The sequence below is a fragment of the Mustela nigripes genome, unplaced genomic scaffold (assembly GCF_022355385.1).
Source record: "Mustela nigripes isolate SB6536 unplaced genomic scaffold, MUSNIG.SB6536 HiC_scaffold_75, whole genome shotgun sequence".
In the NCBI taxonomy this organism is placed as follows: domain Eukaryota; kingdom Metazoa; phylum Chordata; class Mammalia; order Carnivora; family Mustelidae; genus Mustela; species Mustela nigripes.
The window spans coordinates 3,770,511-3,832,667 of record NW_026739490.1 but is presented as its reverse complement, the minus strand read 5'-3'; the positions used below and the strand labels follow the sequence as shown (position 1 = coordinate 3,832,667).

At 48.9% G+C, this 62,157-nt stretch overlaps 1 protein-coding gene across 1 annotated transcript; it reads right to left on the bottom strand.

Annotated features, from left to right (window-relative positions):
- Window positions 1-4,411: 4,411 nt before the first annotated feature.
- On the bottom strand, window positions 4,412-22,104 carry LOC132008113 (alpha-1D adrenergic receptor). Its single transcript, XM_059386498.1, has 2 exons — window positions 20,976-22,104; window positions 4,412-5,064 (listed from the first exon to the last, which is right to left on the bottom strand). The coding sequence occupies exons 1-2, from the start codon at window positions 22,090-22,092 to the stop codon at window positions 4,466-4,468; spliced, it is 1,716 nt and encodes a 571-aa protein (XP_059242481.1). The 5' UTR covers window positions 22,093-22,104; the 3' UTR covers window positions 4,412-4,465.
- Between the last annotated feature and the right edge of the window lie 40,053 nt (window positions 22,105-62,157).

Here is a 62,157-nt window from a genome sequence, read left to right as displayed (position 1 = left end):
GACTGACCAGTGACCCATGTGGCTTGGCTCAAGAGATAAGTGGGGCCAGTCTGGGTCACTCTCAGGAGTGGGAATGGAGACCCCTTCTTCAGTTCTGGGCAGGACAGAAAGAGCTAAACACACACAGAATAGCGGAGTCCAGTGAATGGTGGGGCCCTAGAGGGAACATCGCAGAAGTCTGGGGGGAGGTGCTTCCAGGTGCCTCCAGCATATCCCTCCCTCTGCCCACCCCCCCCCCCAGCTCTGCGAGCTCAGGCTGCTGTGGCCCCAGTTCCTGGATTTCTCCTTGATTCTAAATGCCTCCTGCGATTCTTGCGATTCTTGCTTCGTTCTTCCTAACCAGAGTAATTTGAGAATGCAGCATGCCTTTTGTTTCCCTGCTCTTGCGAAGGGGTGGCTGGGGAAAGGGCAGAGAGCCAGCTCCAAATGGTGGGAGAGTCCAGGGCAGCCCCCCTGCCTGAAGGCCCCACTGCCGCTGGCACCACCTGGGTCGGCAGGGCTCCCCAGAGAGCGACTCTGAGCAGAGCCTGCGGGACCGGTTTAGCCTTGAGGAGCATCTGGTTTTGTGCTTCTCTGGAGCCACAAGAAGTAGAAAAAAAAAAAAAAAAAAAGGAAATTCTTTCCAAGTGGCCGGTGAACATGTAAGTCCCTGGGGCTGTAACAGGATGGAAATAGAAACAGGGTCAGGAGGGCACGGAGGAGCAGGGGCTCTGACAGGTCACGGAGGGGAGGGCGACTGAGGTCTCAAAACTTGCCGGGACCTGTCAGCGCCTGGAGCAGGAGGGACTAAGGGTTGGGCTGGGGCTCCAGGTGGAGGGTTGGGTGGGCTGGAAGGCACAAAGAGCAGGTGTTCCGTAGAAGTCCTGGGCACATCTGGCTCTCTGGCTGGGGAAGGGCACAGGCTCTAACCTTGTGAGGGCTGGTGGCACCATTGGGGGTGAGGATCTTGCAAAGATAGTGATGTTGAGCATTGGGTGGGCAGTGGGGCAGTGTCCCAGGGAAGGGTCAGTGGGCCAACTCCATCAACCCAGGATTTAATGAACACTCACACCCAGCCCTGAGCAGCTCTGGGGACAGGGAGCCCTCTCCCCATACAGAGGTAGGAATTCTATCAGTGGCCTCTAGACCTGGATGATCTTGTGTGAGCTACTAGTGAGGCCAAGGGACACTTGGGGCTTGTTTTTGAGCAGGGGATCTGGGGAGATCTCGGGAAGATGAAGGAAGGGAGAAGGTGGCAGGCTCAGGCCTTCCAGGAGCTTACGGCCTCAGCACCAGTGTCCTTACCTTGCCCACATGGAGTCGAGAAGACGGCCTCGCAGCAGGTGAGTGGGCTTGAGTTTGGGATGCTTGGGAAGCATCCAAGGGGAGGGTGAACACACATCTGGAGTTACAGACAAACCCTAGGGAGGCATTTATGTACAAGTGGTCATTGAGATGATTTGGAGTGGATAAGATTGTGTGGACAGTTGAGGAAAGGGAGAGGAAAACCTTGGGAGACATATAAGGACAGAGAGAGAGAGAGAGAGAGAGTAGTCAGGGGCCAGAAGAGATCCCAGGGGCGTGGCTCGGGCAGGGAGAACATCGCAGCCCCAGCGTGGACTGTGGCAGAGACAGAGGGGAGGAGATGGAGGAAGTGAGATGTCCCAGGTGACTTGCAAAAGCAGCTCTGGGGGCTGCTGGGGACAGAGGTCCCTGAAAGAGTGTGGGAAGCAAGGCAAGATGGGTGGCAAGAGCCCAGCTCAAGACGAGGGCGGGCAGAATGGGCTGGGGCCTGGAGCTGGAAGCAGGAAGGAGGCTTTCTAAGGATGGTGAGGGGCAAAGGGCTTAGGCAAATGCCAGTGAAGTTGGAGGCTCATTCTGTCCCTGTCCCATCTCACGGGGCCATCCCCTTCCCACTCACAAACTCCCTCAAGGCCTCACCCCATTCCTTGAAGATCGTAAAGGAACAATTATTCCCATTTTGAGGAGCGCTGAGAGAGTCTTCCCACTCTCCCAGTCAGCCTGACATTTCATAGGACTTCCTGGAGACAACAACTTCATTTTCTGTGTGTACCTCGGAGGCAGTATCTCTAATCAGATGTGTGGACTGGGGTGCCCGAGGACTCAGGAAATAGTGTGGAGAATGTGCTTCTTCCAGATGTCCCCAAATCACTTGTAAGAGGATTCCTCCTCCAGAAGGGCTCTTGCTTTCCCTCCTTTGCTCTGGGCCACTCTACGACACTTTGGCATGTCCTGACACCAAGGTCACCAACTCAGTGCTTTATTGATGATTATAACTGGGTCCCTGGAGGGTCCCCGTGGCACAGCCTCTCTGGGGGCTCTGTAGCTCTCTCTGATCTCCTGGAGGCTTGGTGTGGAGGTATAGGAGGAGACAGCTGTGTGCAGAGGTCCCCTGTGCCCAGGAGATGGGGGCTGAGTCTTGAACATCAGATACATTTTGCAGATTAATCCTTGTGCCAACTGGATGTACTGGGCAAGCTGCTGGCCCCACCTGCCTGCACACCTACTGGGTTATCCAGGGCAAGGAGGACCCCCTAAAATCCCCCTTATGAATGTTCCCTCCCCAACCTGCTCCCTTGTCTGCACTGTTGACCTCCTGTGGGCTCAACTGCCCTGGCTTGTAGGAGCCCACGGTCGCCTGCTCAGAGACCCTCCCCTGCTACTGGAACCCCTGCCCAGTAGCCCAGTGTTCAATTCTCCGACAAGGGGGTGAGCCTCTTTGCTGACCCCTGATTTGAGGGATGGCTCCCACCTCTGTGAGAAGATAGCAAGGACTGTCCCTTAGTGTCCCCAGCTTTAGGGTGGTCAATGTGCTATAAAGTGGGCCCTTTTTGGGGTGTGCATTATATTCCCAGCACCTGCCTTAAACCGTCCTTCCTGTGCCTTGGGGGGATGCAAGTCCTGAAAGTCTAGAACCTGCTGCAGACCCACAGTAGGACATGTCTGCTCTTGGCTATCTTTTTACCTTATAAAATGGGATGAGAGGTCTAAAATTGTGGTGACCTTCCAAACAGATGACTTCCTCAGTACAGGATGGAAACTTCTGGTTCAAAATATTGGTCCATGTTGGCCCCAGCAGCTGGCTCTTCCAGTTTTAGAACCTTCCTACTTCCAGACACCCTGGGGTATCACCTAACCAGCTTTCCACTGGATCACAGTCATCAACACCACTCTGACTGTATGTATGTGGTTGATGTTATCCAGCTGAAGACTGAATTACCTGCAATCTCTTGAGAATGCAGCAAGTGTTGGACATTCACTCAAAACCAACAAGCATGGTTTAGGTAGGTGTTCTCTCACTCACCATGTATACTTGTCTACTTGGGCTTGTATATTTTTTCACGTTCCACCCATTTAACTGATGGCCACCTTCCTCACGGAGGCCCTCAGGGCATCACAGTTTCATCTGGGGAGACTGACAAAGCAAAAACTTATGCTTACGATTACTATTTGGTTCCCAAGACGAATCATGTAAATTTTAAAAGCCAACAAAACCCCTGAGTCCTTTGGTCATGCTGAAAGTCCTAGAGGATAGCAGCCATCAGTTAAAGAGATAGTTAAGTTGAAATTAGAAAGGTGAATGCAGACCCAATCTATCCTCTTGTGGGGCTTTAGAATTTGAAGGAGTTCAGGAAAAAAAAAAAAAAAAGGGTGGTTCTTTATGGGTTTACAAGCTAAAGAGGGACTGTTTGCACAGTTTGGACAAAATAGAAGTACTCTTACCAATAAATATGTCTCAAAATGACAAATAAAACTCTCCCCATTTGATGGCTCCAGATCCCGGCAAGAAGTGATGGGCACAGGCACTATGTACAGAGTGTAAACAGTAAGGCCCTTGGGAGATAATGAGGGGCAGGGCCAGGTGATGGGGTATGAGTGGAGGAGCCTCTGTAGGGGGAGTGGGTCCATGGGTAAATACAACAGGCTTGTAGGACAGTCATCCAATCTGCCACGAAATTGATGGTGGCAGCAGGTCCACTGGATTCCTCCAGGCAGTAAGGAGAAATTGTGTCCATTGAGAAACCCTGGTTCCACTGACTTTTTCCCTAGGGGAGGACTGGAAACAACCAGGCAGGGCCTTTGCGCCCCATCTCCCCCAAGAGGAGGGGTGGGCTTGCCTTGCCACACTTGAGGTTGTCTGTCCAGGGTTCAGGGCATGGATGGGGCAGTGTTTCTCAAACGACTGGGAGCAAAGGCCCCCCCCTCCCGGAACCCGCAGCCCCTTCCTCCAAAAGGAGGAGCTCCAGGCACCCGTGTCCAGGAGGGGGCCACAACTTTTCACGTTTCCCCGCCTCAGTTCCTCGGGGAGGCCCCAGAGCAGCCACCCTAATCAGTGTCCCGTCCCTGATCCGGCCGGGGGCCTCTTGAACAAAGCCAGCCTCCCTCACCGCCCCCTACCCCCGTTCCCCCACCCGCAGCCCCTTTTCTCCTCCCCCAGCACACTCCTCGGCCTCGCTCAGGGTCCTTAAATATCAGTCTCCCGGAGGTTACTGTAGTCCGCCAGTTCGTAGGCCTGGCAGGTGGCGCCCTCGGCCACGTCCTGGGGGACTCCCAGGGACACCGCCTCCACCTCCGCCCGCAGGGTGCTGGCGGCCTCTGAGCGCGCGCTCCCGGCGCGGATCTTGTGCGACAGGCTGGAGACCTTGGCACGCAGCTGGGTGGTCGGTCTCCGGAATGGCCCGAGCAGCCGCCACTCGAGGAAGGCGCAGGACGGCTTTCGACGACCGGCGACGGGAGCCTGCGCCTCTGGCGTGTCGGGGGAGCCGGGGGCCGAGGGCGCGGTGAGGGCCAGCGGGGCCCCAGGGGGCGCGGCGTCGGGGCCGGGAGCAAAGTCAGGGCGCGGGCCCGCGGTCGAACCCCGCCAGTGGTGGCCGTAGACGCGCCAGAGGGGACGGCGGCGCCGGCGACGCCGGCACTGGCAGCGCAGCAGGCGGAGGAAGGCGCGCTTGAACTCGCGGCTGGAGCAAGGGTAGATGAGCGGGTTCACGCAGCTGTTGAAATAGCCAAGCCAGAAGATGACCTTGAAGACGCCCTCCGACGGCTTCAGCTGCGGGAACAGGGAACCTGGGGAAGGGGAGGACAGAGAGTCACGCCTGTTAGACGGAGGCTTGGGGAGAGGGAAGCCTAGGTAGCCCCTGGGCACAAAGGCGTCGTGAACTCGGGTCTCTCAAGGTCTCTCTTCCCAAGGGGTCCCTGATATAATTCGAGGGGTCCATGAACTTGGATGAGGAAAAATCATTTTCCATTTTACTCACTTCTACCCGATACTGTTCATTTCCCTCAAGACGTGTGTCGGCAACAAACATGTGCAGGAGGAGACCGAGCCATATGCAATCAAGGTTCTTGGAGCTCAAAACGGGTGCAAGATTGGCAGTTTCCTAGGATTCGACCTGCTATGAGCAGTTCCTGCCAGATATTTTCCTGTCACATTCAGTTGTTGCAGACGCTTTGAAACGCTGTCCACGCTGCTCACTATTTGGAAACGACAGACATCCGAATGCACCCCTAGATCCTTTTACTGCCCTAACCTAGAAGCAAATGACTTACTAACTCACAGATTTCATTCACAAATATTTTGATGTGTTCAACCAAATCAGTTTTCTTTGCAATTTCTTGTATTTTAGTTTATGCATTTGAAAGCATAACCCTGAGAAGGGCCCCCTGCCAAGCTTTGCCAGATGCGCAGGGCTGTCTGTGGCACTAAAAGGGTAAGCGCCTTTGAATTAAATGTTGACCAAGGCATGCTCCACGTCAGGCACTGTGCTGGGCTCACATCAAGCATGGCTGCATTCCCTGAGCACCCATGTGCATAAACTACCAAGGAAATGAAGACAGGGTGATGGTAGTGCTCAGCATGGAGGCCGGGGAGCTTTCAGGGTTCTCAGAGGATGGACAGGAGTGTGGTGAGATGAGGAGGGACAGAGGGAGACAGCAGAGGAGGGGACAGGTGGGCAAGAGGAGTACACCTGGGGGCCTGGGAATGTCCTGTGGGATACACCAAGAACAACATCATTTGGGATAGATGGTAAAGGGCCTGAAGTACTGGGAATTTCCACATGTATTTGTGGGTAGTTCGGAGCCATGGATGTTTTCAAGCAGGTGGGAGACAAGAGCCTAGAATTAAGCCTCAGTAAACACAATGCCCATGGCTGTTGGAATGGAGGTCAGTGGGGCCATCCCAGGGGAAGTGGTCAGGGAGGGCTTCTGGGGGTAGCTTTGAGGGAGCTGAGTGCCAGGCAGGTAGGGGTGTGTGCACTAGGACCTGAGCTCTGTCAGAAAGATCCTCCTCCCTGCCCACTTCTCCCCTGTCATCCCCATCACTGACCTGAGGGGGTCATGTCTTCAAAAGACACCGGACAAAACGCAAGGGCAGAAAGCCAAAACCACTCTCGTTTTCACATCCTCAGCAGCCGCGGGGGAGGGGACCGTGACAGGCACATCCCACCAGGGACAAAAGTTGTAGGTGCCCGTGAGACTGAGTGGGCCAGGGCCAGGGGGCCTTGACAAATCTTGGGCCGTGCTCTCTCCTCCCTTGGCCCCCAGAGAAATGAAAGCAGGTCCCCTATTGAGGGGGCAGAGGCACCATTATCCCCTCTCTGACCTGGGAGCACTTGCCCATCACCCACCTCCTACCAAATAGAGAATTCTTGGTGCCAAGACCCACGGTGGCAGTGGCAGTGGCAGAAGAAGGAGAGTTGCCCAGCGTCACGAGGCACAGGCCATTGAGACCGCAGTCACGCAGCCCTGAGCAAGTCTCACGCTTTCTGCGAAATCCAAATCCAGTAACAGTTCTCTGGAAGGGATGTCGTGAAGATTCACGCATTTCAGGGCGCAGAACTTCGCAGGCTCTTAATAAACACTAGTGTTGCTTTACTTCCCCTCTCCCTCTTGGGTGGCTTTTGAGGGAGGACAGCTCCGCCCCAGGAAGAGACCAGTTCCCGGATCTGGAGAGTAGCCAGAAATAGAAGCCAAGACCTGGTGGGTTTGGGGGAGGCGGGGGCATCTGTCAGCATATGCTGAGGAGGCAACTTCCCCCTAGGAGCGGAGTTAGACAGTTGTCCCTGGCCCTGGGGGCCACCAGGGTTGACTTCAGCCCCCAGGAAGGTGGCCCTCTGAATAGCATCCCTCGGTGGCCGCAAAGTAAGACACAGTGCTCAAAATAACTCTGACTCAGGCCATGGTTCTTTTATATTTAGCCCAGGATGACAAATCAGTGGACTATGCGTTCAGCTGCAAGCCCGGAGCCGGCCGAACAGTGCTGTTATCTGCGTGGTTTTTGCTCAGATTTGTGGGCGACACAGCATATTGTGAGGATGCCCTCAGCCATAATAAACACTGTTCTATTTTATGTTCAAGCAACCTGTGCAGAAGCTTGCTGCAGACCTGGGATCCACACTCAGCCTTCCTGTCCCCAGATTTTCTTCCTTGTCCTGCTGAGCTTCTTGCCTTACTTTGGGCTTTGGAAGCAGACCCCGAGACAAGGATTCAAGGGCAAGTTGCTCATTGTGAGCAACTGGGGTGCAATGCCACTGGGAGCTCTGGGACACCAGGAAGTCCAGGAACCTCAGAGTGGTCCCAGCAGCAGGGTGAGGGAGGCAGGGTGTCTACACCCTCATTCATCAGGCACGGGTTGTGCTGCTCCCTGAGGTGTTCATTTCCCACGCTTCCTGCCTGCTGTGTACGTGGATGATGAGAGTTTGGGTGGGTGGAGCCGGGCAAAGATGCGGGCAGGTTTTTGGATGGAAATTGGTTGATGTGGCCTGAAGGTCCAGGGGATGGCATGGAGGGGACACTGACAGCATCTGGTGTTCCATGTGCTTAGCTTGAACCTCTGGCCAAGACCTCTGGGTTCCAGGGGGCTGCGAACCCATCCCTGCTCTTGGCATGCATAGATGAAATGGGGAGCTGCCCTGAGACCCCTGAGGATGGGCCCTTGGCTCATGGGCATTGTCCCTGCAATGTCACCCAGCCGTGGGGTCATCAGTGGACAAGCCCCTTTTTGGCCACTCCCAGCTTTCTGCTCTCCCAACCCCTCTGACTTGTGGTTACTTAGGTCAACCTTGCCTATATGCCTTCTCTCTCTCCAGCGGCCTGGCACCCACCTGTGCCAGCCCCTGAGCCCAGCTACAGGAAAGCCCCACTGAGCAGTTGGGGGCTCTGAGACAAGGCCACTGTCTCTCAGTGCCTGGCAGCCCCCTTTCCTGCCCTGACCTGGCTCCCTCTCCCACAGACTTCCCTGCCAGCAGAAAGCCCAGTCCCGCTAACTCAACTTGGCAACTGTCACTGGAAACAGAGGCCTGTGTGGGGCAGCCTCCCTTAGCCTCCCACCGCTCCTCTGGCTCCCGGCTTCATACCCTCGCTCCCCTTTCTCTTATGGCTCCTACTTCCCTCAGCAGTCTTTCGTCTTCCTGTGCATCAGCTGAATGGCTGCGCTGACTTCTCGCCACCTTCTGACCACAGTGGCCTCCCCAGGCTTGCCTGGGTGCTTTTGCTCCTGCTCCTCCCGGATTGTACTGCCTCCTTCCACCTGTTAGTGCCAGCTCCAACGACACCTCCACCTGGAAGCCCTCTGTACACCACCCTTCCCAACCCCACAGTTAGGGGTACTTTCCCTATAGCACATCTTCTCACGTCTAAGTGCCAAGAACATAGCAGGCGACTATCAGTTTCCTGTCTACTTTATCTTTAAAAGAAAAAAATGTTTATTTATTTAAGTAATCTGTATACCCAATGTAGGGCTTGAACTCATGACCCTGAGATCAAGAGTCAAATGCTCCTCCCAGATAAGCCAGTCAGGCACCGCATGCCTATCTCATCTCTAAATGGTAAGCTCTCCACATGTACTTAGCCCATCACTGGTGCTTCATACATTCCAACCCCTCTCTCTGTCACACCCGGCATCCCATCCATCACCAACTCCTATTGGTCCTGGACCCTCCCCCCTTTATGCCACCCCCTAATTATAGGATTATAAAAACAATCCTTTTATTATTTTTATTTTTATTTTTAAAGATTTACTCCTCTATCTTGGAGAGAGAAAGAGAGGGGAGGGGGACAGAGGGAGAGAGTCTCCAAGCAGCTGAGCTTGGAGCTGATGTGGGGCGATTCCACCACCCATGAGACCATGACCTGAGCCCAACCAAGAGTCAGATGCCCAACGAACTAAGCCACCCAGACGCCCCTGGTGGTGGTGGTGGGGGGGCTTTTAAAAGATAAACCTGAGCATTTCCTTTCTTCACTTAAAACCTGTTTTCCACTGCGACTGCAGCCTCTCGTCCTCTCTTTCTTATCTGCACTTGGACTTTCTGCCAGCCCTTGGATTTCTCCTATCATCCCTGCTTAGCTGAGTCTCCTAGTCACTCACCACTCCCCCCATGTTCCCTTCTCAACCCTCCCATGTCCACATCCTTCTGGATTTGGGCTGTATACGTATTCACCCAGACTTGAACTCTGGAGTGATTTACCCACTCCCTGAGTATGTTAGGGTTCCCGAACTCAGCTCTGTCTGGGGCTTCCAGGGACCTGGCTCCTCACCCTCAGCCTGCTTTCCCCAAGTCCAGCACCATCTCCTTGAGCCTTTACTCCACCCTTTTGCCTCTTCCGGAGCCGCCGATCACTTCCCATTTCACAGAGGAAAGAGCAGCCAAGAAGTTGCGCACTTGCTCAAGCCTTCCTCACCTCGCCTCCTTGGTAAGAAGGAGGTTTCTCCTGCCCAGGGTCAGCATGCCTCCTTGTGTGGTGGTACCCTCCGTCCATCCGTCCCCTTCAAGCGTGCCCCTGTCCCAGCTGCACCCTCTCTGCTGGGTCTCGGGCTACAACCTCATCCCCTCTCTCTTTTCTGCCCACACCTGCCTACTTCCCTTCCCCACCTGCTTTTCACTGCTCTGCTGTAGATCCCTGCTCCTCCTGTCCTGCGAACACAGCTCTCATCCACCCCCTCCCTCACCGACTCCTCTCGTCTCACCCGGTGCCATCTCATCTCCCAGGGTGCTACACTCTTGGATTTTCTACTCCGTAGCCATGACCTCTGCTGCTGCTTCTGCACATCCCCACTGCTAAATGTAAGAGTGCCCTTCTCCGAAGTCCGGAATCTCTTCCCTTCACATTCTCCTGGTGATTTCATCCCAGCTCATGGGTTTAAATACCAACTTCAGATGAGAATGCCCATAAGTTCTATCTCCAGCTCAGACGGTTCTCCCCAGACTCAGGTCTAACTGCCTCCCAGACCTCTCCACTTGGGTATCTATGGCCATGTCACACTTACCCTGACCTCATGAAGCTTACATTTCACTAGGCCAGGCTGGCAAGACACAGGATAAACAAGGAAAATGCAAACATATCAGATAATTAAATATGCTAAGGAGAAGTAAAGCAGGGAAAGAAGCTAGGAGGTGTGTATTTGTGTGTCTGTGTGGGGTGGGATAGATTTTGGATAAGGTGGCCAGGAAAGCAGGACATCCTGCTGAGGATATCACATTTGAGGAAAGGGCTGAATTGAGCATGTGGACACATGGGGGGGAAAAGCTTTTCAGGCAGTGAGAATAGTCTGTGCAAAGGCCCTGCAGTGGCCCTGGCATGTTTGCAGAACAATGATGAGGGTAGTGGTTATAGAAAGGAGTCACCGAGGGCAGAGAGGAAGGACGCAAGGTCAGAACTCAATAGCTACCCTCCTCCCTGTGCGTATACCCTGCTTTTTATCCTCAACCCAGGAGCTAGAGCGATTCTTTAAAAATATAAATGGATGGGGCGCCTGGGTGGCTCAGTGGGTTAAAGCCTCTGCCTTTGGCTCAGGTCATGATCCCAGGGTCCTGGGATCGAGCCCCACATCGGGCTCTCTGCTCAGCAGGGAGCCTGCTTCTTCTCTCTCTGCCTGCCTCTCTGCCCTCTTGTGATCTCTCTCTGTAAAATAAATATATAAAATCTTAAAAAAAATGGATCAAGTCACTTCTTAGGTTCCAAAACCCTCTAAGAGCTACCCTTCCCCCTCCCAGTAAAAGCCTACAACCTACACAGCTCGACATGTGGCCCCCCAACCCCTCTGCCATCCTCCCTTCCTAACCCCCTGACTCTATTCCAGCCATACTGCCCTCCATTTTACTTCTTGGATATGCCAGGCACACTCCCACCACAGGGCCTTTGCACTTGCTTTTCCTCATCATCTTCTTTGCCCAGATATCCACAAGGCTCGTGTGCTCAGCTTTGCAGTGAGGTCTCCCTGGCTTCTCACGTAAAATCGAATTGCCCTCCCCCACCCCAGCACTTCCCATCCCCCTCAACTGGGGCTATTGCTCTCCGTGGCACCTACCCGCCTCCTCCCATACTGTTTGAGTTTTCATTTTGTCCAGCATCTCTGTCTGCGGCCAAGTCCCCAGGGCAGCACTTGTGCCTGTTTTGCTTGGCACTACATTCCCATGGCCCTGAAGCCCTCCTGAGCACACTGAACACACAGTAGGTGCTGGGCACTTGCCGAGTTTGCTCAGTGAGTCCCTCTTCTCTACTCTCCGTGTCCAACTGGCCATCATGCCAGGTGCCTTTGATTTTGTCTCTAGCACGGTCCTTCCCTTCACCTCATTCCTGAGGCTTTTGCTTAGCCTGGCGTCTCATTTTGTTTGCATGGCTGCGATGGCCCCCAAGGGTCCTGTGGCCTCTCCACTCCGCACACAGCTGCTGGAGGCTTTTTCTAAAATTGGTTTCTCTCCTTAAACCTCTGAAAACTGCAAGTGGCTTCCAGCGGGTCTGAGGACTAACCCCAAGCTTTCTTGTGTTGCAGTTGCAGTCAAGTTTTTTTTTTTTTTAAAGATTTTATTTATTCATTTGACAGAGAGAGAGAGAGAGACCACAAGTAGGCAGAGAGACAGGCAGAGGGAGAGGAGGAAACAGGCTCCCTGCTGGGCAGAGAGCCTGATGCGGGGCTTGATCCCAGGACCCTGAGATCACGACCTGAGCCAAAGGCAGAGGCTTAGCCCACTGAGACACCCAGGTGCCCCTGCAGTCAAGACTTTTTAGAACCCAGTGCTGTCTGCGCTCCCCTCCAGATTTGGACAAAAGCTGAGAGATGAAGCTGAGAGCAGGTCCTCCCATAGGGGGCTGGGCTCCTTCTGCCTTTCTGCTTGGCCCCAACTGTTTCGTCCTTCCCAGCCCTCGAGCCTTGGGGCTGGCGTCCTCCCCAAGGTTACCTCCCTGGGTTACCTGCTCTTTTATGCAAGTCCGCAATTTAATAAAATTTGTTACTGTTCCATCTACCCTCCTAGATGATCAGTTTCTTGAAGGCAGCAATGAAACTGATGGCTGTTTTCATCCCAGCCTCTAACACAGGTGCCTGACCCTCAGCGGGGGCTGAGGGATCACCTCTAGGCACCTGTGAGGAGTAGTAAGAACACAGGTGGGAGATGAGCACAGACCCAACTCCTGCTTGCTTCTCTCTTCTCGGCCTTGCTCTCATGCGAGTGTCCCATCAGTCTTGCTCCCATCTTCTTTCCCCCATTTCCTATATTGGGGCGCCTCAGTCAAGAGTCTAACCTAATGTTGAGGGGGGCTGGGTAGCTACTAGCCACAAAAGGCAGGGCCTCTCTCTTATGTCAACAGGTAGGCTCATTCTGTGGCATGGTGGCTGGGCCAACCAGGCCCACACATTGTTGGGGAAACTGAGGCAGCCCGTGAGATTTGTGTTTGCAGCCTTGATGATCCCCAAGCCAGCCTCCACACCTAAGGACCAGAGATGTCCAGGTCTAGGAGATGGAGATGCTACTGAGATGCTGGTTAGGCTAGAGGCGGCCGAGCTGGCCGAGCCTCGCTGGGGAATGACAGTTGTGAAGCCATGGGGCGGGCTGTGTGATTAACAGCTTTCTTCTGGCACCACCAGAAGGGAACTTGTTCTTGGCAGAATGTCAGAATTCACAGCCAGGCTTGCTCATAACTTGCAGCCGACCATGAAATATCAGGCTGCACCCCAGCCTGCCCCTTTCCCACCCATTCCATCACTGGGGACTTTTCTATTCACAGGCAGCCTTTTCTCTCTGGCCAGAGAGATAGAGTGCAGTTAGAAATACCACATTCTCCTGGATGGTCAGGTGTCTTCTCACCAGTAGGGCTGGGAGAGAAGGAATTCCCCACCCCATGCAGCCTGTCTCTCTCCCCTTCTCTCAACTGCTTGCTCAGTGGCTCTGACTCTGAAGCTCAGTAGTTCCTCTGCCAAGAGAGCCTGGGACATCTGCTGCTGGCAAACCTCTTTGCTATACTGTAAAGGGTCAAATAAACCTCTCTAATCAAGCACACTTGAGCTGAGACCTAAAGACCCCGAGGGGGGACTGAGCCACACATCAACGTGAGGAAAGAGAATGCCAGAGAGTGGAAGGGCATGTGCAAAGGCCCTGAAGCAACAGGGAACCTGAGATGTTGGAGGACAACCAAGATGTTGGATCACTGGAACAGAGAAGGGGAAGGGGAGAGTGGTAGGAGATAAGGTCATTTTGAAGTGGGCACAATCATGGAAGGCTGTCAGGAAGAGGTGACCGCCCGAGGGGCCTGGTCTCTGCTGGATTGTGTGAACATGAAGGGGTGATGTGAGGGCACCATGGGGCCAGCTGTGTCAAGCCAATTCTCTTGAATTCCTTGCAGTGCCAGTTTTCCATGGTGAGAGGTAATCGACGGATACTCTGGCTCAAGATGGACTGGGAATAGATCAGAAATCCTGTGCCCCCGTGTTTGCCTTAGGACTCATGAACTCTGTGGGGCTGGCAGAGAACTATTTGTCTGGCCCTGGATGCCCTTCTGCTGTTGGGGGGATGTGGGCGGAGGGGCGGCTCCTAGGTACATCCCGTTAGTGGTGTACTTTTTTTTTTTTACCAAAAAAAAAATAAAATGTACTAGCTCTGTCTGCTAATTCAGGGGCCAACTCAGTCTCACTGAGCAGCTGAGAGCTCAGACGGTGATCTCTAAATGATCATTTACCACTAAAAGGGACCGAGGCTCTTTGAAGAAATGGTTGCTTCTAGGTTCTGGGGGAAGAGAAGTACGAGCTGAACCTGAGACGTCTTATCAGGTACCGGGGTCACTGACCACTCGTAACAGCACAAAAGGGAAGAATTCTTGGTCCAAACACTGAAACTTACTCTGATTGAGCCGGTTCACAGGAAGTACACGGACCAGAGGGACACACTGAATGGCCCCACGGGGACACAGACTCCAGACCGTGGGCACCTGTTCGGGACACATGATCTGGTTTCTTCACTAAGTAAATTGCAAGGAAAAGGTGGGAGGAGGGGAATCTTACCAATTAAAGAGACCAAGTGGGCAAATCAACCACATGCAACACAGGCACCTTTCTCAGATCCTGAGTCAAACAAATGATACATTTATGACGCGACTGGCAACATCTGAACACTACGAAGACCATATTTGCCCTTAAACAACTATTTCTATGTGTTATAATGGGTTGTGGTTATTTTTTCAAAAAAACTTCTTGAGTTCTAGAAATGTATATTGAAGAATTTATAGATGAACTGATAAGGCTTCTGGATGTTCTTCAAAATAACCCTCAAAACCAAAATAAGACAAAACAGAATAATTCTCAGTGCTGGGATGGTGGGTGGAGGTTGGGATGCACCAAGGCTGGGCTTGGGTTGACATTGTGGAAGCTGGGTCCTTGGAATCAGAGAGAGCAATGGCAGGGGCTGGGAGGAGGGGGACTAGGGAGCTGCTGATCCATCAGCATAAATGAAGTTTCAGGGGCGCCTGGGTGGCTCAGTGGGTTAAAGCCTTTGGCTCGGGTCATGATTTCAGGGTCCTGGGATCGAGCCCCGCACCGGGCTTCTCTGCTCAGCGGGGAGCCTGCTTCTCCCTCTCTCTCTCTGCCTGCCTCTGTGCCTACTTGTGATCTCTGTCAAATAAATAAATAAAATCTTAAAAAAAATAAATGAAGTTTCACTTAAGATGACTACATTCCAGAGTTCTACTATGCAACACTGTGTCTACAGCTAACACAGTGCATTGTACACGTCACAACTTGTTAAGAGGGTAGATCTCAGGTTAAGTGTTCTTATCCGAATAAAAGAAAACCAAAAAGAAAGAGTGTACTGTGCTTTACCACTCAGACCCTTGGCATGGGGGATGTGAAGAGGCTATGAGATCCACCACTTCTGCCTTCTGCACATGTTTACTGAGCACCTACTATGTGCCAGGTGTCACAAAGGCACAGTTAGGAGATGTGATGCCAGCCCTTTTTTCAGGCTTTTGGGCCAGGAGATATTTAATGGCATTGCTGAGGACCTGCCACCAAGCATCCCTTACCAATCCCCCTGTGACTGTAGACCCCCACGTGACCTCAGGGAACATCTGCAGAGGAGTCCTTTGGCATTTGGCCAACGCTCAGATGCACATGAGGAATCGACCCCCTCTAGCCGGCTGCCCACGCGTGTTTGCCAGTCTGGACACTGACTCCTCGGCGTGGCTAAAGCCTGTCTCCTGCCTCCTCCCGCCTTCTCTCTTTCTAATTCAGGCATCAGATTATGACAGTCAAGTTATAAAGTTTTAAGAGTATAGCTTGATGACTTACATATGCACATGCTAAGGTAGTCCCTGCCCAGACCAAGATCTAGAACATTCTCAACCCTTCGGAAGGTTTCTTTGCTCCCTCTTCCAGCCAATACGTATACCCACCAACCTGACTTTAATCATCAACTAGTTTTGCTGGTTTCTGAACTTCGTATACACAGAATCGTGTAGATTGTGTGCTTTTAATTTCAGATCTGGCTCAGCTGGTCCAGCATAGTGTCCCTGAAATCCATCCACATTGCGTTATTTTTCCTAGCTGTATAGTAGTTCAGCAAATTTAACAACACAGCACAATTTATTTACTCCACCTGTTGATGGCATCCTGTCTCATCTCGGGACTCCTCTTGCCATGGACTCTCCACTTCATGCCTCCAAGGCGACAGGCCCCTCTACTTTTCTATGTCTGTATATGTATAGTTTCCTCTGTCCTGCCGCTTTGTGATATGTGTAAGAATACTAGCAATTACAATGTCCTGTCATCAAAGCATGTACAGAATATTTGGGGAGCAGGAAGGAGCCCCTAACTAAATCCAGGGGTGGGCAGGATGGCGATATTACAGGGCCGAGCCTGACCGGCCGGGAAGGAAGCCCAGGTATGGCTCACAGATGGCTAGATGTGGGGTCTGGGACAGCAGCTGGGCTGTCCCAGGACTTCTGACATCAGCCTCCAGACAGCTTGCCCACCTTGAGGCGTGTTTGGGAGGGCGCCATGGGCTGTGAGCCTCTGAGGCTACTTTGCACGAGCGTGCACATTCAGAGGCCAATCAGGCTCAGTGACCTGCCCAATGGAAGGGAGCTTGGAGGCAGGCGGCGGGGGGGGGGGGGCGGCTGTCATGTCCGTGTGTATGTGTATGTTCCAGGGGACAGGTCCACCTCTGGGGATGGCTAAGGGGGGACCTGAGCCTGATGCAGTGAACCCACAAGAGAAGATGCGTCTGGAGGTGCCTGGGAGAGGAAGAGAGCTCTTGTGCAGATGGGCACTTGCTGGGGCAAGGTTTCTCCCCAGTTTCTCTGTTCCCCTCTTGCTCGCAGGGATTTCTGCCCCCAAAGGCTGGCCCAGACCTCTGGGGGTGAGAAGCCTCTCACACGAAGTGCCCTAGGGCAGAGGCTTTCATCAGGGGCCCTTCCCACCCGCTGCACCCCTACCAAACCCCCTTTCCCCAGGGAAGTCTGCAGAACTGCTGCCCCTTTCCATATGTGCATTCTGTAAGTTTGGGTTCCTCTAGGTGTCAGAAGGGACTTTTACACGACATCCTGTAATTTTCTAAGGCACCCAGTTCCACGTCAGCTTGCTGAGGTGAGAGCAGGGACTGCCTGCCTGTCTTGAGAAGGGCTGCCCAGAGCCCCTCCTCCAAAGGCCCCAAGGATTGGTGACCCTATATTCTGTCATTCAGCCTGGAACACCTTTGAGGGTGAAAGGGGAGCATTGCTAGTAATCATACCACTCGGCAGGCATAACAGGGCTGTCCTGGGCACTCCAGGGGGCGTGGGCACGCGGATGGAGTGAATGGCTCAGGCAGGTGGGGACCCCCTCATGAGGGCAAGTGATGCCTCTTGCATCCACACACAGCTCCCGGGGTGCCCCGGAAGGAGCCAATACCTTCCTTCCTGGCCTTGTTGACTGGCATCTAAAGGTCAGGCAGGTGACAGACTGCGGCTGTGGCTCGTGCTTCTTCTTGGTTTTGAGTGTGGACAAGCAGGGAGGGGCACCCTGGGTCTGTTGGACAACCCCTGGGTTGTGGACCTACTAGGTGCCTTCATTTCCATGGGCTATAGCCCTGGCTGGCACACACTGCTCTTTCTCAAGCCCTCCACCTCCGGTGCTCATCACACCTGGCCTGGGAACAAGGGTCCAGGAGGAGGGAGATGCCACTCTTTCTGGTGGCCCCCTTCTTGACCTCTTTCCTTCAAAGTGGGTGCTCCCCAAAGCTCTACCCCTAGCCCCGCTCTTCTTTTTGCCCCTCCATCCTCTTTCTGTCCCCATGCTCCTGCTTCGGTAACCACCCCCTTCTTGGTCCCCTTTATCCAAGGTTTCAACCTCCTCCACCCTGGCCATATCTTGGCACTCCCCTACCAGCATATGCCAGACCCTTGGATTCCACATTCCTCCCCAGAGTTGATGCTCTGAATTGTCCCTGCTCCTTCAAAGGAACTTCCCTTCTCCAGACCTGGGCCCAATGCGGGGGGGGGGGGGGTGTCTCAGGACCTCCTGGCTGGTTCTCCTTTCTGCACAGCCCTCAAGCCACTGCCACCCCCACTGCAAGCACCGCCCTCCCAGCCACACCATGGCAGAGGCAAGATCGGAATATTCTGTCTCCCTGCTTGGCCTCTGTCCTGGTTGCTCACTGTTGCCAGATTCCACTCAATTTGGCGCCACCCGCGGCCCTGGGCTCTGCTCTGGGGCTCGGGAGGCTGGGCACAAACCAGACTGGTAGGAAGGAAGAGACAAGGATACGCCCGGGGGGGGGGGGTGGTGGCCGACGCCAAGTGTGAGGAGCAGCAGAGATGGAGGGATTGAAAAAGAGCCAAAGGCCATGGAAAGTTAAGGATGACTTCCTGGAAGAGGAGCATGCTCTGAACCTCAAAACACCCCCCCCCAACAACAAAAAAACCCAAAACAAAAAACCCCAAAACAAAAAACAAAAACAGTAAGAGCCCTTTGCAGTGTTGACCAGAACAGTGAAAACTATGAAAAATCAAATGCTCAGCACAAGACTGCGTAACACCCCATGGAATATTCTCGAATGGAATACTGTACTGCTGCTACAGTGAACCAGCCCAGGTAAATCTCAGCGAGGTAATGTTGCATGAGAAAGGCAAACTGAAGAACGGTGTGCACGGCATACTGCCAATTCTACACATCCTAAAGGCAGACAAGACAATACTATACATTACTATGGATACAGATATTTGCGGTAAGAGTATAAAGAGATGAATGGGGTGACAGACTCCAGATTTACCTCTGGGGAGGGAGGGAGCAGAGGAGGAAGGGACCGCAGGAGGGAACTTACTTTTGTCTGTGTTCTATGTCTTTGTAAAGAGAAACAGAGAAAGGGATCTGAGGCAAATATAGGAACACGTGAACAGCTGTTCTGTATGGGTGATTACGGGTACAGGGACCCTCGGCCTAGCATTTTCTCGTTATCTGTGCATCATTCTGTAACTGGAAATTTTAAAAGAAGTTAAAAGAACATTATGGGAGGTGGCCTTCTGTACACAGCTCCATCATTCCCTATGGGGGTGCAGTGTGAAGTGGGGGGAGGGGTGAATGAGGGTGGGCATGGATAAGGAAGGGGTTGGTTGATGGGAGGAAAGGAACCTGAGTGGGGAGCTTTGTGGGGAGGGTACTAAATCTGGGGCAGGTTTCTAAAGGAGTGGGGACACACTGACTTTCTCCTGCCTGCCTACTTGGCCCCCAAGTGTGTTGCTTAGTGTCCATGCCTCCCTACACCCTCACAGCAGCCTCTGGCTGGCTGATTTTCAAGTCAGCGATGTACTCAGAGTGACTACTACAAAAGCATTAGCTCGCAGGGAGCCCGTGACAAGCAATGGTTAGATTTACACACAGCAGCTTCCTGAATTCTCATGGTGGGTCCCCACGTGGGCCCTGCTACCATCACCATGACCTTGATTTTCTAGACGAGGACGCAGAGGCACAGAGACGTTCGGGAACTTCCAGAGCCAGTCGGAGCAAAGCTGGAATTTGAACCCAGCCTGTCTGGTGCCAGAGCCTGTGGTCCTTGTTGTGCCACATTGTTCCTCATATGCCAGGCGCTGTGCCGGCACTGTGGATTTGAAAATGACCCCAGGCCCTGCCCTTGAAGAGCTCTGGGGCCAGTGCAGGGCCGGGACACCAAACAAGCAGCACGCAGGAGACAGTAAAGAAAGAGAAACTTGGGCCCCAAGGGAGAGAGACCAGAGAAGGACACAAAGGGCTGAGGCATCAGGGAAGACCTCTCTGAAGAGGGGACATTTAAACGGAGACCTAAAGTTAGCCAGGAGGGGTTGTGGAGGGCAGGTGGGATGGAGGGAAGAGCAAGTGCAGGAGCAGGAGCTCGATGTAGGTAAGGAACCGGAAGAGGGTCCGAGAAGCCAAGGCATACAACAAGCAAGGGGCAGGGAAGCAAAGCCATGAGGCCATCACCCGGGGCCCTCCTTCCAGGAGGGGAAGCACACGTTCGGGTTTGCTCCCACTGTCCCGGTTTGTGCCTGGGATCCCAGCATAAATATTCATAACGTCTCGTTTTGGTTTGGACAATAATAAATTTGAAGGTCACCCTCTCACAGGCCATGGTGGAGAGTCTGGATTTTGTTCCCAGGGCAGCTGGAAAGCATGGAGGGGTTTTAGCAGAGAGTAACACTCTAATTTATAATATAAGTTCACTATGGCCGCTGTGTGGAGAGGGCCTGCAGGGGAGCAGAGGGAAGCTGTTGTCCCCTTCCTGACTCCGCTGCACAGTGTGGAAGGAGCGAGGCCTGGGCAAGACAGGGGAGGCCCAGCTTGAGCCGGCCGGGGTTGCAGCCATGGGCAAAATGACTCAGGGCAAATATGTCCCCAGAGACGATGCTCCCCTCCTCCTCCCTAAGCTGACCCGGCCCTGAGGTTTCCAGGAGGGACCTTCAGGGGGTGGGGAAAAAGCCCCTGAGAACAGCCGCCCACCTCCCAGGACTGCAGGGAAGCTGCTGAGAGAAACAGGAAAGTTCTCAAGAGAGCTAAAGGACTCAGTCAATGTCAGAAGCAATGATGAACGATATTAACTTTGCATTTGATAATTTGTCCCTATCCCCTTCCTTCTGATCCCACACAGCCCCCTCCCTACTTACAAGAAGAGATTTCAGAAGTGAGAGCCCAGAGCATTCACAGACACCAGAAAGGGAGGGTCTCCTGGCCAGGAACTGAATGAGTTCCTGGAGAAAGCAGGTGGCTTCGTGTCCCTGCTGAGGTACGGGCTTGGGACACCAGCATGCACTCTGACCCCACCACTGGGTGCTGGCATTTGTGTCTGTGAATGTGTGTGGCATGTGTGTGTGTGTGTGTGTGTGTGTTGGGTGGGGTATTTAGAGGAACATGTACACTGCTGACCACATCCTATGGAGCAGACATCCACACAGATGCCACAGATCTCTTATATTTAGGGGTTTGGGAGTGTGAAAACAAACCCTGGGCTTGTCATGGCCATTGAGAGGGGAAGGACAGAAGTTCAAAGCTTGCAAAACGAACCCTGCAAGCACGAGGGGCCTCTCTTTTGTCGACCACAAAGCGCACCTGCCCAAGACACCAGAGAGGTTGCTAAGTCAACCTTGTGGGCCCAGGTGGAGAGTCACCTTCCGCCTGGGAAGGCCATCCCAGTCCGGGTGCCGGGAAGGCACAGCTGCAGGCTCACGGAGCAAAGGAAGGGGCCGGTGGGAGACGGGTCACTCACCAAGCGGTAGGACGAAGAAGAAGGGGAACCAGCAGAGCACGAAGACGCCCACGACGATGGCCAGCGTCTTGGCCGCCTTCTTCTCGCGGGAGAACTTGAGCAGGCGCACGGATAGGGAGCTGCGGAAGGTGTGGCCCTTGGTGCTGCGCGGGCCGTGCGTCCCGTCGGCAGCTCCCGTGCTGGCTCCGCGACAGTGGATGCGCAGCACCACCTCAGAGGCCTTGCCGCGCTCTCGCTTGACGCCCGCCTCGAGGCTGCGCGTGGTGCTTCGCGCTACCACGTACACGCGGCAGTACATGACCACGATGACGGCCATGGGCAGGTAGAAGGAGCACACGGAGGAGAAGACGGCGTAGCCTGCCTCCTCCGTGATGCCGCAGAAGCGCTCGTCAGGGGGCACGGGCTCTTTCCAGCCCAGCAGGGGCCCCACGGACACCACGAGGGCCACGGCCCAGAGCAGGGCCAGGATGGCGGCCGCCTTGCGCTCGGTCATGATCGCGGGGTATTTGAGCGAGTGGCGCACGCCCACGTAGCGGTCCACTGAGATGGTGCAGAGGCTGAGGATGGAGGCGGTGCAGCACAGCACGTCCACGGCGGCCCACACGTCGCAGAAGGCCCGGCCGAAGGCCCAGAAGCCCAGGACCTCCATGGTGGCTGAAAAGGGCAGCACCGTGGCGCTCAGCAGCAGGTCGGCCACGGCCAGGTTCACGATAAAATAGTTGGTGACTGTCTGCAAGTGGCGGTTGCAAGCCACCGAGAGGATGACCAGCAGGTTGCCCGCCACAGCCATGAGGATGAAGGCGGCCAGGAAGACGCCCACACCCACGCCCTGTGCACTCACCACCAGCCCCCCGACGGCCGCTGTGCCGTTCACCTCGCCGCCCGCGCCCGCGCCCCCAGGCTCCCCGGCGGAGCTCTGGTTGTCCTCGCCGCCGCCCGCACCCACCACGCCGCCGCCGCCGCCCGCCGCGGCTCCCGACACGCCGCCCACCGCTGGGCCCTCCGAGGCTGCCGCGCTGCCCGCGCCGCCCCCGCCGCCGCCCGCGCTGGAGCCCCCCGCGCTGCTGTCAGGGCGGGGTCCCTCGAAACTGACGCTCAGGAGGTCGCGGAAAGTCATCTCAGCGCGCGGCCGTCGGGGGCCGGGCCCGGGCGCAGGACAGGCGGCTGGCCAGGAGAGGGGCCCCGGGCATAGCCGCGGGGCTCCTGCTGCAGCCCGGCGCGCGGGTCCCGTCGGGGTCCTGCCCGAGTTCCTGTAGCGCCAAGCGCCGCTGTCCGCGAGCGGAGCGGGGCTGGCCGGGGCAGCGGCCGGAGCTCCCGAGGCTGGCGGCGGAGTCGGACCGGAGAGCCGGGGCCGGAGACGCGCGCTGCTCTCTGAGCGTGCCCAGGCGAGCGGGCAGAGCGGCAGCTCAGGGGCCGGGCAGTGCAGGCAAAGCCACTGCGGCGCTCTCGACCGGGCGCGGGGGGCGGGACGGAGGAGGGGCAGCGCGGGGAAGGAGGAGGGGGCGGCCGGCGCGGAGGGAGGGGGCGCCCCACGCGCTGGGAGAAGGGGCAGCGCGAGTCCGGCGAGCAGCAATTCCGGGGTCCGGAGGGGTCGCGGCGCTGGCACCCGCTCCCACCCCGCGGCAGCCACCCCTGCCCTGCCGCGGGTACCCACGACCGCCCTCTCTTCTCGCCGTCAGCAACTCGCCCCTTCCCGCGCCCCTCGCGGGCCTCTTCCCTTTCCCCTCCGCCGCATCCCCTTTCCTCCCGCCCTTTTCCCCAGCCTCTCGGTCACTCGCTGGTACCCTTGGGCGCGCGGAGCGGAGACGGCGCGATTCTCGGGTCCCGGGGCTCCCGGGCTCCCGGCTCCGGCCGCCAGAGAGCAGCAAGCACCCGGGATCTGCGGACTGCGGACCGGAGCGCGCAGTACGGCGGCGGTCGCCTCTTGGGACTGCCTGGAGGGATCTGCTGCACTTCCTTACTCCTCTCTGGCCACAGGCCAGGCGAGGGTCTCAAACACCTCTGTCCAGTGCGGTGGAGTGGGGAGAGCCTGGGGAGGGATCAGGTGCCACTGCTGGTCTGTGATGGGAAAAGGAACAAGAATCCATTTGGTTATGGCTCTCAGACCCTGCCCACCACCCACTGGTTTATGTCTACCATCTTCGGCATTGTTACTTGACTACGTATCAGATATCGGAATAAAACTTCCTTGTTACACAAATAAGTAGCCTTCTGGGGAAGGAGGAAGTGCTGGAGGGTGGGAAAGGGCGCTTGGCCTGATGGTTACAGAGTGGGGGGTTGGCAAAATGTCTGGCTCCACATCTGGGCTATGTACCCTAGGAGCTCTTTAACTTTTTCATGTCTCAGTTCTTCATTTGTAAAAGGAGGGTAAGAATAGATAAGAGTAGTGTCTACTTAATGATGTGAACATTAAATTAGTACATTGTTAAGACCCGAGAGCAGTGACTGGGTTTGTTGGCTGCGTGGGACTTGGCAGGCCAGGATTTGGACAGGGAGGACAGAGAGCAGGGGGTGTGTGGAGCTGGTTTGAATGGGGGACACAGGTGGAGGGTTGGCTTTGAGGAGCCTCTTGCTAACTAGCGGGACTGGGTAGGAAGAGACAGAAAGAGATCATTCATTTGACTGCTGTAAAATTACTCACCAGGGCGCCATGCTGGGCATGTTGGGTAGCAGGAGGAAGGGAATTGCAGGGAAGATAATAGAACCATGTAGGTGCTAGATGAGGAAGGCTTGAGTTGTGCCAGGGAGGTGAGGGTTCATTTGGAGAGCTGTCTGGGAAGAGGTGGAGAACTCAGAGCCTTGGCACCCACTGGCCATGGATGACCGAGGCAGGAGGTTGGAGAGACCTAGGTGGGAATGTTCTTTGGAGAAAAAGCAGAAAATGGTGCAAATGTTGAGAGATGGGTAACACCTTATACTGGCCTCCCCAGCCCGGAAGCTAAAGCTCTTAGAGTCCAAGCTTAGAAACAGCTCTTCCAAGGCCCTCAGTTTCCCCATTCCATTTTCCATCTTTTACTTGGGTCTTTTGAGAATTGACTACAGGAAAGTAGGCATGAACAGCAGGGGAGCCCTGGTGACCCTGCTGATCTTTAGGTTCTTTGCGATCCAGTGGCAAGTCTTGATTTAAGATGGATCCCTAGCATTTCTCTCCCCTCCTTTGTGAGACCCCTTTAGAGCCAGCATAGAGAAAAAGGAGGAGTTCATCCTCCAACAGAGAAGTTAACTCCTAGGCTGATAAATCTGGACTTCAGCTTCCTTGAGAAGTCATGAGGGGTTGGAGGAGATCTGGAACCTCCTCCCCTCTTCTGAAGACGGTGCAGGAGGTTGTCACTTGCCGAGACAGAATGCTGAATGGGACAGAATGTGGACAGAGAAGGTGTTCCTGATGGGTATCCTGTTTGGGGGGGGGGGATCAGCAGCCCTCAGTTCCCTCCCACCCCACCAACCTTTATTTGTCCGTTCAACACAAATTAAACAACAGCTATATGCTTGTAACAGTTCCGGGCACTGGAACCACATATATGATGTTGAATAAAGCAAAGTCCCTCCTGGAGCTCACATTCAAAAGGCAGAAAGGGTCTCTAAACATTAGGAAGAGAGCTAGAACTTGCTAATGACTATTAAAGCAATCTAAGCCTTCCTGATACCCCTAATTGTATCATTTAGTCCAGTTACTTCCTGTGGTCAAGGCTTGGGGCTACCATCTCTCATCTGCAAGACAGCAGAGCTTGGTGTTTAGGAATGGTGCTTCTCAGTGATCCTAGGTCAGGGAAAGGATGTCATTTGTAAGGAGATGCTTGGTAATCTTTCCTCCCAGCCTGATCAACTAGGGCTGCTGGGGACTTGAAGCCAGTTATGATTTGACAGTTTATGCTAATTTTTGCTTAAAATTAATGGAGTTGGAGGCTAGTGATTTTATCTCCCATCACAGTGGAGATGGTAGAGGTTGGGGATGGGCGCAAATAGAACAATATTCCACTCAGAGACTGGCGAACAGCTCTGCAGACCCTTGGAATGGCTGTTAGCTTTGCAGCTGTGTTTGCTTCTGCTCCTAAGAGAGAGACTTTTGTTTCTTTTTATGTTCTTTCAGAGCGGAAATAAGCTGGGAAGCAGGATATTGGACAAAATCGGAAGACACACTAGCGTGGAAAACTCCCCGAGTGGGGCAGAGATTAGTTGTCGTAGGTTAAAAGCTGTAATAAGCAATGCCAGTGGCTTAGCGCAATGAAACTTTAAATCTCTTCTACTCAGCGTCCAGTGCGGATGTCCCTGGTTGTCAGAGTTCATGGACAGATCATGAGGCAACTCGGGACCCCTGCTTCTTCCAATGCATGACTCCCCTTTTTCCCCAGAGCCTGGGAATTCTCCAGGATCCTGGAGACCTCTTCTAAATTGTCAACATCCCGTTGCCCAATGAACAGAGAGGGAGTATGGGGGATTATGTGGACATTTGAGGAGCCACACCCAACACCTCTGTCCGAGTCCACTTAGAAGCAAGGGGGAGATGTGGTTCAGCCAAGTGCCCAGGAAAAGGGAGCAGACTTGATGACCATCCAGCCTGTTCATGCTGCAGAACAGAAGAGCCTTGGCAAGACTTGATTTGGACATTAGTCAGGCAATATCTCATGGACGGATTGTGAAAAGAGCAGGTAGATTGGCTGAACCCCAGCCAACACTCCACCCAGGCCCAGGGATTGCTGTTCATGTGGCTAGTCTTTTCTGACCAGGCCCACCATGCACCATGCTTCCAGAACAGCTTGTTAAAAAAAACCCATGAGAGTTGGAAATACCATTTGGGGATGAGCTGGTGATGATGACAGTCCCAACTCTTCCAGCTCTGGTGATGCACAAGGAGATTGAAGTGGGCAGTGGAGACTCAGCTAGCTAGCATTGCTTTAACCTTCGAGGAGAATTAGCAATCCCTTTCTAGTGGAATCCACCCAGTGCCAATGAGAATCTCTCCCCTTCCTTGCCTAGAAGTCTACTCCTATAATCTGGGTCTCCGAACTCCAAGAATCACTATTTCTCATTCCATCACAGTTTCTTTGTACCTCCTAGTACAAGAGACATACAAGCTTACTACCTCCTTCCGCCCCTGAGATTGGGTAATGCAAGGAGTGAGGAAGTTGATCCGTAGGGATATTCTGTGGGAATGAAAAGGAAGATGAGAAAGTTCCAGGGATAAACTTTGCAAGCCTGACAAATTCTCTGACCCTCAAACAGAGCCGCAAATGCTAATGAGGGAGATTTCCTAACACAGAATTAAAATAGGCCAGTCAACTCAGAGGAAGTGGCCTATAATCAGCTTGAGAGGCCAGGCAGGGTTGCATGACTCCAATCCCACTTAGGGAGGCAGAGACAACTCCTGCTGGGATGTCAACCTTCCAGCTCACAAATAAGATGGCCCAAAGCCATTTTCCATTTCCTTTCTCCTGGGCCAAGATTCTCTGGAGAAGACAGTGAAGAAAGGAGGATTTCCCTTGATAATGATTCCCTGGAGAATAGAAGGTGGAGGAAACAAACAAACAAACAAATCCCAAGTGTCCCAGGAAAAATATTAGGATGCAAGGCTGGCCTTCGACACTTTGGTCTTCTTCATGCCTTATCCCTCCAGTTCCTACCAATTCTCCCCTTCTCTCTCTTCTGTAGGCTAGTGACTGATTCTCGGACCCTCCATTTCCTCATGAATGTAAAATGGTGGTAATCACTGTCCCACGTGGGGATTAAGTGTCTACAAAAATCCCGCTCCCCTCCCTCGTTGGGCCCCGCATTGTCTTTGATTTATTCCTCTGCAGTGCCTTGTAATTTCGTCGTTTACCTGTAGTGTCGGGAAATCGCGGCCTTCTTGGGATTTTCAGTGACTGTGACATACTTGTGTCTTTGTGCCCAGCTCTGAGTGCAGGCCTGGGCTCTGGAAGTTGCTCAGTGGGTTTGTTCAGTCGGTGGATGAACGTGTGTATCAACAGGTGAAGACAGGAAGCAAGGGGGAGATGTACACCGAGTGTCACTGAGAGGCACTGATGGGTGCCATCCTTTAGCAAGAGGCGACAAGGAGGACCTTCACACATTCTGGGAGCCTGGTCTGTTTATGGCAGGAGTGGGCACCTTTCTCCCAGGAAGAGGGTTTCTGGGAGGCACCAGGAGGAGCTGGATTACAGTGATATTGCCCCTGCTTCCAAAAGGGACTAGAAAGGGCCCAGGGTTGGAATGTGTCTGACATGTTCCTGTAGTTTTTAGTTTGGGCTCTTGTCTAGGGCTTCAGGCCTTTGAAGGAAGGTGGTCACTGGACACTGCAGGACCCAGTGACTTCTCTGATCGTGGCAGAAGGCCGCTCTGGGTTGGTAACTACATTGCAGAGGAACATCGATGACTTGTTCAGCCTATACCCATTTGAAATCATCTGGTCCCACCAAGACAGGTTGAATGAATCCCCAAAGGATATGTTCATGTCTTAATCCCTGGAACCTGTGAATGTCACCATCTTCAGAAAAAAAAGTCTGTGCAGATGTAACCAAGGTAAGGACTTTGAGATAAGAAGTTCTTTCTGGATTACCCAGGTGGACCCTAAACCCAATGATAAATGTCCTTATCAGGGTGAGCCAGAGGGAGATGGGACATGCATACACAGAGGAGAAAGCGACGTGAAGACAGAGGCAGAGAATGGAGGGATGTGACCACAAGCCGAGGAGGCCAGAGATTACCAGCTGCCGTAGATTACCAGCTTCCGGAAACAGGAAGAGGTGAAGATGGCTTCTCCCCCCGAGACTTCGGCAGGAGTGTGGCCCTGCTGACATCTTCCCCACTAGGTCGTGTGGGGGTGGGGTGGAAAATCCAAATCTGTAGCACAAGCTACAAATTCAGGTAAGAGTCGATGTTACAGGCCTCAGTCTGAAATCTGTAGGCAGGCGGCTGCAGGCTGGAATCCCAGGGAGGGTTTCGATGTTAGTCTTGAGGCAGAACGTTTTCTTCTTTGGGAAACCTTGGTTTGTGCTCTTTAGGCCTTCCCCTGATGGGGTGAAGCCCACCCACTCCATCACGGGTAATCTCTATTTCAAGCCAACTGATTGTTGATGTTCATTACATCTACAGAACACCTTCACTCACACATCTGGATGAGTGCTGGAGACACAAACAGCCCCACAAACAACAGGGACCCAGAGCCTCACTTTTCTTCCTTTGAACAATCGCATTGTGACCCAGGGGGGTTTTTATTAGAAAAGTTTCAGGGATGGTTTTTAGGGGATCTTGCTCTATTTTGGACCCTGTTTTTGACCCTCAGGTTTATTGTGGTTCGAGAGAACCACGTCAATTTAATTAGCTCCTGTCAACCAGGGTTTAGCCCTGAGGGTCTGACCCTTGTGGTTGAAACTGGTGACAGCTCAGGTGACCCAGGCTCCCATGTATCCAAACGAATTCTAATTCTTCTACGAATAGTTGCTAGTTTTCTCTGGGTTTAGGGAAATCTTTAATTATAGTTACCCATTCAGTTCTGGTTAATTAGTTAATTCTACAGTTATCTCCATACTTGGCTCATGGCAGGCGTGAATATTTAGAGGTGACTGGAATTTAAGGATCTTAGGAGCTTTTGGGAAAAGAATAGGGGCTAGACAGGGGAGGAGGAGGAGAGGTCCCTGGGGCTGTGGAGGGAGGCCTTGGAAGAGTAAGGGGGGCGAGGCAGGGCTGCATCTGGGGGAGTAAGCGCAGGACAAGGAGGAGAAAGATTAAGGGCAACAAGTCTAGTTGGCTGTTACTTGAGTTTTCAAATTGTTCTTTAGCTTTGGCCAAAGAATCTTCCAGTGAAGCAATTTTTAAATCAGAATTTACTTTGGGGACCTCTGCACACTGATAAAAATATCTCTCTTGTTCCTTTTGTTTTCTAAAGGTGTCTCTCAAATGAACAATTTTGTGCAAGTCAAGCATTCCCTGGAGTGGCCACTGAAAGTCCAAACGATCCTTGGCAAAGTTAGGCCGTTTGGAAAACAGGCACAAGGATTTGGATTCTAAAGAGAATAATCGGTCAGAGACAGGAGTTTTTCCTGGAGAAGGAGAGGACTTGGAGACCCCATGGGAGCTGGCCGTGGTCTGTAGAAAGGTGATGCTTTGACACCTTGTGTCTGTAGGACCTCAGCCTGAGAGTTGGCTGTCTCCAAATGCAGACCTGACAATTTGCACTCCCTGTGGAAAACCAGAGAGCAGACTCTCTCTGGACAAGGTATTGAGATGGAAGGAGACCCTCATTCAGCTTTACTGGTCACCCACAGCAGTTTGTCTGAATGGATTCTGGTGCAGTGAGAACCACAAACTCACCAGTCTATGAGGCTGGCTTGACCTACAACCTACAGGGGGCCTCTGTCTGTGTTCTGCCCTGTGATTCTCCATCTGGTGACCAAGAGTTTTGACAGAACAGCACCAAATGGAAGCACAAAAGAGAGGAAAGGTTCAATTCCACCAAGAATGCAAACAAAGGAGACCCAGTCAAAAAACCTGGGCACTAAACTGGTAAGACGTAGCTAAGGACTCAATACCAAGGGGGGTGTAACTCAGACTAAGTGTTGACTCACCACCCTGGGGTGGATTTGACAAGTCATGAGTGGCAAGGCACAGAGGGCTCATATGTTGTCTGCAAATAATGCCCCTGGCCAAAGGCTGGGGTCAGCAAGATGTGCAGTGCAGACTGTGTCTTGTTGGGCCTGCCAGGAGAACTGTGGACAGAAGCGAAGACCTCCTAGATGAGAACAAACAGAGGCTGTTTATTCAAAGCCCTGTTACAGCAAGGGAGTCAGCCACCATTACTTTGTCAGGGACTTAAAGGCAGGCAGGGAGTGGAAGATGTTCTAGCACAGAGAGGAAGGAAGGCTTCAGGTGTGCCATGATTGGAGGTTGTTGGCATGGGGACCCGGAGGGAGCCCGACTAGAAGCCAGGCATCTTGTGTGATTGCTGGGGGAGCCCATTTGCCTTTATTTGGTGGGCTCTGGGTGGGAAACAGGAAGCTGGACATCATGGGAACAATTTCTGACCATACCAGGCCAATTGCTTTGAGCATTTGGCTTCCTGAACTGGTTGTTACAGATGGTGGGTAAGAGTTCTATTGTCATTTATGGTCTGGCCATCGTCCATTTGTATATTCAGGTTCTCAAGAGATATTGGTGTCTTGCCCCAGCAAGTTCACAGTATGGGTAATGAAATCAGATGTACTTTGAAGGGCAAGACGTTATGTGTCTGGAATCGGAGGGTCCCTCTGAGGCCAGGCAGGCTATGGGCAGGTGGCTGGTCAGGGCAGACTGATGGGGTTGGCCAATGGCTTCCTTCCGAGAGCAGGTTACCAGTGTGGGGCTGACCCAGGGATGCTGGCCTTATCTCTGACCAGCCCTGATTTAAGCTCTTCCTACTTTTTACACATCTCCTTTGGCATTGAGAGATCTTCCCCAGCTAAACCTGGTATCTTTCGGGGAGTATATTCTAAGGTTGGGGAGGAAGTGGTATGGTTTTGATAATAGGGGGCCAGGGCGCAATTACAGCCTGCAGTTTCTCCCTGCTGTGTGGGGAAAGCATTGTCACACCTACACACAAAGACGCTATGACAGTCACATCCTCTGACAAGCCAGAGCGGCCCCTGTGCCATTGTGTTAAGAATCAAGACGCTGTGACATCACAGATTTCCCAGGTGGGTAGGGGTGCAGAGATGGCAGGAATTACAGGGGCCTTGTTCCTTTCATTGGGCAATTTAATGCGTTTCCTTCCCCTTGGAAGATTGGCTCTAGGAGTTTCTCTAATTCCTGATGTCCAGTTATTGCTAATCTAGGGTGACTGAATGGGGGGCCACAAAACACAGGAATTCTTTTGTCAACAAAACCTCACTGAATGGCTTGCTACATTGCCTGAAAGGCCACATCCTGGCTCCACTCTTGGGTTGATCATTGCCTTCCATTTCCCCATTCATTCATTCACAAATATTTATTACAAGGGTGCACTATACACCAAGCCCTTTGCTGGGCAGGGGGATAAAATGTTGCGTAAGATACAGCCTGGATTTCCCTGGATACTGTAGTATACCATGGGAGACAGGTGGTAAGACACGGAAGTACAATGAGTCTAGTGCAATGAGGAACATGCACAGGGCACTGTGTCAGGATGGTGCGGGGCACTGGGCCAGGTAGATGGAGCAATGAGGTCGAGTGCCTCTGAGAGGATGCCATTTCGACGGAGACTGGATTTTTAGAAATACTGAGTTTGTGAGGAACAGATGAATGCACCTCAGGCAAAGGAAAACCACGTAGAAAATTCTCAGGCCGGGACAATTACAGCATTCCTGCCACCAAATGAAGGCTAGTGAGCTTAGAGCACAGAGAATGAGGACTGAGGACACGAGCGACAGCCACAGAGGAAGGGGGGGGGGACACAGAGAGAGGCAGAAAGGTGTCTACATTTAATTCCAGCAGAATATTTGAATCAAAGGAGAATTTTCCAGGAAACTTTTTACTAAAGCATGATGTATGGGGAGAGAACTTACTGTGGGTAAATGGCTTGCTGAATTTTCATAAAGTGAACCCACTTGTGTAACCATCACCCATATGAGGAAATAGTGGGACCCCTTACTCCTATCCCATGGGAGGCTGCCATTGGGCATCTGGACCTCGCAACTGCCTGGTCCTTGTGTGGCCTCTTGGTCAGGAGCTCCTACGGGATTGTCATTGCTCCCACCCGACCCTGGGCTGATGACATGGTTCACGGTTGCTTCTTTCACTAGACTTGAGGCTGCCTAAGGGAAGGGGCATATCTGTTCTGTTTACCCTTGGATCCCCACTCTGGGCTTGGATAATTTGTCATGACTGACCCACTGACCATCCAAGGTAGAGGCCATTCTTTTGACTTGAAAATCCCCCTACTCATAGAGAGTCACTCCCATTCCCCTGCACCTACCCTCCCCCAGCCTGGGCAATCACTCATTTACTTCTTTCTTTCTTCTTTTTTAAAGATTTATTTATTTATTTGAGAGAGAGGAGAGGAGCAGAGGGAGAGAACCCTCAAGCAGACTCCCCGCTGAGCACAGAGCCTGCTACAGGGCTCAGTCCCCAGGACCCTGAGATCATGACCTGGGCAGAAATGATGAGTCAGATGCATAACTAACTGAGGCACCCCCCATCTACTTTTTTCTCTATAGATTTTGCCTATTCTGAACATTTCATTAAAATGGCATTGTGGATTGGCTTCTTTCACTTCACGTAGTACTTTAAAGGTCCATCTGTGTTTTGGTGTGTTTCGGTACTTCACTCCTTTTATGGCTGAACAGCATTTCACTGTTTAAAGATACGGATTTGAAGTCTTTTCTGGTAAGTTCATTAGCTGGGGTTCCTTTAAGGTAGTTGCTATTGATTACCGTTTTTTCTATGGATGGGTCCAACTTTCTCACTTCTTTGTGCCTCTCATAGTGTTTTTGTTGAAAGCTGTACTTTTAAAATAATACAATATGGCAGGTCTGGAAATTGAATTCTGTCCCCATCCCCCATGTCGGTTTTTGTCGCTGTTTGTCATAGATGCTGTTGTTTGCTTAATGACCTTTCTGAACAAATTGGGGAAAGTCTGTATTCTTGATTGTGTGTGGCCACTGGAGTCTCCGTGTGGTTAGGTTAAGTGGTCAGCCAGTGAATGGACAGAGCGTTTTAAATGTCTGGAGTCGACGATTGTTAGCCTGGAGATGTTGAGACTTACAGTCTTTGCCAGGGGACTCTGGGTACATCTTGGGGCCCATTTCCAACACTCAACCAGACCGTTGACACCCCTTCCTTAGCTTTCACTTGGGTGTGTAGCTCCTTAGAGTGAGTCAAAGGTGAGAGCTTAGGGCCTTCTCAGGACTTCCCTGAACTCTTGGCCAGCCTTATACACCCAGGGAATCTTCCAGACTCTCAGGAATATGTCAGAGATTTTCCAGGTACCTATGGAACGTCTCACTTTATGTTTTTTTGGTTAACCTAATACTGCTCCAACTGCTATCCACCACCCTAGGTAGTGTGGAAGTTAAACATTTGCTTTTAATTGTTTTTAATGTGCCCCCAGGGGAAAAAAAAGCTTTTCACTTTTTCTTTCCCCTGGAAAAGCACAGAGTCAGGTCAAAGAGAGATAGCTTGGTAAGTGGGATCTTCCAAAATTAACCAGACAGGTCAGATAATGATAATTCTTTAGGACTGTGGCTTTGAAAGGGCTCCAGCCCTGTTCTTTCTTTCTGGGGTCTGCCAGGCTGCTACTTTCCACAGCAAGTGCGGGCTGTTATTTTTTAAAGACTATTGGAGCCGGAGAGTGGGGGATGGGACGAGGGCAAGTTACCTGGCCACACAGCTCACTGTTCCTAATGAGATTCGGCCGGCTTTCTTTGAATACATGCTCTGTTAATAATAAACTCAGGTGAATTTGCAGAGTTCTGAAAAATGTTGATTCTGATGATTCTGCTTTTATAGAGGAGAGAATTTTCAGAGCTCCTTACTCTGCCATTGTTGCTGGTGGTCCATCCTTGTACAACTCTAGGCATTTTTGTACTCATCTAGGCATTTTTCGATGTTCTTTTTCTGCATTTCTGTTTTCTGTGCTTTTCTCTTTTTTTTCTTTAGCAAGTGTACATTATAGGTTGTGTTAGGTACTTCACAACCAATAGCCTAATGTGCCATAGCCGGTTGTCACATTCTTCGGATGTTAAAAATAAACTATGGATTCAGGAGTCGTCAGTTGGTCTGTTGGTTACAGTTTCCCCACAAACATCACTTGAAGATTTATGTAGTCATTTGTGGCCTCCACTCATTATTTCTTCTGGGGTTGTGAAATTGTGATTTTTTTGAAATCTGTCATTCCTTCTGCATTTATGAGCTGTGATTCCTCTATGAAGAACTTACATCAATTATTGGGTTATTCTGAAATACACTTTGCAAGGAAAAAGAATAGAAACTCGATTCTTTTGCTTTCTTTCTTTTTATGGTGATAAAATTTACAGATAACATAAACTTTGTTGAACCTAACATGAAATTGATCATCTTACCCATTTAAGTGTAAAGTTCAGGAGTGATAAGTACATTTATGTTGTTGTGAAACAGAGATCCGGAGCTTTTTTTACCTTGCAAATCTGAAATTCTGTAACCATTAGACTGCAGCTACCCATTCTCCTTTCTCCCAGACCCTGGTAACCACCATTCTACTTTTTATGAGTTGACTACTTCAGATACTGCATATAAGAGGAATTATTCTGTATTTGTCTTTTTATGACTGCTTCATTTCACTTAATATAATGTCCTCATTTCACTTAACATGTTCTCAAGATTCACCTATGTTCTAGCATGTGACAGGATTTCCTTCTTTTTAAAATTTTTTAAAAAAGATTTTATTTATTTATTTGAGAGAGAGAATGCAAGAACACATGATGGAGGTAGAGAGGCAGAGGGAGAAGCTCATTGAGTAGGGAACCTGATGTGAGCCTCAATCCCAGCAGCCTGAGATCATGACCTTAGCTGAAGGCAGATGCTTAACTGACTGAGCCACCCAGGAGCCCCTCTTTTCATTCTTTTAAATAGTAGCCATCCTAATAGGTGTAATGTGATTACCTCATTGTGGTTTTGATTGACATTTCTCTGATGTTGATATTGATCATTTTATTTTCATATGCCTATTGGCCACACAGGGTTTTTACTTAGACTTTATATTTGTACCTCTTTTATCATATGCTGAAAATCAGTTTGATTCCTTATAACTTTATCAGAAGTACTTATTTGTTTTATCTTTGTGTGTATATATAGGTGTTTATATCTGTAGATGTGTGTCTATTTCAAAATAACAATACTGAATTTGAGAGGCAGAATAATCTATCCCTCACTCCCCAAAGATGTCTATGTCCCAATCCCTAGAAACTGAATGTGTTATGTTTTATGGCAAGAGAAAATTAAGGTTGCAGATAGACTTGTTTACTAGTCAGGTGACCTTAAAACAAGCAGAGTACTTTGGGTTTTGCAGGTGGGCCCAAGGGAGTCCCAAGAGTCCTTAAATGATGAGGAGGGAGGCAGAAGAATCCCCAACTGTAGAATCAGGAGAAAGATTAGACTGGCCATTGCTAGCACTGAAGACAGAAGTGCATCATGAGTCAAGGAATGAGGGAAGCATCTAGAAGCTGGAAAATTAATGCAAGACAATAGGTTTTTGCTAGAACCTCCAGAAGGGAAAGCAGCCCTGTCAGACTTCTAACTCTAGAATGGTAAGCCAATAAATTTTCCATTTGGGGCCATGATAATTTATTATAGCAGTGCTAGGAAGCTCATACAGATTTTGGTGCCTGGACACAAAGTGCTATTGAAACGAATACCTAAAAATGTGGATGAAGAAGGCTGGCAGCTGGGAGAATTTTTAGAGCATGATAAGAAAAGAAAAAAAAGTAAATTGCCCTGAATAAGTTGTTAATAGAAATATGGATGTGATTGACTCTGTTAGTGCTGACTCAGAAGGAAGTGAGAAGCAGGGTAATTATCTCAGAGGGTACCTGAACCGTCCTGAGCAGACTGCCGATAGAAACATGGATATTAAAAGAGCTGTCGGCAAGGCTCAGATGGAAATGAGAGACATGTTCTTGGTAGCTAGTGGAAAGGGAATCAGCTGAAAGCACTGAATTGGGTTGTGCAGTTATGTGGAAAGCGAAACTTGTAAGTGACGAATTTAGATATTTACCTTAAAAAAAAAAAAAGATTTTGTTTATTTATTTAGCAGAAGGATAGAGAGAGCCAGAGAGCACAAGCAGGGGGAGCAGCAGAGGCAGAAGGAGAAGCGGGGTCCAAGCTGAGCAGGGAAGCTGATGTGGGGCTCAATCCCAGGACCCTGAGATCATGACCTGAGCCAAAGGCAGTAACTTAACCGACTGAGCTGCCCAGGCATCCCGGCATTTAGATACTTAGCTAAGATTTCCAAGCAGGGGGTTCAACATGTGGCGTGGCTTCTTCTTGCTTCTTATAGTGAGATGTAAGAGGAAAGAGCTAGGTTGAGAAAGGATTAAGCAAAAAGGAACCAGAACTTGATAGTTGGGGCAATTTTCAGCTTACCCAGATTGCAAAAGAAGCTAAAATTAGGAGAGTCACCATCAGGAAACATAGTCTGGGAAGAAATTGAAGGGTGTGGATGGACAACCTGTTGTGAGTGCCTTGGAGGAGCCATTGTTCAGACTCCCCAGTCATATGGGGGGCTCCGTGAAGATGTGTGACTCATGGACCCCTCAGCTGCCTCAGCAGAAGCCGGGAATAGAGATGGGATTATCCAGGAAATTTCGGTAGGGGAGCTTCTTGTATAATGGAGCAAATCCCTGAGATAAACCCAGGAGATCCACAAGGCTCTTGCAATGTATTTCAGCAGAAATACAGCCAACTTGGACTGAAAGGTACAGAGAAAGGACAAAATGAAAGAAGACTGCTGGGCACCAACCCCCCCCCCCCCATCCCCCAAATTCTACAGGCGAGAAACAAGTTGATAAAACTACTAGACTGCAAACATGTGCTATTTTTCTTAAAATAAATAAAAGATGACTCCAAAGGGTGGGGCCACAAACGAGAGAGGATTATTCCCAGACCATGGAACCAAATGGAGTTTTTCTGGCTGGATTTTGAGATTGTTTGGGACATGTGACTCTTTTTTTCCCCCCTCTTCCATTTTCATCTTCTTTGAACCAAATGTCTAATTGTTATCTTATGCCTGTCTTTGCATTATACTTTAGGAAGAGACAACTTGCTGCTTGGGTTTCATAGGTTCACAGATTGAGGAGAGGAATTGTGTCCAGAGGTACAATTACAAGGTGAGAAATTTGTATTGTATTAGACTACTAAATTTGTGGTCATTTGTTACCTCGAGCAATAAGAAACCAATACTCCAACTTTATTGTCAACAATGAGACTACTGTGTGCAGTTGTTCATTTTGCCTTTAGAATGTCACTCACTAGGGTCACATGGTCAAAATACTAGTTTTCTAAGTCATTGGAAATATTTATTTTCTGTATGGTTGTTCTCCCAACCTCATATACAATAAGGTCATTTGTTGAAGCTCCTTTTTTACATTTAGAGATGCTTTTTTTCTTATTGAATTAACTTTTTTTAAGTTTTTTTTTTTTAATCTTTCATTTGAGAGAAAGAGAGAGAGAGAGAGAGCAAGCAGTGGAAGTGGCAGAGGGAGAGAAAGAAACTCAGACAGACTCCCTGCTGAGCACAGAGCCTGACAGGTAGCTCAATCACATGACCCTGAAATGACCTGAGCTGAAATCAAGAGTTGGAGGCTTAATTGACTGAGCCACTCAGGCACCCCCCTTTTAAAAAATTATATAAAACATTTACATGATTCCAAAATTGCATTCCATCTCTCAAATTCTTTCTTTCCCCTTATCGCTAACCATTTTAAAGGTTAGTTTTTGGCTTACCTTCTGTGATGAATGGAATGTTTGGTTACTCCAAAATTCATAGGTTAACATGAATGCAATGGGATGATAATTGAAGACGGGCCTTTTGGAGGTAATTAGGTCATGAGGTAGGGGCCCTAATGATGAGATTAGTGCCCTCATAACAAGAGACATGAGAGATCTTGCTTATTCCTTCTCCCCTCCATGTGAGGACATAGCAAGACGGGAGCTGTCTACAAGCCAGAAAGTAGTTCTCACTACAGGCTGGATCTACTAGTACCTTGAATTTGGACTTTTCCAGCCTCCAGAACTGTGAAGAATAGATGCTTGTTGCTTAAGCCATCCATTGGATGATTTTGTTAAAAGAGCCTAAACTAAGATGCCTTCTTTTCAGATAAACACACACACACACACACACACACACACACACACACACACACACAAACTACTACCAGTAACACATTCTTTCCTTTCTTACACACGCCCTGCAAACAATACACATTATCTTGTACCTTCTTTCTTCTTCTTCTTTTTTTTAAACATAAAATATTTCAGAGATCATTTTTTTATTGGAGATGCAGGTCTTCCTTGTTGCTTTTTATAGGGACATAGCACCCCATTGTACAGATAGACTGTAATTCATTTAGTCACGCCCCTATTGTATATTTAGCTTATTTCTGGTCTTTCACCGTTACAAATAATGCTGTTTTATGACTAGCTTTATTCCTACATCTTGCTATATTTTTGCTAGCTGTATAACATTTTGTTATATTTTTGCTCTATTGGGATAGATTCCTAGCAGTGAGATAGCTGCAACAAAGAAGTTCACACATACGTGAATTTTCCTGGGTATTGTCAGGGAAAGAGCTTTTTTAAAAAAAAATAGATAGCTGTCCAGAATTACCTGTGTGATGCCCAGGTCCAGAATGTGACAATAGTTGGTTGAAGAAGAGGAAGGGAGAGGAAGTGTCACCACGAAGAGTAGGGTTTTGAGTGGGGATAGACCTGAGGATGCTAAATTCACAAGAAATACATGAGAGGAATGCTGTCAATAGGTGTTATGATTATTAGCAAATGAGAGGAATGACTAGGAGGTAGATGGATGGCAGCAGTGGGGAGAAGCGAGGGGTGACAAAACCATTGGACCCAAAGTCTCAAAGGATCTGGAGTTTCAACTAGCTAGTGGGGAGAGCAGAGTCGGGAAACACTAGGAGGAGGATAGCTGTCTTTGTCAGTTTGGGCTACAATAACAAATTACCATAGACTGGGTGGCTTAAACAACAAATATTTATTTATCACACTTCTGGAGGCTGCGAAGCCTAAGGTCAAGGTGCTGACATATCTGGTGTCTGCTGAGAGACCCCTTCCTGGTCTGCAGATGGTTATCTTCTTGTTGTATCCTCCGACTAGAGAGGAGAGAGAGGGGGGAAGGAAGCTCCCTCTTGTTTTTTCTCTTAAGGGTGCTAATCCCATTCATGAGGGCTCTACCTTCATCACCTAATCACCACCTCCTAATACCATCCCATTGAGAATTAGGATTCGAACATAGGAATTTGGGGGTGGGCCAACACACATCTTCAGTCCATAGCAATTACCCAATCCTGAGATGCTGGAGGTGTTAGAGATGAAACAGGGAACTACTAGAGAGGGCCTTGGGGAAAGAGTGTTCTAGGGGATGCTAGATTTGTTAAGCAGGAGGGGAGTGGAATGCCCCGAGAGGAGTTTCACAGTGCAGGAGTGCTTCTTATGGAGTGGGAGGACACACTGGGTGTGTTTGGAAAGGCAGGGAGAGGTGGTTATTTGCATCATTAAAAAGGAGACCCAGGAAGTTGTTGAACTAGGGATGTGGGAGCTGGTGGAAGACAGACGCTAACTGAGATGATCAAGAATGTGCGGTGTAGGGGCGCCTGGGTGGCTCAGTGGGTTAAGCCTCTGCCTTTGGCTCAGGTCATGGTCTCAGGGTCCTGGGATCGAGCCCCACATCGGGCTCCCTGAGCAGAGAACCTGCTTCCCCCTCTCTCTCTGCCTGCCTCTCCGCCTACTTGTGATATCTGTCTGTTAAATAAATAAAAAATATTAAAAAAAAAAGAATGTGCAGTGTAGATATAGTTGACTGCTCACCCAACATCCATCCTTCATTGTGCCTCCCTGCCATTCTTCCTTCCTGATAGAGCTTTGTGGTGGTTTAGCTATCTATCTTCAAGCCTTGTGCATGTTCCTTCCCTATTCTTAGGAAATGGGTCTTAATTGGTTAAAGCCATCCCGGAAATCCTGTTCTTAGACCCAAGGTTTGGTTTAGGCATTGACAAGGGATGAAATTCTGTTAAATGGGAGCAAGAGGATGTCTTCCAGAATCTTCTGGGAATGATTTTCTAGTTCTTCATAAAAGACACAAGGAAAAGATAACCACTCTTCTGCTTCTAGAAGTTATTGTTTCTGGTAGAGTGTTTGGAAATCCTGCAGCCATCCTGGGACCACGAAGACACCAATTAGCAAGGTGATATGCTAGGGCTGGCACAACAAAATGATTGAAGGAATCTGGGTTCTTTCTTTCTTTTTTTTTTTTAAAGATCTTATTTATTTGACAAACAGATATCCCAAGTAGGCAGAGAGGCAGGCAGAGAGGGAGAGGGGGAAGCAGGCTCCCCACTGAGCAGACAGCCCGACATGGGGCTTGATCCCAAGTCCCCGAGATCATGACCTGAGCAGAAGGCAGAGGCTTAACCCACCAAGCCACCCAGGCACCCCAGGAATCTGGGTTTTTGATGACTGTATGAGCTGCTGAATCAACCAGCCTGGAAGTTGCCATGTTGTCATTGGAAACTCTTAGTTTCGTGCCTTGAACTTATGAGGAAACTATCAGTTTCCTCATAGGCTACTTTGAGTTGGGCTATGTATCTTTTTATCTTCTTCTTCTTCTTCTTTTTTTTTCACCCATAAATGTCAAAATGTTAACACGTGTTGTGAAGAGGTTGGGAAATGTACTTATTTGTCAAGACATATTACTATTCCCAACAATATAGGGATTGGTCACTAAAAACATGTTAAGAAATAGACATGTTGATAGGGGTGTGTGTGTGTGTGTGTGTGTGTATAGATTATTTCTCAAAGGATTCTGTGAAATTGATAGCAGTGTTTACCTTTGTGGAGAGAAATGCCTCAGGGGCAAGGTTGGAAGGGAGATACTTTTCACGGTTTGCCTTTTCCTTTTCTATTTTGCATCTTATACATGCATTATTCATTCAAGTAAGGCAAGAACTCAATAGCATAAAATATGCATTGAAAGTGGCAAAGAACCTAAATGACATTGTAGAAAATAAAATTAGTAATGGATCAGCAAACTAAAGATAATCTAGAATGCCATGCAACAGGTCAAGAGATGAACTTGATGAGAGAGAAGATGACAACTCTGAAGAGAAAGCATAGAGCCCACCACAAAAATGGAACAGAAGAAAGAATTAGAGGCAAATAGGATGCTTTTCTGAGATCAGAAATGATGAAGATCAAAAAACCAAATTGTACACCCTTAAATAATAATGTGCAAGAGAAAATAGTTTTCAACATAGTGGTAGGAAAAAAGTAAGAATTTTATTATTAGAGGTCATCTATCTCCTCATTTTTTTCTCTATTATTAAGAATTGTGATTATGGGGCGCCTGGGTGGCTCAGTGGGTTGAGCAGCTGCCTTCAGCTCAGGTCATGGTCTCAGGGTCCTGGGATCGAGTCCCGCATCGGGCTCTCTCCTCCGCGGGGAGCCTGCTTCCCTCTCTCTCTCTGCCTGCCTCCCTGTCTAGTTGTGATCTCTCCCTCTTTCTGTCAAATAAATAAATAAATAAATAAATAAATAAATAAATCTTAAAAAAAAAAGAATTGTGATTAGACAATATCACGAAGTCCAATAAAATATAACTAGACTGAATATAGATGTATCTTTTTTTTTTAACCCAACAGACACTTTCAAAGGTGTCAAATATTTGTAGGTGTTTTCATACAATAAAATAATATGTACCTTTCTGAGAAAAAAAAAAGATAAGAAAGTTGGAGAATCTTGGGGGCCAGAGACCGTGCGATATAAAATCAAATTTTCTAATTATTGAATAATTTTCTTAGTGACTCGTAGTTTTGGAAAACAGTTTCTATAAAAATTTAAATAAAGTGAGAGAACTACAGTGAAAAAGAAGAACTGAATGTATTTCAATAAAAGAATAATAATAAAGAACCTGGTATTTCAGTGTATCCTGGTGAAGATGTCATACTTTGGGATATTAAGAAATGTAATTCAGTGTGGACTCAGATTTCTCCCTGATAAAGACAGTGGAGTAAATGTCAGAAAATCATTTTTTTCTTTTTTTATTTTAAAGATTTATTTACTTATATTAGAGAGTAAGAGAGAGCAGGAGGGGCAGAGGGAGAAGGAGTGAGAATCTCAAGCAGATTCCACGATGAGCGCAGAGCCTGATGCAGGGCTTGATCTCATGATTCTGAGATCAGGACCTGAGCCAAAACCAAGAGATGGAGGCTTAACTGGCTGTGCCACCCAGGTGCCTCTAGGAAACCATTTCTTAAGCAGATGTTATATCCATCACTGTTGTGGGAGACTGTGATGGGTATGCTCTGAAAGACACATGCTTAGGGAGTACTATGGAATATATATATATATATATATATATATATATTTACAAACATTAATTTAGTAATAAAAAAAAGGGTTTATCTTTGTTTATCTTTGTTTACCCGTATTTCCCAATAGCAAATGTTATGCCTTGGGGCGCCTGGGTGCCTCAGGTTAAGCATCTGCCTTCCACTCAGGTCCTGATCTCAGGGTCTTGGGATCAAGCCCCCGCATCGGGCTCCTTGTTCAGCAGGGACCCTGCTTCTCCCTCTCCTCTGCCTCTACCCGCTGCCCCTGCTCCTGCTCTCACACTCACATTCTCTCTCTCTCAAATAAATAAATAGGGTCTTTAAATCAAAAACAAATGTTATGCCTCTGCTAATATCCATAGATAATTCCCACCACAGTACTTTGGAAATTATTTATCAGCAGGGTTCTAGGATTGTGATCCAAAAATTCTTGGCTCCACTAAGTTGTTGTTCATATGTAGAGGTATCAGGAATATATTATTTACAGCCGAGATATGCAAAGTCTTAGAAAATATATCATTCCACACCCCTCTCCTGTAAGGACACTGCCAACCTGAACTTGGGCTACATTACTGTGCAGAGTTCACTTAGAGATGGGAATGACCATGGTGGTGGGCTGTAATGGAGAGAGTACCAGGCCAGGAGTCAGCATATCGGATATTAAACCTAGCCCAAGGTGCTCGCTTCGGCAGCACATATACTAAACCTAGCCCAAGGTGTGTCAGTTACTCATTATGTAATCTTCAGCTGGTTATGTTAACTTTCAGGATCTTAATCCATCATCTAAAGAGTAATTCCATTTTCTTAGGATTAAATAGGATAAAACTTATGAAATTTAACTTGAAAGGGTGATAATAATATATGCATAATTTCAATTAGAGTTCCCCCAAAAGTAGACTCTGAGATAAGGATGCATGTACAAATAATTTATCAGGGAGGTGATCCTGGGAAGCACTTGTTGAGGAAGAGGGAAGTGGGACAGAGAAGGGAAAGCATCCCATAAAGATGAGTTCTCAAGTCAGTCACCACTGTAGGGACCTGGGGCTCAATCCCTCCGGGAGCTCTTGGACACTGTGAAGAACAAGGACCTCAGGTTATCCCATCCGTGGGGTGAGGGAGGTGGGGTATCTACACACCTGTTCCCATCAGTCAGTGTGGCTGCGGGGTTTGGGGGTTAATTTGCTATTATTTGTAGCCTGCCCCCTACTCATGCTCCAGCAGCCCATGGGAACCCCTGGAAGAGAGTTGCAGTTGCTGGCAGGTGAAGTTCTGGAAATGGATGTTTCCAACGGGATGCAGGTGGAGCTCCAACAGCATCTACTATGTTAGTCATCTTTCAAGTTCCATTTCAAGCACTATGCTAAAAATGATCGAAATACATATTTGGAAATATTTCCCCAAATCTCTTTTCCTGAATATTATCTCAAGACCTACTTTGTGGGGACAGCTCCAGCTTATACTTGCCTCTGGACTCCTACCACCCCACGGTATGGCCCTTCTTTCTTGTGGGTCTCATCTTCCATGACATCCTCCTCTGTTCCCCTCCTCCGCCCCCCACCCCCGGCCTGTAGCAAGGGAGTGGGAATGCAGAGATGCTTGGGAAGGACTTGTTAACTGATGGGAATAATTCCAGGATGCGACTTGGGTCTTAAACTCATATGGATTCCCCTTCCATCCAGAAACTTCATTTTATTTATTTTTTAAAAAGCTTATTTATTGATTTATTCAAGAGAGAAAGAGAGAGAATGAGAGAAAGAGCACGAGAAGCAGGGGAGGGTCAGAGGGAGAAGCAGACTCCCCGATGATCAGGGAGCCCAATGCAGGGCTCGATCCCGGGCTCCAGGATCATGACCTGAGTCATGCTTAACCAACTCAGTTAACGCTTAACTGAGCCACCCAGGCGTCCCCTAGAAACTCCATTTTAGAAGCAGAAGACACCCTCTGATGAGAATGGGGTCCTTATAGAAAACTCACGGCTGATAGCCAAGCTGGATTCCATCTTTTTGTCCCAGTAAAATGCTTAGCGGAACTGCTCACACGGAGCAAAACAGACCGGCTTGAGTTACGTGCCACTCTGAAGCTACCCTCTCGGGACATTCCTGATTTCAAAACACCCTCTTATCTCAGAATCTTCTCTACCCCCAGATGCCAACCACTCCTTGGCCTCTTGGTCTCTGTCTCCTGGGTGCCGGCTCCTGTGCTTGGGTCCAGGGCTCCTTCAGCCTTTGCTAGTTTGGCTAACCATCCAGGTACCTCCTTCGTTCTTCCTAACCCATGTGGGGAACCTTCCAAAGTCGCTTCTCAGCTGGAGAAGGTGACCTCACCAATCAAAGACAACCCACTGGCATAAGACCTGCTGGGACTAAGGGTGACAAGGGTGACATAAGTCCATCCCTGTGAATATTTCTGCCTCCCCCCTTCTCTGAGCCTGGCGCCTTGCAGCCAACCTCACTCCTGGGAAACAAATGAGGGACTTGATTTTTTTTTTTTTTTTTTTTGGTTCACAGAAGGTGAGAGCCTTAGAAAAACTCAAAAACAGTGCCTAGAACAACCCACTGCACGTCCCCCAAAACACCAGTGATGTGCTGGTGGCTTTATTTTTTGATAGCTCGCTCCAGAGACGCCTGCATTTTTTCCCACTCAATTGAGTGACTTTTTGATGGATTTGACTGGTTGTTTTGGCATCGAGGAGGCACAAACTTGAGCCGGGGCTCCACAGAGGCGGTGAAATCAGACATGAATAATAATCATAATAAACCTTCACAACATTTGAAAATTTCCAAAGAGCTTTCCCGTGCCTTTACCTCGTTCCATCCTGAAGTGCCCTGGGACACAGGCAGGGCTGGGAGTGTGGTTCCCATTCTCCTCACGGAAGACATGGAGGCCCAGATGTGGAGCCCAGCTTACCCCCCTGATCCTACCAGACCTGGATCCCTTGTCTGGGGCTCTTTCTATGTTGGGGGGAAGAAAGAGAGAGAGAAAGAGAAAAAAAAAAACCTGCCTTGTGGGGTCGACATGGCAAGGGGTTGGGCAAGGCCTCTTCAGAATGTTTGCTTGGAGAGTAGGGCTAGTTAGGATTCAGGGAATCAGATTCCAAGGAGGAAAGCACACATCCGGGCACTGGACACCATCTTGGGGCAGGCCCTGAGGAGGTCTGAGCTAGTCCCAGGACTTGCAGGGGACCTAAGACACTGGGTATGTTAACAAGTCCACAGGGCACTTTGCCTGCTCATCTCCTGGGGTTGGTGCCAGGCACAGCTGTGAGGTGAGCACACTCGGCCTTCAGGGCTCCCAGCTCTACCGTGTAAACCTTTCTAATAGCTCCCATTGGCCTCCGCACACAATTTTTGCTCCTCTTCCCACCCCCTTACTTCCCCTGGCTTCATTTTCTGGCTTTTCCTTTCCCTTGCTCCACTATTTCCAGCCTTCTCAACCTCAGGGAAATTCCCTGCCCCCCCCTCCCCCTTTCTAGGCTCCAGCTCTGTTCGCTCACGGATCTAACAAACTCCTTACGGGAGAACACCTGTGTGGTCCTCTCTCTCCTCAGGTGAAATGCACTTGTTTTTACAGGAGCCTTCTTGGGACAGCACTCCCCTCTTCTTGCCTTGGTCCAAGCTAATCAGCTTGGGGATGTCTGCTTCCCGCTGACCTTCCCTTGGAGGTACCAGCCCCTTTGCTGAGGGCATCTCCTTCTTTCTTCCTAATTCATGTGGGGACCTTCCTGTTGCTCCTCAGCTGGAGAAGGTGACCTTGCCAACAGAAGACAACCCACTGGCCTAAGACTGGCTGTGAGTGAGGGATCAAGGGTAAACCTGGCTTGCTCCAGGAAGGCTTTCTTGGCTGCTCCCCTCCACTCTGATCCTGGGCAGCTGAGACCTGGGAAGCTGGCTTGATCAGCCCAGCTCCCCCCAAACCCTTCTACTTCTTTGGAGCTCTCCTTCCTCCTTCCCCCTTCCCTGCCTCTCTCCCCCCTTCCTCTCATCCCTGTCATCACACACGGTGGATTTCCTGTGTCTTTGTGATCAGTTCACTGAGATCTTCCAGGGAACTGCTATATCCTTCCCTGAGGTTTTTCAGATCTCAAGGTGGCCAAAGGGAGCTCTAATGAAACTCCAGGCCTCTGTTGGGAAGGGTTTGGGTGAGGTGCTGAGTTTACCTTGGGACTCCTGAAACTTACTAGAGGGAGGGGGCCTCGAGTTTGTGACTGGCCCTGAAGTGACTCCTTTTTCTGTCATTTGCACATATCTTAGTTCTAATTCTTGTCTTGCAGTGGCGAGGAGCCACTCCCATAACTTGCTGGGTCTTCTTGGGATTGTGTAAATGGGATGCTGTCACGTGTGGGCATAGGAGAAGGGGGAGAAGGAAGTGGGTGTGGGCAGAGGAGAGGCTGCTGTTCCTGTCTGTGCATGCCGCCTGGGCCTCTGGGTGCCTCACTTGCTTGAGGCCTGTAGCTCCCTCGTGGCCTCCTCTGCTCATGGGCTCTCAGGCCGCAGCCCCCTCCCCTCCCACACACTCAGGGTGCAGGCAGCAGCCGGTGTGAGGTCAGTGCTGGGCACCCTGCTGGGAAGCGAGGCCCACTATGGCCTGACGGAGGACACAGACTCCAGGGCGTCCCTGGGGACATGTCCTTGCCCCTGGGGACCTTGGGGGGTTCTGGGCCCTCCCCACCCCTCCCCACCCCAAATTCCTTCAAAAGGGCCTGACAAAGATGAGGTCTCTCTCCCCCCCAGCCACCCATGCCAAATGTGAATCATATTTCATTTACGGCATTTTCTTTCAGTGAAAAACACATAGTTTGACCAATTAAAGCCTCTGTTGGACTAAGCCCCTGACAGAATTGGGGAGGCAACTGAAAAGGACGTCCTGTTCCTATGGTTTTTCATCTCTCTCCTGTTTTTTTTTTTTTTTTTTTTTTTCCTTTTGGTCACGGTTCAGATTTAGAGAGAGGCAATGATGGGAATCAACTATGTCCATTCTGGCCTGTTGGTGGCTGTCAGGATCCAGCTCCCAGCTGTGCAGTCCGGGCCAGCAGCGAGGCCCGGCTCGAGAGGCAAGCGTGAACTCTGAGAGGCCCCAGTGGGCCCCTGGAATCTGGAGGGGAAGGAGGGGGGCTGCCTCTGCTGGGGAGAGCCAGGGGGGAGGGTAGCCCCGCAGTGAGTGTGAAAGGGAGGAACCTACTCCGGGGAATGGGGAAGGCGGGGTGGAGAGGGCAGTGTGGTCAGAGGGCCTCCCACCAGCTGAACCTGGTAGAGTGAGGGGCTGTGAGTAGACACGAAGGAGCAGAGACATAGCAGCCTGCACGGAGCCCCGAAGACTGACTCCATGGGTCCGGGAGGTGGGATTGGGGCAAGGGAGGACACACATGGCAGGTGTGAGGCAGTGAAGGTAGTTGATGGGTTAGTTTCTAAGATCTACTGGAGCCTGTCAGAATCATGGAGCAGGCAAGGTGCGAGTGGGTGTCCTTCATGAGCAGGTGGGGCCAAGCCCGGCCTCCCTGCCAAGGGGACTCCATTGATGTACATGGCATGGGCTGGGGAAGACCAGGGAAAACTGAGCAACAGGAGAGGGGAAGGAAGGAATGGAAATGCCAGGTACATTGCTTGGCAGCTATGTACCTGGCATGGTTATTAGGTAAATCACACATGCTTCATTTCATTCCAGCAAAACCCATTGATTCATTCACTTATTTATTTAATCATCCAACAAACATTTATTGAGAGCTTTCCGTACGTTAGATACCTTTTTAGGCACCGGAGATGAAAGTCAAATGAAACAGGGTCCCGCCCCTCTCTCAACAGCTCACAGTCCAGATGGGAGGGGCCTTCCGTCAGGCTGGGTAGTCCAGGGTGGCTTCCTGGAGGAGGTAACATTTGATTTGAGTTTGAAGGTCTTAACTAAAAGAAAAATTAAAGAGTGGTGGTGGGAAGTGGTGGTGGTATTCCATGTGGAAGTAGGAATGTGTGTGCAGGCACAGAGATTTGAAGCATTAACATTTTCCAGGAAGTGTAATGGTTCCCTGTGACTGAGGCCAAGGCTTGGAGATGGGCTCAGAGGTGTGATGCAGGGATGGAGGGCCTTTTGGAGGTCCAGGAGCTACAATAGGGTCTGAACACAAAAGCTTTGCAATACTTATTTATTATTATTTACTGGTGGGCGACATGACAATGCCATTTTATATACTCAATTCTGTCTGTGGGGTCATGCTGGACATAGGGAGTCCCATTGAGGGGTGTGGCCATGACTGGGGGTGGTGAGCAGTGGAAAAGCTGGTATTAGGATGATGGTTTCAGAGATGGAGAGAAGCGGGTGGTTTGGGGGCTGCTGGGGAAGATGGACAGATGGGACAGGATTGGAAGGGGAGGGTGAGATGCTGGCCACATCTTTTGGCTCATGCAGTCACTGCTGTGAGAGCCTGCCATCCATATGTGGAATTCAGTAGAGAAAGACACAGACGTGGTCCCTCTTTTCATGGGAATGCCAGCCCAGGAAGGAAGACAGTGAACAAGAAGTAAACAGAGTGGTTCATGTAAAGAGGGGCAAAAAAGGGGGTTTGGGCATCTGGCTATGCTCTTGGAAAGTTCTGACTAGTGCAGCATCTCTAGGGAGACCAATGAAGCCAGAGGGGAGAGGGGGTAGATTTGAGACAGAACAGGGAAAGCAGGACTTGGAGACATTCCTCCTTTCCCAGATGGCAGGGCCACTGAATGTGTATCTCTGGTCATTTTACTGAGAACAATGTTGCAGGAGCAGCATTGCGGGTGTGGACAAGCTGAATTTGGATGCCTATGGGGCCTCCGTGGGGTGATGTCTAAAGGGTGGTCCAATAAGGAAGTACGGCATTCATCTGAGAGCCCATGGCTGAATAATTGAGGTTGGACTCCATTCACATATATGTGACAGTTGAGCCCAAGGGACTGGGGTGGGGTGTCATTCAATAAAAAGAAGGAAGAGAAAAGAATGAGTCATGGAAATAATTGGCTTTTCCTCTTCCCTCTCTCTCTCCTGTTTGATAAAGCAATACAATTTTAATTAACTTTTTGGGAAGATTAAGATCTGCACGTGATGAACATTCAAACAGTTCAAGAGGGTATACAGTGAATGGGGATTTCCCCTCTTGATCCCTAACAACCCAGTTAGGATCTCTAACAATCCCACCTCTGGAGGCCCTCCAGTTTCTTAATGTATTCTGGAAATATTCTAAGCCTGTAATGCAATTTTATAATTGTAATGCCTGTAATGCACATCATATTTACTTTCTATCTTCCTTTTAAAACTTAACTAAATATCTTGGCAATTATTCCTTATCAGCACTAAAAAGCTATCTCATTCTTTTGTACAGCTGCATACTATTCCGCCATGAACCTGTTCCCTGATTTAATTAACCAGTACCTTTTAAATGAGAATTTTCAGGCTGAGGCTCTATAAACAATACAGCAAAAATATCCTGGAACATACAAACATTATTTAGGGATTAAGTTTGGCTGCATGAAGAGTGAACTCAAACAACAGAGATTTAAGCAATGCAAGGACTTATTTTTTTCTTAAGTTGTGAGAAATCTGGGGTGGGCAAATGCTGGTATTGGTTTAATGGTGCAATGATATCACAGCAAAGTCTCCATGTCCATTTCCTGTGGTTATAAGGTGGCTGCTCCAGATCCCGCCACTGTATCCCCTTTCCAGGCAGGAGGTGGGAAAGAAGACAACAAAGGGAAGTTGGTTGTGTTGTTGGCTAAGTCTGTTATCCTTTTAAGGGAATTTTCTAGAGGCTTCCAAACATTTTTTCTTCTTACATCTCATTGGCCAGACCTGTGTCAAGCAACTATCCCTATCTCAAGGGAGGCTGGGAAATATCTTTTAGTTTGGCTCATTGTTCTGCCAACAAAATCAGGTTCTGCTATAAAGAAGGAGAGAATGGGCACGGGGTAGATGTCTGGTAAATTTTATCTCTAGTACAAATTCTTACAAATGGAATTGCTGGATTAAATCCTCCTATGCATTTAAAATTTTGATTATGCCAAATCGCCCTCCAAAGGGTTTCCCCCCCCCAATTGCATCTCTACAATGTGCAAGAGTGCCTATTTCCCTACATCATGGCCCACAGACTGTTGCCAAACTCTTTATGTTTTGCTAATCTGATGGGCAAAAAATGATCTCTCATTGTTTTAATTTGCATTCCTTTTGCTGTGAGTGAGGTAGATCATTGTCTATGTTAAAAATATTGGCATTGAGAGGAGAAGAAAATCCCATAAGGGAGAATGAGAAGCATGGACTGGGGAAGAAGAAAAGCAGGAGAAGCTGGGCTCACAGAAGGGGAGAGAGGAGCTTCAAAGATGGGAGGAGGATGGGTGGAGGGTGGAAGGACACTACCAGATGTTGCAAAAAGTAAAAATAAGGACAAAAGAATGCCCATTGGGTATGACAACATAGGGGTCACTTGGGACCCTAGAAGGGACCCCAGCTGGCTTAGCTGGAGTAGAAACCCAGTGAACCCCTTTCCTGCAAAGTATTTCTTAAAAAAATGTTTTTAGATGAGTAAATGAATTCAGAGGGGTTAAGTAACTTGCTTAAGGCTTACAGAGCTTGTAAGGTGGGGAGCTGGGATTTGAGTCCCTGTTGTTGGACTTCCAGGATCTCTGATTATAACACCCATAGAGGTTGTGGTGGAGAGAGAAGATTTGTTTAGAACTGATGCCTTAAAGACCTGGAAAGGGCCTTTGAGATTATGGGTCCACTTGCCCCTTTAACTAGTGAGGAAAATGAATACCATTAAAATGAAGAAACATGGCAGAAAATGGGATGGCTTTGTAAGAACCCAGACTCTGCTGGGTTTCAGGGCATTTTGTGGGATCACTCCTTTCTCCAGCAGGGGCGCTAGTGAGTACCTCGGGTTAAGTAGAACTCCCCAGTCTGTCAGCACCTTAGGCAAAACAACTTCCCTGGGTCCTGCGTGGAGTCCTCAGGCTCCGGGAAGGAAGAGAAATCCAATTTATGATCTCAAAAACAATCAAGGTATTGCTAAATATCTTGGGTTCTGTCAGTAGCCCTCTGGGAGTGGTCTTGGAACTTAGAGCAGACCCAGTGCCATTTAGAGAATTATTGTTCTATTCTCTGTCATGGCCCATGCTCTAAATTGCCCCCATCTGACGTCACTAACGTATGTATTACCATCTATTTTGGCTCTCAATAAAGCCAACCAGATAGCCATATATCTAGCTTTTTTGATGATGTAGTTACCTACTCATTGAAAACATTTTGTAATTAGGCTTAAGATAATTTATTATTATTATAATAAAATATAAGTTATATATATATAATATAATAAAATATTATTACCAAAATAATCCCTGCTCTGGAGTTAATTTAGGGAGGTAATGTGCCCAGCCTCTAAAGACAAATCATGGTCGGCTAAGGCAATCATGGTAATAGGTTCCTTTTCGGCTAGATACTCACTTTCCCAGAAACCCTTGCAACAGGGTGGGGGAGGGGTCTCACGTGACACCGTTCTGGCCAATGAGTATAAGAGACACGCATGAGAAGAGCGTTAAGTCTTCTACCTCCTTGCTTTAAATGTGGAGGTTAGGTAGAACAGAGGCGGCCATCTTGCAAAAGCAAGTGGCAACAAGAGATCAGATAGCCAGAGAATGGAGGAGCAGAAAGATTGGTCTTTTATGACTTTGTTATCAGCCCTGGTCTCCCAACCTTCAGATTTCTTATTATGTGAGATAATGAACTGTCTTTATTGTTTAAGCCACTTTTACTTATGTTGCCAAGTATTTGTAGCTAAAAACATTCCTGTTACACTCTCGGATTTTTTATTTACACAAAGCCTCACTCATTATTCAGTTAATTGCATTCTTCACTTAATAGAGCCTGGTGATTTATTTAAATCTACACGCAGGTCTGCGTAAGTGGTTTCTTTTTTTATAAGCATATAATATTCCATCACAATAAATATACTACAATTTATTGCCCCTTGGTTGAAATCTAGATTGTTTCCAGTTTTCGCTTCAGAGCAGAGCTGTAATGAACATCTTGAACATACATATTGGACCCTTTTGTCAGTATAACCAGAAGTTAAATTGCTGATGGTGGAATTGCTGGATCAAATGCTATGTGAGCTGTGGAATTCAGTGGTATTTCTAAATCATCCTGCAGAAAGGCTCCATTGACATACACACCCACTAACAGTGCCCATGCACGTCTGTTTCCCCAAACTCTCACCAAATACCTGTTGTTCAGTGTTTGCATTCCTGACCCAATCAGTTTTGAAAAGGCATCTTACTGTCTCAATTTGCATTATCTTCTTTATGATGCAGGTGGAGCATTTTTTCTTATGTATCCTGGACATCTGGGTTCCTTCCTTTGTGACCTCCTCTTTTCACCCATTCCTCCGTTTTTTTTCCTGTGGGGTTGTGAGGCCCTTTCTAATTAATACAAATAGTGTTTTTGTGTGACTTCAGAAAATGAGCCTTTGACAAATATGTTGCTAGTTTTATCCCCACTCCCCTGTTGGCTGTTTATCTTTTGACTTTCTTAATGGCATTTTTCAGCCCTCAAGCAATTTTAATTTTTATGTAGCTATATGTATCAATCATTTTCTTAATAGCTTCAGGGTTTTTATCTTACTTAAATAGAAAGGACTTTGCCCTCTAGGATGATAAGTACATTTACTAATTTTTTTCCTCTTAATACTTGTATGGTTTCTTTTCTACCCTTAAATATTTGCTTCAACTGAATTTTACTTTGCTCTAAGGAGTAAGATAAGGATTTGCTTTATGTTTTTCCAAACAGGCCCTGTGTTGCTAGTTCTGAGGAGCCAGACTTGCATGTGAGGACCTGGGCAAGTCACAGTTATCTTCCTGTTCCCTTCAGATCTAGACAGTCTTAGGTCTTCGGAGGTTTTTTGTTTGTTTGTTTAATCTTAATTCCTGTTAGTTAACATATGGTGTTATATTAGTTTCAGGTGTACAATATAGGGATGCAACACTCCCACACACCATCCCGTGCTCATCACAAGTGTGTTCCTTAATCCCCACCACCTGTTTTACCCCCTCCCCACCCTCTCCCATCAGTTTGCTCTCTAGCGTTGAGAGTCTGTTTCTTTTTTTCTTTAAAAAATTTTTTTTTTAAGATTTTATTTACTTATTTGACAGACAGAGATCATAAGTAGGCAGAGAGAGAGGAAGAAGCAGGCTCCCTGCCGAGCAGAGAGCCCGATGCGGGGCTCGATCCCAGGACCCTGAGATCATGACCCGAGCTGAAGGCCTTGAGAGTCCGTTTCTTGATGGTCTCTCACTCTCTCTTCCTTTTGCTCATATGTATTTTTGCTTAAATTCCACAGATGAGTGAAGTCATATGGCATTTGTCTTTCTCTGACTGGACAGTTTTCGGAGGTTTGAAGACACCAGGAAAGAGAACGTTGCAAAGCAGGGGAATGGCACTCTGTGGGAATTTCCAGTACTAGGGCAGGCGAGGTGGGGGAGGAAATTGGGGAGTAGAAGGTCTGTCCCGAATCCATGACCTTCAGGGTGAAGACCGTTTTGAAGGGTCAGCTTCGAGAAGCCTCCTAGTGGGGCCTGGGTGTGAGGGACTCTGAGAGTTTTCTCTTCAGAGAAAGCTGGCTGAAACTGTGAGGAAACAATGATCTCACAGGGTTCCTTTGAAGCTCTCTCTGAGATAGACACACAGCCTTCATTCATTCCCCAGGTGGCCAGAAACAACATTTCCAACTGCATTTTGCTCTTCACTTTCTCTCATTCTCCTGTTCCTCTGGTCAGTTACTCACTGGCCTTAGGCCGCCCCCAGATCCTAGGCTGTTCCAGTCCCACTGGGGACACAACCCACTAAAAACCTCAAGACTCCTGAGCAGGAGTGGAGTGGAGGCAGAAGACCAGAGTTCTTGGCCCCAAAGAAATCGCAGTTATCCATACGCGTATATGGTCGGTGCTCTCCACAATTCCCAGGAGCCTAGATTTTGCAGATGAACTTGCTCTGAGATCATTTTTAAGATTCTTTGAGGAGGCTAAAATAAAAGGGTGTGATAATATAAGAGTTGGCAAAGGCATAGAGTGTTTGTGCAATGGGACTGGAAAACCGTCTAGTGGTGTCTATGGAAGCTTCTCATCCCCATACCTTATAAGGCATCGATTAGACTCCTGGGTAGGAGCACATCAGAAATGAGGACCGATGTTCACTAAAAGATGCATACTAGAGACAGTGATGGCCACAATGTTGGCAGTAGTCCCAAAATGGAAATAATTCAAATGTCTATTGATAAAACAATGAATACACAAGTTGTTGTAGAGTCACACAGTGGAATCCAATTCAGCCACAAAAACTCCCCCAAACATTCGATATTGTATGTATTATGGGCCGACTTGTGTTCCCCTCCCCAAATCCACACGTTGAAGTCCTATACTTCAGTACTATGGAGTGTGACTTTATTTGTGTGGCTATATTTGGAGACAGGGTCTTTAAAGAAGCAGTTAAGTTACAATAAGGTTATTAGGACAGCCCTTCATCCAATATGACTGGGGTCCTTATAAGAAGATGAAATTAGGACACAGACATGCACAGGGGGAAGGTCATGTGAAGACACAGGGAGAAGTCGGAGTTTACTAGCTGAGAAGAGAAGCCTCAGATGAAACTGATCCTGCGAACACCCTTACTCTTGGACTTCCAGCCTTCAAAACTGTGAGAAAATACATTTCTGTTGTTTAAGGCCCCCGGTCCTTGGTACTTCATTACAGCTGCCCTAGGAAACTAATAAATAGGTGATCATATGAGCACATGTCATAGATGTTACGTTGAGTGAATGAAATGAGATGTCAAGCAAACACAGTATGATTCCATTTCTATGGGATTTAAGAAGAGGCAAAACTAATTGGTAAACTTCAGGGTGTGAGTATTGACTGGAAAGTGGCAGGAGGGAGCCTTCTGAAAATGTTGGAGCTCTTGGCGTGGGCGATGGTTACGTGGTTATACACCTACATAAAAATTCATCAAGCTGGATACGTAAGACTCTTAAGATTTGCACACTTTATTATCTGTAGCCTATATCTAATAAAAGAGTAAAACAAAAAAGATTCTTCAGAAGAGACATGAGTATTTTGGGGTCGGCATCACCTCCGTGTGGCTTGGTCCATCTGCCTTTACCAACAAAGTGTTGGGAATGCGGGCCAAGTGAGCACTGTCCAAGTCAGTTCCTTCTGAATTGGAGACAAAAATAACCACATCTCAAGTATGTTCTTTCCTTTTTTTCCAAATGGGAAAAGCACAGGCTTTTTTTCACATTCCCAGCCAGAGGGAATCTTTCTCAAACTTTCCATAGAGATTCTCCTTTGGGCAGACACCAAACATGGACATTTTCCACCAGGGGAAAATATGCCGGGGAGTTATAGGCTGCTGAAAAAAGAGGGTAGGGAAGGAAATGATGGCAGAGCCCCCTCTCCAGCCCAGCCTCTTCCCTGTCCTCTGGGAACCACTCTGCAGTGGCTGTACATTGTCACCTTGAGGGTACTGATCAAAGGGTCTGTGACAATGCTTCCAGAGGACAGGGGTGGGAGAGTGGACTGGGTCAGACAGTGGCCAGGCTCCAGCTCACTCTGAGCATTGGGCCTTTTCTGCCTTGTGGGAAGGTTTTGATTCTCCAACCCCCACACAAATGGAAGGAAGTCGCAGATATTAAAAGAGTGTAATGCAATATATAAAATGTGGATGGTGGATGGAGTGTTCCAATTCTGTATGGCTCTGTCCATCTGTCAGACTGTAGAGAAGGAGGAGCCTGGTTTTCTGGCTGCACTGTCTCTTTATCCTCCCCAGACTCCTCACCCCTACCATTCCTTCCCTATCCAGCCAATTCATTTCCCTCCTCACCATCTTAAGTGCCCAGGGGGATGGGGACAACTCTTTAGGAATCACCATGTAAGGCAGGCACTGTGATAGCATTGCTAGGAAGGTATTTTTCAGGTGAGGATGCCAAGTTGAGGGAAGGGAAGTGACTTGCATGAGATCACACACCTAAGAGACATCAGAGCCAGAACTTGAATCCTGACCGGCGGGATCCAATGCTTAGGCTCTGGGCACAGGCCTCAGCTGCCTCAGGTCTCCTTTTCTTGAGAAGGACATTCCTGGACTGTTACATTTGATCCTATCTCTCAAGCTAACATTTTTTTGACAAATAATATTATTTCATTTACATACACAATCTAAAAACAGAACAAATGAATAAAAAAAAAATAGAAACAGACTCATAGATAGAGGGAACGACCTGGTGGTTACTGAAATAGTGGAAGAGGACTAAGAGGTACAAACTTCCAGTTGTAAAATAAGTTAAGTGACAGGAATATAACAAAAACAAACCAAAGTTTGATCTAAGAACAAGTCTTTTCTTGGATCTCTGTTTAGTTCCTGTAGTTGGTTTTGTCCTCTTCCCACAGCAGTATCATTCTGCCTTAATTAATGTGTGATACAGAGCAATTTCCCCCAACTTTCTTCTTTTTTTTTCTATTAACATATATGAACCCATTTTGAGTCCGGTGTTAGTCAGATGAGGATTCTGTAAATGGGCTCGACATCTAGTCATCTTTTGTCTTAGATTCAGGCTTCAAAGGCATTTTCATTACTTACTTATCAAACTAACAGTTTAATGAAATATTTAAAAAAATGAAAATACCAAAATCTATGATGAATAAAATATTAAAACATTAATTAAAGACAGGATCAGCATCACTGATTTTTCCTTTTGCTTTAGGCTTGAATATGGCACTGTTATGTCAACTTATTCCTGGGGTCCCCATCCCCAAGACCTTCCCCAATACATGATGGTGCTTTCAAAGCCCAGTCTTGGTTGGACCTCTTCCTCTCCTTTGATCTTTGTTCTCTCTTGTCCTTGGAACTCTCAAATGGATGATCTTGTATGCCCTCAATTTTCATCTCTGTGTGGGGGACTCCAAATTCTTCATGCCCAGCTCTTCATGCCCTATCACTTCCCTTAGGTGTGTGTCTTGTGTTTCCATTGACTTGTTAGAATCTCCCACTGAATGCTGCTGACTTCCCCCGAAGTCAACTTGTTCTCAACTGAATTCACCCCTTCCCCCATCCCGTCCTCTGCTCTCCTTTTGACTTTCCTGTCAGTCAGCAGCAGTGACCTTCTTGATCACCTGGCTTCTCCCTCATCATCATTTTTTATACCCAGTCTTCTATCAAGCCTTGTTACTCTTTATTCGCAGACACCTCCTATCACTGCCCTTTCTTCTCCAGTAACCCACACAGACCATACCTTGAACTGACCACTTGCCAGGGGTGGGAAGATACAGAAGTGAGGACAGATGAGCACAGTGGTTTGTCTGAGGTGCTCAGCTTTAGCAGGAGCTATAGGGAGGAAGGAGGGGATTCACTTAGAGCTGTGTACACAGGGCAAGTGGAAGTTGGAAGCAGAACTACGCACCATGTTGTTGAAATGTCTTCTCAGTCTTTTACTGTATACATGAATGTTTTAAACCTACTGTATTACAGGTACTTGCTGGATCTTAGGGAAACAAAGATTGAAAATCAGTTCAGGCTGTGAAAAGCTCACAGTCTGATAGGAAAGACAGACCCACAGATCAACACCACAGGAATATGCTATTTTGGAGACAATGAGGAAGGAATAACCAATTGTGCCTGAAAGGATGGCTGGGAAAGTTGTCCTGAGGAGATGACCTTGAGTTGAACTTCAATGTTAAGTGGAATAAGGGAGATAACTGATGTCATTGGTGATGATGTTGGCCATTGTAAAGGGGAAAAAATGGTCAAGCTCATCAAGGTAATAATGATGTACAAGAAGACTCCATCAGGATGGGTGGAGGTAATGGGGCTATAGGAGACACCTGACCTTAGTGCCTCTGGGGTAATAATTTGGTCACTGATAGGCACCATCCAAAACCAGTCCAGAGAGCTTCATTGCCTGATTTCTGGTGTCCTCTCACAATCATGGCTTGTGATTCAAGGTATAGTTTATCTGTGCCTTATTCTTCTTGAATGAAGAAGCATTCAGAACCCTGACATCCATTTGGCTTATAAAGCAGAACATGAAGATAATCATTTTTTTCTGGCTAATCACTTACAGGGACTTGCCTGCTCCAGGGTCATAGATATTCTTGCAACTGGCCTTGACTTGATTTTAGTCTGAATAAAAAGTCACTAAGAACCGAGGAAAGGGAATTTTTGCCCTAATGACTAGTTGATCAGCTGACAATGATGTTGGACATCTGGTCCCCAGCCCGCCTCTCCCTTGCAGAGCCCTCTGATTCAGCATCTATAGCTCCATATGCCTGGTTGCCAAGGGAGTATCTGGGCTGGGTCTAGAGAGCTTGTGAAAGATCAAAAATGGAGCTGTAATTCCTACACTATTCCATTCTAGAACCCCTGGCCCTGGTGACTGATAATTCCAGAGTGCCTTCCTCACCCCCAAATATCTCTCCCATTAGCCTGTCACATGCTTGAAGTCTTGCCATTACCACATCATTTCCTTTGGCCTAGGTCTTGCCTCTCCAGGCAAGGAGGAACATATCAAGATGTTATCACTCTCAAACATCCCAGTTACAGAGTTTATAGAACACTTGTCTCCTGGGCCACTGCATTTTAATGGTGGGGAGGAGGGAAGAACTGTTTAAAATCTGGGCCATTTCTCAATGAACAGGACTGGATGAGGATGTGGAGCAGAAGGGTTGATAGCTTTGGGACCTCTGAGGCCTGAGGGTGGGGTCTACCAATGATGGGAGGTGGAGGAAATGCCCTAAATTTGGCTTGGGACTTTGGGTTGAGCAAGGTTTAGAAGTGAATGAAAGCAGTTGGTCTCTGTTTGCTTGAAGGCATCAGTTGGGAGGCCCTGCGGAGGGGAAGATGAGAGATCCAGTACTGGAGTCCCTGCCTTTCACCTGTGCCCTGCTATCACTTTCCAGAGCTAGTGCTTTGGCAGGTGGGGCCAAATCCCATGACATGATTCAGGACAAACATGGCCTGCTAGGGGCAGCCAGTATGTCAGGTGAGCAAGATCTCTCATCCTTGCTCCCTGTAGGGACTTTAAGCTCTCCTGGATTTGCTCAGGGTCCTCTGGCTTCCTAGCTCCTACCCATAGCTTTTCTTTTCCCAGCATGCTCTTAGTGGAGACACAAGGTTGCTTTGCATCCGAGGAGACTGATGCTCCAAAAAAAAAAAAAAAAAAAAAACCAAAAAACCCCAAAACAAAAACCTCAGTGGAAACCCAGACGTTTCTTTGGTTTTTAAAATTTTTAGAAAAGCTTTAGCAAGGCCTACATTTTTGTCACTGCAAATGTAGTCTAACTTGCCCCTCCCCCCAATAATCAGCCGCATTCTTTAGCTGTGTCTCCACACAAAACACCTTGTCCTGGTCCCCTTTCCAGTGGCAAGAAGCCAGGCCTTGAGACTTCAGAGAACTGAAAATTCTGGGGCTGGATGTTCCCGGGTGCATACCACCTGGCTGAGCCAGCTGTCCTGTTGCAGAGGGTGACATTTATGTTGGAATCTCATAACCATAGGCAATCAGGTTCTAAATTCAGGAAATTCTGAGAACTTACTGGGTAACTCTGAGTTATCTTTTGAAAACATGAAACAGAAATTGGGAACAACATCTCAAGCATTGTGACTCTTAAGACCGAGTCTCCTAACTCTTCAGGCACGCCTGAAGAGATTCATTTCTTGTCCTTCTCCCTTCTCTGCTCTAGATTGCAGAGAAATGTAGTTCCAGGCTCCCTGGTGCTGAACCCCACCTTGCAAGAGTAAGCTGGATATTTACACCCTGGGGGACAGCTCTTAACTAATGCCTGACAGTTGTGGGGTTATCAATACCCCAGTTCCCCTGTCCCTGATGGAACCTTCTGCAGTACTGATCCAAAGTTACCCTCCTGGCACTTTGGTTGATCTCACACCCTTGCCTGGTCCTATTCCTACTCCCATTGTCTCAGGCCCTACCAGTACTCACCCTTCCCCCACCATTCACAGGAATTCTCATCACAGGGGAAGACAAAACAGTATCTCTGTCTCATACTCCTTTTTCTAATTTCCCCCAGTTTGAATCAGTTAGGAACCTGACCCATACTGTCAATTGGGCCATGTCTGAGAGCTTTGCCTTCCTGAATTTAGGATAAGTCCGTAGAGGGGATATTACACTCCTTATCTCCCCCTGAGATGCCCATTTAGACACCAGAACATCTCTAGAATCACCCTTTGTCAGAGGTGAAAGGCTGTGGAGGTCACTGAGATCAGATGAGGAAACAAAGCCCCAGAAAACTAAGGGGCATGTTGACTAAATGATACTTTCTCTTTTTCTCCTGACTGAGATGTGAAGGGAGGTATTGTGTCCTCATGATAGTCATTTCTTTGCTTATTGAGTTATCATTGGTAATGCTTTGTGGTACCTGGAGGAGCCCTAGACCTTTGACACAGGTGGTTGGGAACCTTCCTGAAACCGTTTTGCAAGAGGGAGACATCATGTCCTGTTTCAAGCTATGCTCTCAGCTTATAGAGCTGCGCAGGGAGGTGACTATAAATGGGGTAAAGTAAATGGGGAATCACAATAGGGTTTGAGGCATGTGGGTAGAGTCCAGGGGGTCCTGTGCGTTTAGCCCAGCCTTGCTGAGGAGAGGAGCAGAGAACAGTTCCATGATGAATAAGCCTGAGCTGAATGTTGAAGGAGTTTCCAAGGTAGAAGAAGGTAATGCCCCCAAATTCAATATTCAACCAACATTAGCTATAAAGATGATACTTTTTTATTTGAAGAGAATTTTGCATAGGGGTATGAGAACAGAGTTTGGGGTCAAGTGGAATTTAAATCCTGGCATTATCACTTCCTTTGTGACCTTGAGCAAGTTCCTTAAACTCTCTGAGCCTCAACATCTTCAGCTGTGAATTGAGATAATAAATCCCACCTCACTGAATGGTCATCCAGTTCAAATGATATGAACAAATGCTTGACTTGTACAAAGCAATGGAGAAGTTATAGGTATGAGGTTTTTAGCTTTTATCACCATCAAATGAATGTTGACGGTTCTCCTACTGTGTTCAAGCATTGAATGAACCTCATCTTCTCTCATGCACCCTCATTTGAGACGACAGAAGATATTATACTCTGGACTAGAGACTCAGAGGGAAGAGATGACCTGCCCACTCTTACCTTAAGTGGAGTTCCCCAAGAAGCAGTCACCAGGTGAGCATGTGAGTATAAGTACCTTACTTCGGAGGTGATCCCAGGAAACACTGGCCAGGGAGGGGAAAATGAGACAGAGAAGGGAAGTCAGACCATCCAGGAGGCATTTTCAGTTTTGTTTCCACCTTGGGCAGAGGGGCTCAGTTCCATGGGAAACCCCTGAAAGGCAGTGTAGGACACATGCCTCAACATTATCCCAACCAAGGGGGATGCTGCAAAGTTATCCACCAACTCCAACTGTGGCTGAGAGCCCACCCTGGGGCATCTGGCATGCCCAGCCTGTGGTGCAGACAACACAGCAGACTCTAGTGGCCAGAGAGCAGGGGGGTGCCCGCAGCTGGGTATGGGATATGGCAGCGGCCAGGGCCGGTACCTTCAACAGGACACTAGCCAGGTCTCTTTCCATGGTCTTGTGCCAGGGAACTGAGTGACTGCATGAGTGGAGATGGGTGCTAGAGAGCTAGGAAGGGAGACTGAGGACAGACAGGACAGGTGCTGCATCGCCCTCTGGCATTTACACTCTGCCTCAATGAGCAGTCTGGTTTGGTGTTCTGGACCATTTAAGTGCTCCGTTTAAGATGCTCTTCCCTTAATTTGGTGTTTATGATTAACTCTGAGTTGATTTTACCACTGTTTCATCAAGAAGAGAAAAGAAAATATTCAAATAACCCCCACAGCTCTCTGCCTTCAACCCTGATGCACCCGCTCTTAAATTTCCCGCCAGTCCTATCAGATCCGGAGAAAGATTATTAAACATTTCTACTCACAGGCAATTTTCATATATAAGCGCCACATGCATGTTTTCTCTGTCTGGTGCCATGGGTTGTAACCTTAGGAGCAATTTGGATCCAAGGGAGTTATTTGGGAGGTAGTCCCAAGAGTCACTCAGAGGAGTGGAGAGGTGAGACAGGGAAGGGAGTACCACCAGTGGAGG

Excerpts from the sequence above, each read along its gene's own strand:
- LOC132008113 (XM_059386498.1), bottom strand. The coding sequence starts at position 22,092 with ATGACTTTCCGCGACCTCCTGAGCGTCAGTTTCGAGGGACCCCGCCCT. Across the intron at positions 5,065-20,975 it reads CTTCTTCGTCCTACCGCTTG|GTTCCCTGTTCCCGCAGCTG; the intron begins GTGAGTGACCCG and ends CCCCTTCCCCAG.